The 69,196-nt window shown below is 53.1% G+C and overlaps 3 protein-coding genes across 5 annotated transcripts in view; 2 read left to right on the top strand and 1 right to left on the bottom strand.

Annotated features, from left to right (window-relative positions):
• CREB3L3 (cAMP responsive element binding protein 3 like 3) overlaps positions 1-7,744 on the top strand; it is a gene marked incomplete at both ends in the record, with an annotated part of 10,581 nt that extends 2,837 nt beyond the window's left edge. The window contains 6 exons of the mRNA XM_080713444.1: positions 1,377-1,514; positions 4,555-4,661; positions 6,265-6,333; positions 6,998-7,082; positions 7,196-7,292; positions 7,422-7,744. Coding sequence (XP_080569570.1) covers positions 1,377-1,514; positions 4,555-4,661; positions 6,265-6,333; positions 6,998-7,082; positions 7,196-7,292; positions 7,422-7,744 — 819 coding nt within the window. The remainder of the gene's footprint in view (positions 1-1,376; positions 1,515-4,554; positions 4,662-6,264; positions 6,334-6,997; positions 7,083-7,195; positions 7,293-7,421) is intronic.
• A 1,335-nt stretch (positions 7,745-9,079) lies between these two features.
• On the bottom strand, positions 9,080-18,473 carry SIRT6 (sirtuin 6; the record flags this gene model as incomplete). Of its 3 annotated transcripts, XM_080712779.1 has the most annotated exons (8): positions 9,080-9,376; positions 9,445-9,568; positions 10,433-10,513; positions 10,596-10,691; positions 12,382-12,441; positions 14,268-14,450; positions 16,085-16,212; positions 18,408-18,473. In XM_080712779.1, the coding sequence occupies 8 exons, from the start codon at positions 18,471-18,473 to the stop codon at positions 9,080-9,082; spliced, it is 1,035 nt and encodes a 344-aa protein (XP_080568905.1). The 3 variants fall into 3 exon arrangements, with proteins under 3 accessions (XP_080568905.1, XP_080568906.1, XP_080568907.1); XM_080712780.1 differs by lacking the exon at positions 10,433-10,513; XM_080712781.1 differs by lacking the exon at positions 14,268-14,450.
• An 11,706-nt stretch (positions 18,474-30,179) lies between these two features.
• On the top strand, positions 30,180-48,873 carry ANKRD24 (ankyrin repeat domain 24; the record flags this gene model as incomplete). Its single annotated transcript, XM_080713906.1, has 21 exons — positions 30,180-30,218; positions 31,016-31,102; positions 31,205-31,335; positions 31,411-31,499; positions 33,547-33,611; positions 33,920-33,977; positions 35,720-35,790; positions 35,988-36,094; positions 36,268-36,455; positions 36,801-36,829; positions 37,726-37,806; positions 37,899-38,006; positions 38,410-38,454; positions 38,528-38,626; positions 39,768-39,840; positions 40,062-40,180; positions 40,299-41,909; positions 44,298-44,465; positions 48,212-48,331; positions 48,559-48,624; positions 48,796-48,873. The coding sequence occupies 21 exons, from the start codon at positions 30,180-30,182 to the stop codon at positions 48,871-48,873; spliced, it is 3,432 nt and encodes a 1,143-aa protein (XP_080570032.1).
• Between the last annotated feature and the right edge of the window lie 20,323 nt (positions 48,874-69,196).

Raw genomic sequence — 69,196 nt, 5'->3', positions numbered from 1 at the left:
TGACTCTGAGCTAGAACCCTCCCAGGGAGGTACTAGGCAAACAAGAAATTGTTGGGCGTGCGTGTAATTGCACGCCTGTATTCCCAGTACTTGGGAGGCTGAGACAGGAGGACGGCAGGTTCTCGGACAGCCTCAGTGATGTAGTGCGGCCCTCTGCAACTCAGTGAGACCCTGATTCAAAATAAAGAATAAAAAGCCAGGCGTACTGGCACACGCTTGTAATCCCAGCATTCGGGAGGCTGAGACAGGAGGATCCAGGTTCGCAGCCAGCCTCAGCTACTTAGTGAGGCCCTCTGCAACTCAGTGAGCCCCTGTTTCAAAATAAAGAATTAAAAACAGGGCTGGCTGGGGGTATAGCTCAGAGGAAGAATGCCTCTGGGTTCCATCCCCAGTACTGCAAAAAAAAAAAAATTAAATTAAAAAATAAAGAATAAAAAAAAAAAAGGGCTGGGGGTGTAGCTTGGGGTTAGAATGTCCCTGGGTTCCATCCCCAGTACCGCAAAAAACCAAAAACAAAAACAAAAAATAAGAAATTAAAGAAACTAAACCAGGCGTGGTGACACAATTTGGAATCCCAGTGTTTGGGAGGCTGAGACAGGAGGATCGCGGTTCACGAGCACCCTCAGCTACTTAGTGAGGCCCTCTGCAACTTAGTGAACCCTGGAGATTCAGGGCTCTTGGTTTTACAAATAAGAAAAAGGGCACAGAGAGGTTCCGCAGTGTGCCCAAGCCACACAGCTGCCACCCTGGTGTGAGCTTTCACAAAATGGGAGGAATCTGTCCTTTATTTATTTATTGACATTCTACCTCCTACACGCCCAACCCTATTTTTTTTTTTCTTAATTTGAAACAGGGTCTCACTGAGTTGCAGAGGGCCTCACTAAGTAGCTGAGGCTGGCCATGAACCGCGATCCTCTGGTCTCAGCCTCCCGAATGCTGGGGTGACAAGCGTGCGCCACCGCGCCCGCCTGGGGGAATCTGTCTTATTGGTGTGTGAAGCCCACATAGATGGCCCTGGATCAGCACGCAATAGGCAGAGTAGGACCGAAAGGCCAGCGTGGGGAGAGCCCGAACAGCTGTGCGCCTGGCTTACAGTAGACGCTCAGGAAATGGCGGGCGAATGACTATTAGTGAAGACTTGTCAAACCTTGAGCAGACGTTACATTTGGACCTGGAAGGCTCTGGGTCGGCTGGAGTCCTGGGGGTGGAGCAGCTTGGTCAGAGGACGGCGGGAAGGTTATTTATTTTGAGCCCTGCTGCCCCCGGAGTTTCTACCCGGTGTGGACTGACAGTCTCGCGCATCTGACGCCTCTTATTTCCAGAGGTTGTTGGGCTCCCTGCCTCCAAAGCAATTCATTCCCTGGGTATTTCTCCAGCAACAGCATCACCTGGGAGCCCCGCACCTGCTGCGGCCCGGAAGCGGGAACTGTCAGGAGCTGGTGCTGACCGAAGACGAGAAGAGACTGCTGACCAAGGAGGGCCTCACCCTGCCCACCCAGCTGCCGCTCACCAAGGTGCGTGGGCCGCGCTCTCCCTGCTCTGCCCAGGAGGCTCGCCTTAATTACTCGTGTGTGTGTGTGTGTGTGTGTGTGTGTGTGTGTGTGTGTTGCTGGGGATGGAACCCAGGGGCATTCGACCTCCAAGCTACACCCCCTGCCCTATTTTTTATTCTTTATTTTGAAACCGGGTCTCACTGAGTCGCAGAGGGCCTCACTAAGTAGCTGAGGCTGTCCACGAACCGCGATCCTCCGGGTCTCAGCCTCCCGAATGCTGGGATTACAAGCGTGCGCCACCACGCCCGGCTTCTCTATTTTTTATTTTATTTTTTGCAGTACTAGGGGTGGAACCCAGGGACATTCTACTTCCGAGCTACACCCCCAGCCCTATTTTTTACTCTTTATTTGAAACAAGGTCTCACTGAGTTGCAAAGGGCCTCACTAAGTAGCTGAGGCTGCCCAGGAACCTCGATCCTCCTGTCTCAGCCTCCCGAATGCTGGGATGACAAGCATGCGCCACCGCGCCCAGCTGGTTGCTGACATTTTCTGACCAGGAGATTTCACAGAACAGTTTGAAGCAGCTGCCCCAGGCCCCAGATTCCCATGTACAGCGACTGGTGGGTGAGGGCAGCTCCGACTCTGGGGTCCCTGGTCCCCACCCGGCTGGGTCCATTCGCCTCTAAGCGGCGGCGCCAGGGAAGGCGCTGTTCCCCGACCTGGCCACAAGGTGGCGCGGCGGCACACAGAGCAAAGTCCCGTTGGCGGTGATTATTGTTTGCTTAGTATGGGGGTATTGAACCCAGGGCCGTTCTACCTCTGTACACACCCGAGACTATTTCTGTTTAGTTTAGTTTATTTATTATTTATTTGATTCGTGTATAGAGTGCTGGGCTTGAACCCAGGGGTATTCTACCTCTGAGTTACACTCCGCTCAGACCCTTTTATTTTTATTTATTTTTATTTTTTGCGGTATTGGGGATGGAACTCAGGGCATTCTAGCTCCAAGCTTCACCCCAGTCCTATTTTTTATTCATTTGAAATAGGGTCTCACTGAGTTGCAAAGGGTCTCACTATAATGTGTTGCTAGGTTGCTGAGGGTCCCAATATTTTGCTGAGTCTGTCTGTCCTGGAACTTGTGATCCGTCTGTCTCAGCCTCCCAAGTACTGGGATTACAGGCATTTGACAACATATCTGGCTACATTAATTTTTTTTTTTTGCACTGGGAATTGAATCCAAAGGACTCCTATCTCAAAGCTACACCCCAGCCCTTTTTATTTTGTATTTTGAAATATGGTCTAGACAAGTGACACACATGTAATCCCAGTAATTGGGAGGCTGAGACAGGAGGATTGAAGGTTCCTAGCCAGCCTTAGCCAGCCTTAGTGGGGCTCTCTGTAAATTAGTGAGACCCTGCTTCAAAATAAAGAATAAAAAGCCGGGCGTGGTGGCGCACGCTTGTAATCCCTGCACTTGGGAGGCAGAGACAGGAGGATTGTGCAGGTTCAAAGCCAGCCATGTGCGCTGGCTTAAGAGACCCTGTTTCCAAATAAAAACATAAAAAATAGGTCTGGGAGTGTAGCTTGGAGATAGAAGGGCTTCCAGGAACCCCAGTACCACCAAAAATAAATAAATAAATAAACAAACAAATAAATAAACAAACAAAATAAAGAATAAAAAAATAAGCTGGGGATGGTGGCGCATGCTTGTAATCCCAGCATTCGGGAGACTGAGACGGGAGGATCTGGGTTCGTGGACAGCCTCAGCTACTACTTAGTGAGGCCCTTGGCAACTCAGTGAGACCCTGTTTAAAAATAAAGACTTAAAAATGGGGCTGGGGGTGTAGCTTGGAGGTAGAATGCTCTGGGTTCCACCCCCATTACTGCAAAAAAAAAAAAATTAAAAAATAAGGCTGAGGATGTAGCTTAGAGATAGAATACCCTCCTAGGTTCAATCCCCAGTATCTCAAAAAAAGAAAAAAAATAGGGTCTAAGTTGCTGAGGCTGGCCTTGAACCTGGGACTCTCCTGACTCAGCCTCCCAAGTACTGGGATAACAAGTGTGGGTCACTGCACCTGGCTAGTTATTGGGGTGTGTGTGTGTGTGTGTGTGTGTGTGTGTGTGTGTGTGTATTTTTGTTTTGTTTTTTTGGGTGTTACTGGGGATGAGACTCAGGGGCCTTCTACCTCCAAGCTACACCTCAGCCCTGTGTTTTATTCTTTATTTGGAAACAGGGTCTCACTGAGTTGCAAAGGGCCTCACTAAGTAGCTGAGGCTGTCTGCAATCCACGATCCTCCTGTCTCAGCCTCCCAAATGCTGGGATTACAACTGTGCGCCACCACGCCCGGCTTTGATTTTTTAATTTTAATTTAATTTTTTTTGGTGGTACCTGGGGATGGAACCCAGGGGCTTTTCTACCTCCGGGCTATACTCCCAGACCTACCAGACCTATTTTATATTTTATTTATTTATTTATTTATTTTTATTTTTATTTTTTTATATTTGGTGGTACTGGGGTTCCTGGAAGCCCTTCTACCTCGGGGCTACACTCCCAGCCCTATTTTATATTTTTATTTGGAAAGAGGGTCTCCTAAGCCAGCGCACGGCTGGCTTCGAACCTGCGCGATCCTCCTGTCTCGCCTCCCAAGCGCGGGGATGACAAGCGTGCGCCACCGCGCCCGGCTTTGATTTTTTAATTAAAAAAAAAAAAACTTTTAGCCGGGCGCAGTGGCGCACGCTTGTCATCCCCGCGCTTGGGAGGCAGAGACAGGAGGATCGCGCAGGTTGGAAGCCAGCCGTGCGCTGGCTTAGGAGACCCTGTTTCCAAAATGAAAATGTAAAAATAGGTCTGGGAGTGTAGCCCCAAGGTAGAAGGGCTTCCAGGAACCCCAGTACCACAAAAAAAAAAAAACCAAAAAAAACAAACAAAAAAAAAAACTTTTTTTTTTTTTTTTTTTTTTTAGCACTGGGGATAGAGCTGGAGCGCACCCTGCCTCCGGGTGGGGTCCAGGCAACAGCTGGACTGTCCAGCTGACCCAGCTCTCCCCCATTGCTTCACAGTATGAAGAGCGAGTGTTGAAAAAAATCCGCCGGAAAATCCGGAACAAACAGTCAGCTCAGGAAAGCAGGAAAAAGAAGAAGGAATACATCGAGGGTCTGGAAACTCGGTAATGCTGGGGCCCTGGGGTTCACACACATGGGGAAACTGAGGCCGGGGCCAGGGCACCGTGTGGCTGAGGTCACGATTTTTTTTTTTTTTTTTGGTGGTACTGGGGGTGGAGCCCAGAGGCTTTCTACCTCTGGGCTATACTCCCAGACCTTTTTATATTTTATTAGAAACAGGGCCTCACTAAGTTGCTGAGCCTCACTAAGTAGCTGAGGCTGGCTTCGAACCTATGCGATCCTCCTGTCTCAGCCTCCCAAGCGCCGGGATTACAAGAGTGCGCCACCACGCCCGGCTGAGGTCACAATTTTTTTGTGTGTGTTTGGTACTGGGGATGGAACCCAGGAGCATTCTACCTCTGAGCTCCACCCCTTGCCCCCCCCCTTTTTTGCGGGTCTGGGGATGGAACCCAGGGGCATTTGACCTCTGAGCTATACCCCCTGACCTATTTTTCACTCCTTATTTTGAAACAGGGTCTCACTGAGTTGAGGAGGGCCTCACTAAGTAGCTGAGGCTGTCCACAATCCTCCTCTGGTCTCAGCCTCCCAAATTCTGGGATTACAAGTGTGTGCAACCACGCCTAGCTTAATTAGTATAATTCTTATGCTAAGAATTCCTCTTTATAAGAGGGCTACTTGGGCATGATGGCACATGCCTGTAATACCAGTACATGGAAGGCTGAGACAGGAGGATTGCAGGTTGGAGGCCAGCCTCAGCAATTTAGTGAGACCCTCAGCAATTCAGTGATACCATTTCCAAATACAAAAAAACAAAAAACAAAAAGCCGGACATGGTGGTGCACGCTTGTAATCCCAGCACTTGGGAGGTGGAGACAGGAGGATCGCGCAGGTTCAAAGTCAGCCTCCATGGCTTAAGAGACCATGTTTCCCCCCCCCAAAAAAAAAATATATATATATATGTCTGGAAGTATATATATATATATATATATATATATACTTCCAGAAAGTATATATATATATACTTTTAGCCGGGAAGTATATATATATACTTTTATTCCAGGAAGTGTGTATATATATATATATATATATATATATATATATATATATATGTCTGGAAGTATAGCCTGGAGGTAGGAGGGTTTCCAGGAACCCCAGTACCACCAAAAAAAAAAAAAAAATAGGGCTGGGGGTGTAGCTTTAGGGTGCAATGACTCTGGGTTTAATTCTCAGTACCAAAGTCAACAGGATTCCTAGGCTTCTGGAAACGTTACTGTCTGCACTGGTTTGGCATTCCATCCTCAATCCTGCGGCTCAGCGTTGAATGAGGCCCCACCCAGTGCAGAGATGGGTCCTAGAAACCCACAGACCTGGGTTTAGACCCCGGCCCTGAGCAGGGGGCTGTGGCGGCACCTCTGGTCCCAGCTTCTGGGAAGGCCGGGGCTGGAAGTCGAGGCCAGTCTGGACAGCAGAGCCAGACTCCATCACAGAATCCGGCCCTGCCAGAGGCTCGCTCACCTGGGGCTCCACACAGGCGTCTCTCCTTTCTGGCCTGGGGCTCCCCGCTTGTAAAGTGGGGCCTCCCAGGGGGTGTGAGCGGGACCAGCGGGTGACAGGCCCGTTCCGAAGTCACCGTCGTCGTCCTTGTAGGATGTCGGCCTGCACTGCCCAGAACCAGGAGCTGCAGAGGAAAGTTTTGCACCTGGAAAAGCAAAATCTGTGAGTTTAGCGGGAGCAGGAAGGGGAGCGCGGCCCTCCGGAGCGTCAGGTGGGAGAGGAGGGTGGAGGGTGCAGAGTCTGGGTGGTAAACCGGGAGAGCTGGCCATAGGGCTTCACCAATCCAGACGGCCAGCTGCACAGAGGAGGGATTTGGACTTGGGGCTTTGATGCATGTGTAAGAGACCCCTGGGGGGGAGGTGCCCCCAGCAGAGGACATTTCATAAGCAGGGGCCGGGGCCAGGGAGGATGGTGTGTTGGAGACGGTGCCTGGTTCTGTCTGAGGGGCGCACACACCTAGTCCACATTCACTCAGCATCTGCTGTGCACCAGGCACAGCGAGGGGCAAGGGGCTCCTCGGAGGAGCCAGTGTGTGGGTTGTCAAAGGCCCGGGGGCAGCATGGAGCCTGGCGCTGGAGGCTCAGCGAGGACCCTGTGTGTGTGATTAGAAAAAAGCGGGCAAGGGAAGAGAGGGAGGGGAGAAGACGGAGCAGATTGTGCAGGGCGTGTGGGCCGCCAGGGGTGGGGCGTGGGCTCTGACCTCAAGGAGGCAGGGTGGGGGAGGTTGGCTGGGGCGCAGGGAGGAGCCGGGGCTCCAGGGTGGTGGGTTCCGCCCTCCGTGAGGACCCCTGCCCGCGGGTCTCAGCCAGGCCTCCCGTCCCTCCAGGTCCCTCCTGGAGCAGCTGAAGAAGCTCCAGGCTGTGGTGGTGCAGTCCACCAGCAAGTCGGCCCAGACGGGCACCTGCCTAGCGGTGAGTGCGCCCCAGGGCGGAGGGAGGTGAGCCCCGGCTGCACCCCCCCCAGCCTCCGCGCCTCAGTTTCCCGGCCGTGACAGGGAGGGGTGACCTGCCACCGTGTCCGGCAGGTCCTGCTGCTCTCCTTTGCCCTCATCGTCCTCCCCTCTATCAGCCCGTTCGCCTCCAACAAGACGGAGAGCCCCGGGGACTTTGCGCCCGTGCGAGGTAGGCGGCCCTTGTCCTGGAAACCAAGCGCTGTCCCCGCGCTGCTGGGCCCCTGGGGCCGGGCCTCCCTGCTATGAGTGTCCCCAGCTGGGGGCCTCGCTGTGCCTGAGCCCCCCCAAATCTGCTCAGTTTTCTCCAGGACCTTGCACAACGACGCCGCGTCCCGCGTGGCCACCGATGGCCCGCCAGGCCCAGAAGCGCCAGGAGCGCGGCCCGAGCCCGGCGCGCCCCACAAGGGCTCCCCGGGCGGCCTCGGCGCGGACTGGGGCTTCCTGGAAGTGCCCGCGGCGGGGCTGGGCCACTCGGCCAAGGAGCTGGACAACTCCACCCTGGGCCTGGGCAACGCCACGGAGGAGCTGGGCCGGGCCACCCTGCTGGACTGGGTGGCGCCCGAGTCGGTGCTGGGGCCTGGACTCACCACGGGGCTGGAGGCGGCCGGGGAGGAGCTGTGACCTCCGGAGCAAGCGCTGGACTCTCGGGGCAGCCGCAGGGACCGCGGGCGGCCAGAGCCCGAGACACAGTGCGGGAGCGCGCTGGGCGCACGCAGCCCCCGACCACGACCACCCACCCCCTTTTCTAAGACTGCCGCGAGCTTTAATAAAGTATTTTGACAGAAGCAGCCGGCCAGGGCTTGGAGTGGGACGGGGGAGCGGGCTCACTGGAGCCGCAGGGCTCGGCACCTTGGAGAGCGCCCGGGCGGCGTCCATCGCTCCAGGAGCCGTGGGCGGAGACAGAAGCAGCCACCATCCCAGGCGGGGAGGGAGGAATGGCGCCTCGCTCCTCCAGGGGCGCAGGGTGGGGTGGGAGCCAGATTATCAAATGACAGAAATGCGGGGCACGCCCCCGTTCTTTTTTTTTTCTTTTTGGTGGTACTGGGGGTGGAACCCAGAGGCTTTCTACCTCCGGGCTATACTCCCAGACCTTTTTTTTTGTTTTTACATTTTATTTGGAAACAGGGTCTCCCTAAGTTGCTGGGATCCTCACTCAGTAGCTGAGGCTGGCTTCGAACCCGTGCGATCCTCCTGTCTCAGCCTCCCAAGTGCTGGGATTACAAGCGTGCGCCACAATGCCTGGCTCACACCCTCGTTCTTGCCCCAACCTGACGCGTGCGAGGTAATTCACACCTCATAAGCAAGGAAACACTGCCTTTATTGCATCCAAGATTCTGAGGCTTCCTGGGGGAGCCAGGCGGGCCCTCCCGCTGCCCCAGCCCGCCCCCAGGCGGGGCCAAGGCTCCTCCCTCCTGCGGGGTCCCAAAGGCGGCTTTGTGTGTGCAGGTATGTGGTGCTGGAGGTCTGGCCCAGGGGTGTCCCACCTCTGAGCCACGCCCTGAGCCTACTATAATTATTTTTTTAAACAGGGTCTTGCTAAGTTGCTGAGGCCGGCCTCCAACCTAGGACCTCCTGTCAGACTCCCAAGTCCTGGGATGACAGGCGCGCTCACCCCCGGCTCCTGACGGTGGTTTTGGGGAGGCAGATCAAGAGCTCGTGTAGATCAGGGAGGGAGTGGCATGGGGTCTGGAGGAAGCCGGGAGGGCTGAGGGCGTTTGTGCTGGAGACCTGGGGGATCCTGTCACCCCGGGCCCAGAGTCCTGAGTCAGGCGGGCTGGCCCAGGGGCCTGGGCCGCAGGCTCCACAGAGGCCCGAGAGCCAACAGACAGGGGAAGGGCGGGGTCGCCAGGGGCCTGGAGACCGGCTCTGGGCACCCTGGGGTCCCTGGAGAACAGATGTAGTAACAAAGACTGTAAGAAAAAAATATATCAGAGTCCGTGGTTTCTCCAGGGCGGGTCAGCTGGGAGCCCCCTCGGCCTTCACCCTTTTGGGGGGCCTGTCAGGGCCAGGGCTGTCCGGCGGCTCCCTTTTGGGGCTGCGGGGCTGGGAGCCGTGGTGCTGGGCGCCGTTGAGCTGAGTGAGGGGCTCCTCCTTGGGCTCCAGCTTGGGGCTGAGTGGGCGCGGCAGGGGCGGCAGCGCCCTGTCCAGGACCCGGGGGCCGTCCCAGGAGGGGACCTCCAGCCCCAAGTGCTTCATGAGCTGGGTCATGACCTCGTCGACGTAGCCGTGGATGCGCAGGTCTGCGTGGCGGTCCTGTGGGCGGGAGGGGTCAGGAGGGGTGGGGCGGCACGGGGTGGGGGTGGGGCGGGCTGGGCACCTACGTGCTTGGTGGGCTGGAGGTTTACGATGACCAGCCGGCCTCCCCGGCGCTTGGTGGCCAGCGGCAGGTTCCCACTGGGTCGTATTTGCAGGGAGGTCCCCAGAGTGACGGACAGGTCTGCGTTCCTGAGAGGGGCGGGGAGGCGAGCGCAGGGCTTAGCACAAGCCCCTGTGAGGCCAGGTACTAGCCCACCCGCCCACCCTGGGCACTCGACAGGCTCCTGGCTGTCCTGGGCCCTGTGCCTGTCCCTGCCCCTCGGCCTGGGCCACCCGCCTACCAGAGCTGGGCAGAGCCTCCGCTGCCCTCTACAGAAGCACCTGGTAGGGTGGAGTGTGGGCCCGGGGCTGGGACCTGCCGGTCACTGCCTGGCTGGGAAGCACTGGACCCCAGGGCCACTTGGCTAAAACCTCAATTTTCAGCTGGGCGTGGTGGCGCACGCTTATAATCCCAGCATTCGGGAGGCTGAGACCAGAGGATCGTGAGGACAGCCTCAGCTACTCAGTGAGGCCCTCTGCAACTCAGTGAGGCCCGGTTTCAAAATAAATAATAAAAAATAGGGCTGGGGGTGTAGCTTGAAGGTAGAATGCCCGGGGTTCCATCCCCAGTACTGCGAAAACAAAAAATAAAATAAAACCTCAGGGTTTTTTTTTTTTTTTTTTTTTTTTTTTTTGCGGGTCTGGGAATGGAACCCAGGGGCATTTGACCTCCGAGCTACAACCCCTGCCCTATTTTTTTTATTCTTTATTTTTGAAACCGGGTCTCACTGAGTTGCAGAAGGCTTCACTAAGTAGCTGAGGCTGTCCGCGAACCACGATCCTCCTGTCTCAGTCTCCCAAATACTGGGATTACAAGCGTGCGCCACCACGCCCGGCTTTAAAACCTCAGTTTTATAACCAGAACGGGCTGGCTATACATTATTTACCCAGGCCTCACAGGACGTCTTCTCTGCCCCCCTAGTCTCCTCCCTCTCCCAGCTCCTGGGGTCTAACCTGCTGGCCTCATCCGCAAGAGCCAGGTCCCGGTCAGGCAGGGCGTCTTCCCAGTCCAAGATGGTGTCTCTCAGCTCGCCCCTGGCAGGGGAGTTCAGGGTTAGGGCCAGCCTGCTGCCCGGGCCGGCGGGGCTAGGGTTAGGGTCAGGTGGGGGCTGCTCACCTGCAGGCTCGCAGGCCCCTCGCCTTGGCCACCGTGCAGAGCCGGCCGGTGGCCTTGAGGCCCATGGTGCCCACGATTGTGTCCCGGACATATTGCCTGTGGGGACAGAGAGAGGGGCTGGCCGTGAGCAGACGGCAGGCTGAGTTCACCCGCGGAGTCTGCACACTGCCTCCAGCTGGCGGGTGGTGGTAGGTGGGCTTTACTTTACCAGAGCCGAGGGCTGCTCTGTGGTTAGCGCTTGCCAAGCCCACCTAAGCTCCCCTGGCTCCAACCCCAGCAACCCCGGGGGAAAAAACTGCCCCATGGAAGAGCAGGCAGGAGCTTGTGGTCCATAAATACGGAAGGGGAAGAGGGTACAGTGGCGCACACTGTGACCCCAGAACTCTGGAGGCTGAGGCAGGAGGATTGCAGGTTTGAGGCCAGCGTATCAAACTAGCGAGGCCCTTCACCGTTCAGTGAGATCTTCTTGCAGATGGTGAGTCCAGGTCAAGGGGCCCTGGGTCCTATGGGGCCCTTGTCTCCTGGTTTCTGTATAAAGTTTTATTGGCACACAGTCATGCCAGAGAGGAGCTGCCACGACTCAGGCACTAAAAGTCTGAAATATTGATTCTCTTGCTCCTCCTCCTCCTCCTCTTCTTCTCATTCTTTTTTTTTTTTTTTTTTTTTTGTGGTACTGGGGATGGAACCCAGAGGCATTCTAACTCTGAGCTACACTGCCAGCCCTATTTTTTATTCTTTATTTTGAAACAGGGTCTCACTGGGTTGCAGAGGGCCTAAGTAGCTGAGGCTGGCCGCGAACCGCGATCCTCCAGTCTCAGCCTCCCGAGCGCTGGGATGACAAGCGTGCGCCACCACGCCTGGCTGATTCTCTAGCTTTCTACAGAAGAGGCGGCACAAGGTGATGGTTCAGGTCTTGTGAGTTTTCTATAGGTTTGATTCCTTCTTTTTTTTTCTTTTCTTTTTCTTTCTTTTGTGGTATACTGGGGACTGAACCCAGGGGCTCTACCACTGAGCTACACCCACGGCCCATTTTATTTTATTTTGAGATGGGGCTTGCTAAGTTACCCAGGCTAGTCCTGAACCTGCGACCCTCCTGCCGCATCCTCCTGAGTCGCTGGGATGGCGGGCGTGTGCCATCGTGCCCAGCCAGGTTCAAATTTTTCAAAATAAATTTGGAAGCTGGGTGTGGTGGCTTAGGCTTGTAATCCTGGCCCTTGGGAGGCTGAGAGGGGAGGATCAAAGGTTCAAGGACAGTCTTAGTAACCTGGTGAGGCTCCCACTCTCGCAATTTAGACCCTGTTTCTAAAAAAAAAAAAAAAAAAAAAAAAAGTTTAAGAACAGGGCTGGGGGTGTGGCTTGGAGGTAGAATGCACCTGGGACCACTGGGCGCGGTGGACACGCTTGTCATCCCAGCATTCCGGGAGGCTGAGACCGGAGGATCGGGGTTCGCAGCCAGCCTCAGCTACTTAGTGAGGCCCTCTGCACCTCGGTGAGACCCGGTTTCAAAATAAAGAATAAATAATAGGGCAGGGGCTGTAGCTCGGAGGTTGAACGCCCCTGGGTTCCATCCCCAGCACACACACATACAACATAATAAATAAATGAATAAATAAATAAATAGGGAGAAAATGTTAAAGTACAATACAGACTAGAGGCCCACCTATGGTGCCAGAAGGGTCGCCTGCAGGGCAGGAGCCCGCTTGGCCAGGGTGCCCATGCCTGTGGGGCTGCTCACAGGAGAGGGAGTTCGGAGCCCCCCTCCCCCGGCCCCCAGCCCGACACTCACGTTTTACACTTCACACATTCTTCTACAAACATGTTCCCGTGGAGCTCAGCCAGCTTGTCCCTGGGAGGAGGAAGAGCTGGGTGTTGGGCTCAGGCCTGGCTCCCAGCTCCTCCTCTGGGAAGCCCCCGCTGACCCTCCTCCACGCGGTCAATCCGCTGCTTCTTGCTGGTTCTGGGTCCTGCTCCCCACCAGGTACTGTGCATCCCCGGGCAGGAGGCCCAAACTCGCTGAGCCTGAGGAGTTATCCTCAGCCACATGGCCCACCCCTCCCCTCAGATTCTCTTCTCAAAATGCCTGCCCCTCTCCACAAGCATATGGGACCTGCTGGAGTGGTCACTGGGTTGGAAGGCCAGGAATTCAAATTCCTAGCTAGGTGTGGTGGCACACTCTTATAACCTCAGCATTTGGGAGGCTGAGACAGGAGGATCATAGTGTGTGGCCAGCCTCAGCTACTTAGGCCCTTTGCAACTCAGTGAGACCCTGTCTCAAAATAAAGAATAAAAAATAGGGCAGGGGATATAGCTCAGATATCAAATGCCACTGGGTTCCATCCCAGACCCGTCAAAAAAAAAAAAAAAAAAAAAAAGTAAGGCTGGAGGTGTAGCTCGGAGGTAGAATGTCCCTGGGTTCCATTCCCAGTACTACAAAAATAAATAAACAAATAAATGAATAAATAAATAAATAAAATCCCGACCAATGAAACAGGTTTACTTGACCAGCCTCAGCATCTTAGTGAAACCCTCAGCAATTTAGCAAAACCCAGTTGCAAAATGAAAAAATTAAGCCAGGCGTGGTGGATCACAGGTCCATGGCCAGCCTCAGCAAATTAGCAAAGCCCTCTGCAACTGAGTGAGACCCTGTTTCAAAATAAAATAAACTAGGGCTGGGGTGTAAGGGCTGGCCCCTTACACTCTGAGGTAGAATGTCCCTGGGTTCAATCCCCACCCAGTACTGCGAAAATTAAAAGAAAAGAAAAGAAAAAGAAAAAGAAAAAGGGCTACGGGTATAGTTTGGAAGAATATCCCTGCATTCAACCTCCAGTACCAATAAAAAGAAAAGAAGAAGCCAGATGTGGTGGCACACGCTTGCCATCCCAGCATTTGAGGCTGAGACCAGAGGATCACGGTTCGCAGCCAGCCCCAGCTACTTAGTGAGGCCCTTTGCAACTCAGTGAGACCCTGTTTCAAAATAAAGCATAGGAGCCGGGCGTGGTGGCGCACGCTTCTAATCTCCGCGCTTGGGAGGTGGAGACAGGAGCATCATGCAGGTTCGAAGCCAGCCTTGCTGGCTTAAGAGACCCTGTTTCCAAATAAAAAAAGTATAAAAAATAGGTCTGGGAGTGTAGTCCGGAGGTAGAAGGGTTTCCAGGAACCCCAGTACCACCAATAAAATAAAATAAAGTATAGAAAATAGGGCTGGGGGTGTAGCTCAGAGGTTGAATGCCCCTGGGTTCTATCCCTAGTACCATAAAGACAGAAAAGAGAAGACTATCTCTGCATTCAACTTCTAGTACCAAAAAAAAAAGAGAAAGAAAGAAGGAAAAGAAGAAAAGCAAAGAGGTCAGAGCAGCCCAGGAGTGTGGGTGCGGGAGGCAGGGCGGCTGCTGCTCCTGAGCGGCGTGACCCGGGCTGGCCCCTCACGCTGGCTGTCCCTCCGTCCCCATCCGTGAAATGCGCCGAGGCCCAGGTCTTAGGATGCTGCGCCCCTGCTCCGGCCTCGGCTGCGGCAAGGGCCCCTCTCCCTCTCCACCGCTGCCTTTCCTCCCTCCGCCTCCTCGGCCATGTTTTTCTCCATCGACATCTGGTAGACCTAGCTCTCCAGGTCCCGACAAGTGCTTGGTAATTGGTCCCCGGCTGCGGAGACGGTGGGCCGGGCCTGCCTGGTACCTGGGGAAGCCGGAGCGCACGTGCAGCCCGTCCACGTTCTGGCTGACCAGGAAGCGCAGCAGCCCGACGCGCTCCAGCTGCACCAGCGCCATGTGCGTGAGCGTGGGTCGCGCGCTCTCGAAGGTCGTGTCGAACTTGGGGGCCAGGCCCTGCTCCTCCAGCGTCCAGACCCCGCGGGGGCCCCTGCAGGCGGGGAGGGGAGGAAGGGAGATGGAGAAGGACATGGAGAATCAGAGGCAAGAAGAGAAAAAAGAAAAACGAAGAGAAACAGGCACAGAGACAAAATTGGAAGCACAGATACAGGCAACCAGATACAGAAAAACAGGCAGTCAGTTTGCAGGAAACAGAGGAAGAGAGCGAGCGAGCGATAGAGGCAGCCAGAGATAAAGAGATGGAGATACGGGGAGAGAGGGACAGATAAAGGACACAGAGGTTGGCAAACTGATCATAGGACTCGACCCCAGCCCTGCTTGCCAGGAGCTCTCGACTCTGTGGGGGAGACACAGCTGGACATTTGCCCCCTAGCCTTGTGGGATTAGAAGGAAGGACCCAGAGCGAAGGAGCCAGGCCATGCGGGCTCTGCCGAAGAGCATAGAAGGGCTTCCTGGAAGTCTTTTTTTTTTTTTTTTTTTTTTGGGTGCTGGGATTTAAACTCAGAGGCATTCTACCTCTGAGCCACACCCCCAGCCCTATTTTATTTTTTATTTGGAAGCAGGGTCTCCCAACGTTGTGGAGGGACTCCTGAGGTTGCTGAGGCTGGCCTAGAACTTGTGACCCTCCTGTCCCATCCTTCCAAGTAGAGGGAAAGAGATGTGCACCACTGCACCCAGCCCTTTTTATTTGATATTTTTTATATTTATTTATTTGTTTTTTATTTTTGGTGGTACTAGGGGTGGAACCCAGAGGCTTTCTACCTCCGGGCTATACTCCCAGACCCATTTTATATTTTATTTGGAAACAGGGTCTAAGTTGCTGAGAGCCTCAATAAGCAGCTGAGGCTGGCTTCGAACCTGTGATCCTCCTGTCTCAGCCTCCCAAGCGCAGGGATTACAAGCGTGTGCCACCACGCCCGGCTTATTTGTTTTATTTTGAAACAAGGTCTCTCTACGTTGCGGAGGGTCTCGCTAAGTTGCTGAGGCTGGCCTCGAACTTGCCATCCCCCTGCCTTTAGCCTCCCAAATACTGGGATTAAGGGTATGTGCCACCACGCCTGGCTTTTGAGCGGGCTCCTGAAGGGAGCGTGGGGAGGAAGGGCTGTTCATTCAGGAGGGGTAACTTTGTGAGACCCTGTTTCAAAATAAAGAATGAAGAATAGGGCTGGGGATATAGGTCGGAGGTAGAATGCCCCTGGGTTCAATTCTTGCTACTAAAAGAAAAAAAAGACTCTTGTCTAACCAGGTGTTGAATACAGCGAGAGGTCGGGGCACTATGGGTATCTGGCCTCACCTGTTTAGGGGCTAGGCGACTGCGATCCCACAGGTCAAATCACTTGCCCACCACTAGCTCCTAGGTGAAGACCTGCAGGGACGTCAGGAGACGCGCTGACAGCCCTTGACATCGACTCTCTCTAGCTACCGTGTGGCTGAGCGCAGTTGTCTGAAGCTGCGTTTCTCGGTACCCCTGGCGGGCAGGTAAGCTGGGGACCAGGTTCAGGGGCAGGACTGGGACTTCAAGGGACACCTCTGAGCCCAGGGTCTCCCCCTGCCCCATACCCAGGCCCCAGCCGGGAGGAAGGGCCCTACATGCAGGTACCTGTTGCTCCCCAGGAAGCCCCCGGCAGCAGGCTGGCCCTGCCTCAGTTTCCTGCACTCACATACCTGAAGTCGGGGATGCCCGAGGCCGTGCTGATGCCGGCGCCCGTGTGGAACACCACGCTGCTGGACTGCCAGACCAGCCTCGCCAGCTCCAGCACCTTCTGCTCCAGCTCCTCAGGGGGATCGAAGGTCTGTCAAGAGAGAGAGCGGGAGGGAGGGCTCAAAACAGATCCCTCAGGCGGGCGTGGTGGCACACGCCTGTCATGCCAGTCCTTGGGAGGCGGAGACTGGGAGATCGCAGGGTCGAAGACAGCGTCAGCAACTTAGGAAGGCCCTGTTTCCAAGCCAAAAAAAAATTATATATATGTATATACGTGTATATTTGTATATATACTTATATATGCATATATAAAATATATACACACACACATATATATATGTGTGTATATATATATATATATATATATATATATATATATATATATATACTGAGATTACAAGCGTGCACCACCACTCTGGGCTCAAATAAAAAATAAAATAGGGCTGGTGGTGTAGCTTGGAGGTAGAATGCCTCTACGTTAAATCCCCAGTAAAACAAACATACACATACACACACACACACACACACACACACACATAGAATGCCCCTGGGTTCAATCGATGCCCAGTACCATAAAAATAAAATAAAATAGGAATCTAGCCATGGTAACACAGGCTTGTAATCACAGTACTTGGGAGGCTGAGACAGGAGGATCACAGGCTCACTACCAGCTTCAGCTACTTAGCGAGACCCTCCCCAACTTAGCAAGACCTTGTTTTCAAAATAAAGAATAAAAAACAACTCGGGTGTAGTGGCACATGCTTGTAATCTCAGCAGTTGGGAGCCTGAGACAGGAGGATCACAGTTTGCAGCCAGCCTCAGCTACTTAGTGAGATCCTTTGCAACTCAGTGAGACCATTTCAAAGCTGGGTGTGATGGCACACGCTTGTAATCCCAGCATTTGGGAGGCTAAGACTGGAGGATTGCAGTTCGCGGCCAGCCTCAGTTACTTAGTGAGGCCCTTTGCAACTCGGTGAGACCTTGTTTTAAAATGAATAAGCCGGTGTGATGGTGCATGCTTGTAATCCCCATGCTTGGGAGGCTGAGACAGGAGGATCGTGCAGGTTCGAAGCCAGCCTCTGCTGGCTTAAGAGACCCTGTTTCCAAATAAAAAATATAAAATAGGTCTGGGAGTGTAGTCTGGAGGTAGAAGGCCCCTGGGTTCCATCCCCAGTACCACCACCCCCCAAAAAAATAAAATAAAATAAAATATAGGGCTGGCTGGGGGTGTGGCTCAGAGGTAGAATGCCCCTGGGTCCCATCCCCATTATCCAAAATAGACAAAATATCCCCCTTAAGTGGGAAGACACTGGCCACGGGCTGAGAAGCGTTGGCAAAGGCTGCTTGACCTCACTCACAGCCTCCTCTGTCCGCAGCAGAGGCTCCAGGGCTCCTACCTCCCTTGGGGTCAAAGCCTGGGGCCTCCCTGCAGCCCACAGGGCCCTGCACAACCCCCGGCTCCCCTCCGTGTCTCCCTCCTCCCTGTCTCCTGTCCCTCCCTCCGTCCAGCCACAAGGACCCTGGCTGCACCTCCAACACCAGGCTCAGCCCTGTCCCGAGGCCTTTGCACCGGCCAGGCCCTCGGCCTGGGACACTCTTCCTCCAGATTCCCACATGGCTCCCTCTTTCCTCCTTCAAGCTTCCCCCTGGGCAGTGGCTGCCCCGGCCACATCATGGAATGCATCTCTCGTGTCCCCCCATTGAATGCGGGGTCTTGACTGTCTGGTTCCCGGCTGTGTGTCCAACACGTGGCTAATGTCTGGGCTGCGGCAGGCGAGCAGTTGTGCTCTGGGAAAGCTCCTTGGATGCGCCTTGGGGCGAACGGGAAGGGGCGACTTCAGCCTCCCTTTGCAGATGGGGAAATGAAGCCAGGAGGGGTGCGGCGCGGCGCCCCAATGCCCCTGCCGTGCGGGGGTGTGTGTATGGGGGCGCGTCTCCCTCCACTGCCCCTCTGCCTGGCTCTAGGGATCTTCCTGCCATGTGCCTGGCTCTGGAATCCTTCCCCAGGTGTGCTGATTCCCACGTGCCCGCCATTCCCGCCGCCGGGAGCCACATCCTCTCGCCCTGAAGCGGCCGGGTCCACCTTCCCCGGCCCGGTCACCCCGGTGCCGGGCGCCGCCGGGTCCCCGAGTGCCCAGGGGGCGTCACTTCCCGCCGCCGCCTCCTCCTTGGGAAGTCCCTCCCATGGTCTGGCCTCAGTGCCTCCTGATATTCCCACAATGCCCCGCGGGCGCCCCGCCCCGCCCCGCCCGCCCGCCGGCCTCCCGGGACCCCTTTACCGCTCACCTCCGGGAGGCCGCACTTGCCCTTATCCGCGTACGGCGACAGCCCCGCCGCGTAATTCACCGACATCGTCGCCGCCTGCACGGGAACAATAAAGTTTGCCTTGTTCAGGCCGCTTCCGCCGGAAACGGGGCGGAACGAGAAGGAAAGGAGGAGCCTTTTTCCGGTCCTGCGCATCCGGCCGCCGCTGCCCCCTCGTAATGCGCATGCGCGCCTCGCTGACCTCGCTGACCCCCTCGTAATGCGCATGCGCGCCTCGCCTGACTCCCACGCCGGCGCCATCTTAAGAGCTGGAAGAAGCCGAGCAGGGTGGTGCCCGACTTGTCATCCCCGTACTTGGGAAGAGGAGATTGGAGGACCGCAGGTTCAACGACAGCCTCAGCCGTCTAGTAAGGCCCAGTGTCAAACCCCCAAAATAAAATAACACACATACCCAACAATAAATAAATAAGTAAATGCTAGAATCTGAGAGTGGTGAGGTAGGCTTGTATCCCCAATACTTAGGAGGACCGCAGGTTCCTGGCCCGCCTCTTCTACTTAGTGTGAGGCCTTCCGCAACTTAGTCCTGTTTCCAGATTTGTAAAATGGTATTAGGGGTGTAGCTTGGAGGCAGAAGACCTCTGAGTTCAATCTCCATACTGCAAATAAATAAATAGAAAATAAATAAATGCTAGAAGAGAGAATCCTGTTGGCTTCTTACGGGTTCCTGGGGCCTGGGAACAGATGGTTCACCTATGGGTTTGGTTAGGGAAGAAATTGGGATGGCCACTAAATGAGAGTTTTCCTTTTATTTCTAAAATAAGAACAGGCAGTCAGTGACCACTACCCTTTTATTTATTTATTTTGGTAGAACTGGGTATTGAAACCAGGGCCTTCCTAACTCCAAGCTTCACCTTCAGCCATATATATATATATATATATATATATATATATATATATATATATATATATATATTTTTTTTTTTTTTTTTTTTTTTTGGTGGTGGTTCTGAGGGTGAAACCCAGAGGCTTTCTACCTCCGGGCTATACTCCCAGACCTTTTAAAAAATATTTTATTTGGAAACAGGGTCTCACTAAGTTGCTGAGAGCCTCACTAAGTAGCTGAGGCTGGCTTCGAACCTGTACGATCCTCCTGTCTCAGCCTCCCAAGCGTGGGGATTACAAGCGTGCGCCACCATGCCCGGCTTATATATATATTTTAAACAGAGTCTTGTAAATTGCTGAGTCTCAGCTAAGTTGCTGAGTCTAGTCTTGAACCTGTCCTGTCTCTGCTTTTTTTTTTTTTTTTTTTGTGGTGCTGGGATGGAAGCCAGGGGCATTCTACCTCCAAGGTACACCCCCAGCCCCATTTTTTATTCTTTATTTTGAAACAAGGTCTCATTAAGTTGCAGAGGGCCTCACTAAGTAGCTGAGGCTGTTCAGGAACCTGCGATCCTCCAGTCTCAGGCTCACAAGAACTGGTATTACAAGTTTGCGTCACCACGCCCGGCTTCAAGTACTTGAATGACAGGTGTACATCACCATGCTCAGCCAGTCCTCTCCCCCAGCCCTTTTAGGGGAAACTTTTTTTGTGTGTGTGTGTGGGTCTGGGGACGGAACCCAGGGGCATTCAACCCCCGAGCTATACCCCCTGCCCTGTTTTTTATTCTTTATTTTGAAACAGGGTCTCACTGAGTTGCAAAGGGCCTCACTAAGTATCTGAGGCTGTCCGCGAACCGCGATCCTCCGGTCTCAGCCTCCGAATGCTGGGATTACAGGCATGCACCACCACGCCTAGGGGAAGCTTTTAAAGAATTGGGCCACGAGCAGAGACCCAGGAACCTAGTGCAGCCGTCCTGAGCTCCACTCAGGCATGTGGAATGCATCCAGCAGGCAGGCCTTCCCGGCTCTGAGCTAGAAGCTAAGCTACGCACTGTTCTTGGGGCTGACGGCCTTGAGAACTGTGGTGTGGGGCCCTACTGTGTGCCAGAGGGAAGCTAGGACGCAAAGACAGTACCTTTAGCCAGGTGTGGTGTGGCACCTTCCTGTACTCTGGAGACTCAAACAGGAGGATCACAGGTTCGAGGCCAGCCTCAGCAACTTAGCGAGACTGTTTCAAAAAAATTACTGGGTGTGGTGGCTCAAGCTTGTAATCCCAGCTTTTGGGAGGCTGAGACCTGAGGATCGCGGTTCACGGACAGCCTCAGATATTTAGTGAGGCCCTCTGCAACTTAGTGAGACCCTGTTTTCGAATAAAGAATAAAAAATAGGAGCCGGGCATTGTGGTGTATGCTTGTAATCCCAGCATTTGGGAGGCTGAGACAGGAGGATCTCGGTTCGCAGACAGCCTCAGCTACTACTTAGGCCCTTTGCAACTCAGTGAGACCCTATTTCAAAATAAAGAATAAAAAACAGAGCAGGGAGTGTAGCTCGGAGGTTGAATGCCCCTGGGTTTCATCCCCAGACCTGCCAAAAAAAAAAAAAAAAAAAGGCCGGGCGTGGTGGCGCACGCTTGTAATCCCCGCACTTGGGAGGCAGAGACAGGAGGATCGCGCAGGTTCGAAGCCAGCCGCGCACGCTGGCTTAGGAGACCCTGTTTCCAAATTTTAAAAAATGTAAAAATAGGTCTGGGAGTGTAGCCCGGAAGTAGAAGGGCTTCCAGGAACCCCAGTACCACCAAAAAAAAAAAAAAAAAAAAAAGAGAGAGAGAGAGAGAGAGAATAAAAAATAGGACTGGGGGTGTAGCTCAGAGGTAGAATGCCCCCTTTTTGTGGTTCCATCCTCAGTATCAATAAAGAAAGAAAGAAAAAGAAAAAGGGGCTGGGGTGTACCCTTTAGAACTCTCCTTGGAGTTCTAACAAATGGGTAAATGGTTGAATGGGTGAACGGATGAATAGACAGGCCTGGTCTCCATGTCTTCCCGCCAGAGCGCCAGCGCGGTGGCCATCAGGCAGCCCCGCCGCCGGCCTGCCGGCCTGCTCCTCCCTCGGCTCACCCGGCCCCTTGGGGCGGCTGCTGCGCAGACCTGATCGGGTGTCACAGCCGAGCTGGGAGTTGCTGCCCTGAGCTCGCTGGAGGCCCAGCTGGAAGCGGGTAACCGGAGCTGCCAGGGGGCTCCGTGGCCTGCTGTCGGGGCGCTGGAGCTGCTGGAGGTATGGGAGGCCCAGGATGAGGGAGGCTGTCCTCGGTCCTTGGGAGGAAGGGGAGGCTGGGGCCGGACTCAAGGCTAAGGAGCTACAGCTGCACGCTGGCTCCTGCACAGCCTTTGCCGGGTCTGAAGGATGCTCGCCTCTCCTGCGGCCCTGGCTCAGCATCCCGCACCTGTGTCTTCACCTTCTCTCTTCCAGTCAGCAGCTCCTTAAACCTAGAGGGCTTCCTCCTCCCCCAAGTTGCCATTCCCTCCTGCTCAGGCAGCCCCTGGACTCCTCTTTGGGGGGACTTATTATATTCACTTTGAGGGTGACTGAGAATTTGGTCAGGAATAGAAGGGACAGGGTGAAGAGAATGGGCACAATGGTGGCTGGAGAGGGGACTGGATGGACCGGTGGGTGGTGGGTATGTGTAAAAGTGCATGGAAGGGTGCCTGGGCAGGTGGATGGGTGGGTAGAAGGGTGGATGGGTGGGTGGATGGATACATAGGTGGATGGATGGGTAGATGAATGGATGGGGGGATGGATGGATGGATAGATGGATGGATTCATGGGTGGATGGGTAGATGGATGGGTGGATGGATGGGTAGATAGATGGATAGGTGGATGGATGGATGGATGGATAGATGGGTGGATGGATGGGTGGATGGATGGATGGGTAGATGGATGGGTGGATGGATGAGTAGATGGATGGATAGGTGGGTGGATGGATGGATGGATAGGTGGATGGATGGATATATGTATGTATGTATGGATGGATAGAAGGATAGATGGATGGATGGGTGGATGGATGGATGGATAGATGGGTAAATGGGTGGATGGATGGATGGGTAGATAGATATATGGATATATGGGTAGATAGATATATGGGTACATAGACGGGTAGATGGGTGGATGGGTAGATGAATAAATAGGTGGATGGATGAATGAATAGGTGGATGATGAGTGGATGGATGGATAAATGGGTGGAAGGATGGGCAGATGGGTGGATGGAAGAGGTTTTGGGGGCGTGTGAAGCACAGTTGTAAGGTAATGAAGAATCTTGAGGGCCAGGCGCAGTGGGACACACCTGTAATCTCAGGACCTTAGAGGCTAAGACAGGAAGATCACAGGTTTACAGCCAGCCCCAGCAACTTAGGGAGGTTCTCTGTAACTTAGTGAGACCCTGTTTTAAAAATAAAGGAAGAAAATAGGGCTGGGGCCATAGTTCAGAGGCAAAATGATTCTGAGTTCAATCCCCAGTACCACACACAAAAGAAAAAATAGAGTCCCTCGTGTTTTAGGCGAAGGAAGTGAACTCAGAAAGGGCAAGTCACCTGCTGAAGGACACAGCAGGTAGGAGATGAAGAGGTGTCGGGTCTGCCCAGGAAGGAGGAGAGGGAGCAGCTGACCCCCCCCCCCGGTCTCCCAGGAAGGAGCCCCTCACCCTTTTCCACCCCTTCTCTTTCCAAGGTGGCCTGGGGAGAGGAACAACGCCAGACACTGGCAATGAAGACTCTCAGGGCAAGATTTAAGAAGCCAGAGGTGAGTCTGAGGCCCCTGAGATGCCAGCTCACCCCTGGCTGAAGACCTGCTGGCCTCTGGACAGATATCCCCTCCCACCCTTCCACCCACCCCAAGTGTCAATAACACCAGGGCCCAGCCTGCTCAGAACGCTGAGATTCCACAGGTGTAATCTCAGTATTTGGGAGGCTGAAACAGGAGGATCCCAGGCTCGAGGCCAGCTTCAATGACCTAGCAAGACCCTGTTTCAAAATAAAAAATAAAAGCCAGATGTAGTGATGCTCCCAGTGCTTGGGAGGCTGAGACAGGAGGATTGCAGGTTCAGGGATCACCCCAGGAAGTAGGGACTCTCAGCAACCTAGTGAGATCTTGTTTCAAAATTGAAATAAAATAGGGATGGGTGAAGCTGGGCGTGGTGGTCCACATTTGTAATCCCAGCATTCGGGAGGCTGAGACAGGAGGATCGCAGTTCACAAATGGCCTCAGCTACTTAGTGAGGCCCTCTGCAAAATCAGTGAGACCCTGTTTCAAAGTAAAGAATAAAAAATAGGGCTGGGTGTAATTTGAAAGTAGAATGCCTCTGGGTTCAATCCCCAGTACAAAAGAAAGAAAGAAAGAAAGAGAGGAAGGAAGGGAGAAAAAGAAAAGCTGGGTGTGGTGAGCTTGTAATCCCCGCGCTTGGGAGGCTGAGACAGGAGGATCGCGCAGGTTCGAAGCCAGCCTCAGCTACTTAGTGAGGCTCTCAGCAACTTAGTGAGACCCTGTTTCCAAATAAAATAGAAAATAGGTCTGAGAGTGTAGCCTGGAGGTAGAAAGCCCCTGGATCTCATCCCCAGTACCACAAAAGAAATAAAATAAAAAAGAATAAAAATAGGGCTGGGAGTGTACCTCAGAGGTAGAATGTCCCTGAGTTCTAGCCCCAGTTCCTCAAAAAAAAAAAAAAAAAAAAAAAAGAAAGAAAGAAAGAAAGAAAGAAAGAAAGAAAGGGAGAACTCCTTTTTGAATATTTTTTACGCACAAATGCTGTCCTTCCTTCTTTCCTTTCCTGGTGCTGGGGATTAAACCAGGGGCATTCTACCTCCAAGCTACACCCCCAGCCCTATTTTTTATTCTTTATTTTCACTAAGTTGCAGAGGGCCTCACTAAGTAGCTGAGGCTGTCAGTGAATTCGTGATCCTCCTGTCTCAGCCTCCCAAGTTTTGGGGTTACAGGTGTGCGACACCACGCCCAGCAAGAAGGAGCTTTATTGACTCCATTGTATCCGTTTTATAGAGGAGGGCTCAGAGAGGTGAAGGAAGCACTTTGGGTCTCACAGCCAGGGAGGGAGGGTCTTGCCCATAGTCAGGGATGGGACTGGGTGTGAACTGGAGAGAGAGAGAGAGAGAGAGAGAGAGAGAGAGAGAGAGAGAGAGAGAGAGAGAGAGAGAGAGAGGGAGGAGGGAGAGAAAAGAAGAGAAGAGAGGAGAGGAGAGGAGAGGAGAGAGGGGAGAGAGGAGAGAGAGGAGAGAGGAGAGAGAGAGGGGAGAGGAGAGAGAGGGGGGAGAGGAGAGAGAGATAGAGGAGAGAGAGAGAGGGGAGAGGAGAGAGAGGGGGGAGAGGAGAGGAGAGAGGAGAGAAGGGAGAGGAGAGAGGGGAGAGGAGAGAGGGGAGAGGAGGAGAGAAATAGAGGAAGAGAGGGCCAGAGGATTAACTGCTCCTTAACTGCCTACAAAATGTGACCTGTGACCAGGGATCAGCTTCGTTCCTGTGGAAGGAACCTAATATTTTTCATCTGGTTTGGGGTCTCCTAAATAATATTTGTTCGCAGCCCGTGGTGAACGAGACTCTTACAAGCATTTACTTGCAGAAACACAGTTACACTGAAATGACATTTTGCCAGGAGCGGGAGCCAGCCTGGACCTGCTTGTGATCCCAGGATTTGGGAGGCTGAGACAGGAGGATTGCAGGTTCTCACCCAGCCAGACCCTGTTTCCAAATAAAAATAAAATAGGGCTGGAGAGGGGGTGTAGCTCAGAGGTAGAATGCTCCTGCGTTCAATCCCCGGTGTCACTCAATAAACAAATAAATATAAAAAATAAATAAATTTAAAGAGTAAAATAAGCTGGACATGGCGGTGCACACTTATAATTCAAGCATTTGGAAGGCTGGATCATGGTTTGCAGACAGCCTCAGCCACTTAGTGAGGCCCTTTTTCAACATAAAGAATAAGCCTGCCGTGATGGCACATGCTTGTAATCCCAGTGCTTGGGAGGCTGAGACAGGAGAATCGTGTAGGTTCAAAGCCAGCCTGAGCTACTTAGGCTCTCAGCAATTTAGTGAGACCCTGTTTTAAAATAAATTATAAAATATGAAATAGGTCTGGACGTATAGCCCAGAGGGAGAAGGCCCCTGGGTTCCACCCCCAGTACCACACACACAAAATACCAAATATTTCAAAATACAGCATGTAGATTATTTTCATCTAAAACCTGTTTAATTATATTCTCAATGTGTTATTTTAATCCTGGGTCAAAAAACACCAAAGGGCGGCCCTGCCTGGCCACTCTCCGTCACATATAATGAACTTAAACTAAACATTCTATCCTCTAAATTACCTACTAAATATTACACTTATGATTTCTATGTATAAACATAATTGCTAGCCCGGCGTGGTGGCTCACACTTGTTATCCCAGCATTTGGGAGGCTGAGACAGGAGGATCGCGGTTCGTGGCCAGCCTCAGCTACTTAGTGAGGCCCTCTGCAACTCAGTGAGACCTGGTTTCAAAATAAAGAATAAAATAGGGCGGGGGTGTAGCTCGGAGGTCGAATGCCCCTGGGTCCCATCCCAGACCTGGAAAAAAAAAAAAAAAATATATATATATATATATATATATATATATATATATATATATATATAATTAGGTTTGGGGAGCGTGTAGCCTGGAGGTAGAAAGCCCAGGGATTCCATCTCCAGTACCACACACACAAAAAGAGTAAAAAAATAGGGCTGGGGGTATAGCTCAGAGGTAGAATGCCCCTGGGTTCCATCCTCAGTACTACAATAAATAAATAAATAAATAGATAAATAAATAAAATAGCGCTGGGGTGTAGCTCAGAGATAAAACTCCCCTTAATTCCATCCCCAGTGCCTCCCCGAGCCCCCCAAAAAGCCCCCAAAACCCACACACACATTTTGCAAATGCTCTACAGCTGGAAAAGAGCCACGTCATTCTGGATGTGGGTGTGTTTTGACTTGCTGGAGACGCCCTTAGACCTCCGCCAGCTGCCGGGCGGGCGGGGTCCTGCATCCCAGCTCCGCACCTGACCGTCCCACCTCCCTCTGCTAGGCGGGTTCGGGTTTCCACCGGCAGCTGGAGTCAAATTCAGCTTTTGTTCTGCAGCCCCGAGGGAAGAAAGCCAAGCGGTGACTGCTGACCGCCTGGCCGCCTCCCAGGCTCGGTTCGGTCCCCTCCTGTCACGGCACCTGGCTGCGGGTGCCTCCTGCGACCCCCCCCCCCCAGCCTCGGCAGGTGGGCCTCTTCCTCAGCCCTGAGGGCCGGCTCCTCCTCGGTTGCAGTACTGGGCATTGAACCCCGGGGCATTCTACCTCCGAGCTACACCCCCAGCTTTATTTTCTATTTTTATTTGGAAACAGGGTCTCCCTAAGTTGCATAGGGCCTCACTAAGTAGCCGAGGCTATCCACAACCGTGATCCTCCCGTCACAGCCTCCAGTCTCAGCCTCCCAAATGCTGGGATTACAAGCGTGCGCCACCACGCCCGGCCTCACTTTCATTTGTCTTCTTCCAAAACTCTTTTTTTTGGGAGGTGGGGGAGTAATGGTGGTGCAGGGGATTGAACCCAGGGGCATTATCTCTGAGCTGCACCCCCAGCCCTTATTTATTTATTTATTTATTTATTTATTTATTTTTATTTTTTATTTTTGTAGTACTGGGGATGGAATCCAGGGGCATTCTACATCCAAGCTATATCCCTAGCCCTATTTTTTTTTTTTGTGTGTGTGTGTGTGTGTGTGTGTGTGTGTGTGTCCCTGGGGGTGGAACTCAGGGGCTTTTCTACCTCCGGGCTATACTCCCAGACCTATTTTATACTTTATTTGGAAATAGGGTCTTACTAAATAGCTGAGGTTGATTTTGTTTTGTTTTGGTTTTTGGTGGTACTGGGGGTGGAACCCAGAGGTTTTCTACCTCCGGGCTATACTCCCAGATCCATTTTATATTTTATTTGGAAACAGAGTCTCATTAAGTTGCTGAGAGCCTCACTAAGTAGCTGAGGCTGGCTTCGAACCCGTGCGATCCTCCTGTCCCAGCCTCCCAAGCGCGGGGATTACAAGTGTGCACCACCCCGCCCTGCTCCCATTTTTTATTCTTTATTTTGAAACAGGGTCTCACCAACTTGCAAAGGGCCTCACTAAGTAGCTGAGGCTGGCCCACGAACCGCCATCCTCCCATCTCATGCTGGGATTACAAGCATGGGTCACCACGCCTGGCTTTATTCTTTATTTTGAAACAGGGTCTCACTAAGTTTCAGAGAGCCGCACTAAATAGCTGAGACTAGCCTCAAACCTGTGATCCTCTAGTCTCAGCTTCCCATTTCTTTTAATTTTGAAACAGGGTCTCACTAGGTGGATGACAGAGTCTCATTACTTGCGGAGGCTGGCCTTGAACCAGTGATCCTCCTGTCTCAGCCTCCCAAGTACTGGGATTCCAGGCGTGCGCCACCATGCCCGGTTCTCCTTCTTCTGCTCTTTACTACCAACGCCTTCAAAGCAGGAAGCTCTCCCTAGCTCTTGGGCTGGCAGGGCTTGGGCTGCCAAGAGCAGTTGGCTGTGCACAAGAAGGTCCTTGAGCAGCAGAGAGAGAATCCCGGGGTTTAGGAAGCCGCTGCTGACCGGGAGGAGGGAGGGCAGGGGCAGGAGGACACGCCTGGCAGGCAGTAGCGGGTACGTTGCATCTGGGGTGACAGAGAGGCGTCGGGGGAGTGCCAGGAGTTGGCATGAGCGGATGGGCTCCGAGAGGCCGCTTTGGTCTGGGCTTACGTAGTCAAGCGGATGATTGGAAATCCGAGGCCTGAGCTGGGAGATCCATTTCGGCCTCTTCCTGTGCGGCCTGGAGGCTCCCCGTACCCCCAGACTGAGAGCAGGCACACGGCCCAGAGACCTGCCAATACCTGCCTGGCTCCGGGGATCGGAGTCCCCTCTCCTGATACCCCCTAGCTATTCTTTAAAAAAAATTTTTTTTTTTTTGTACTGGGAATGGAACCCAGTGGCATTCTACCTCCGAGTTACACCCCCAGCCCTATTTTTTATTCTTTTTTTTGAAACAGGGTCTCACTAAGTTGCAGAGGGCCTCACTAAGTAGCTGACACTGTCCTTGAACTGGGATCCTCTTGTCTCAGCCTCCCAAGTGCTGGGGTTACAAGCGTGCACTACCATTCCCAGCTAAAATGTTCCTTTTCAAAGACCCCAACTTGGTAATGAACAGGTTCCCCAAACAACAGATCAGTCCCCCTAACTTGTCTCTGAGAACCCCATACCTCGCCCATCTCTGCCTAGTCTCCCCCACTCTCTCTCGGTACTGGGGATGGAACCCAGGGGCATTCTACCTCTAGTCTCCACCCCAGCCCTATTTTTTATTCTTTATTTTGAAGCAGGGTCTCACTGAGTTGCAGAGGGCCTCGCTAAGTAGCTGAGGCTGGCCGCGAACTGTGATCCTCTGGTCTCAGCCTCCCAATGCTGGGATGACAAGCATATATCACCAGTAAGGCCCTCTGTTTTCATTTTGAAACAGTCTCAGTAAGTTGCTCTCTAAATTGCTGAGGCTGGTCTGGAGCCCGTGATCCGGAGTCAGCCTCCCAAATACTGGAGTTACAGGCCACTATCTCCTGCCTGCTTCTATTTTGAAACCATCTCACTAGGTTGCTGAGTCCCTCTAAGTTGCTGAGGCTGGCCTGGAACCTACGATCCTCCTGTCTCCGCTTCCCGGTTACTGGGATCACAGGCGCGCAGTTTTTATTGTGCACCTACTGTGTGCCAGGCCCCGTGTGGCCCAGTGCTCCACAGGTAGTAGCTCACTGAGCCCTCGCCGCCGTAGCCCTGTGCGACGGCACCTGTGACCCTGAAGCCCATTTCACAGGTGAGGAAGGTGGCAGGCACCGCCAGGTAAGTACCTCCGCCCAGGCTCAAGGGCGGGGCGCCTGACTCGGACTCGAATTCACAGTTGTCTGAGTCTAGAGCCACACTCGTGGATGTGCAAATGAATGAAAGAATGAAGTGTGTGTGTGTGTGTGTGTGTGTGTGTGTGTGTGTGTGTGACTGTGTTTCTGTGTGTGTACCGATGAAGGAATCCAAGGGGGTTGTAAGCAAGAGCTGGCCGGCGGCTGCAAGAGGCGGGGTCTGTCCAGGTCCGGGTCTGAGACTCCTGCTGGCCTGGCCTGCTCCCAGGTGGCAGAGGGCCCACCGCCCAGTCTGGAGCCCGCCGGGTGAGGACAGGGTCTTGGCATCTTCCCTTGGGCGAGGTTGGGTGGGCGGCTGCGCCCCCTCCCCAGCAGGCCACGTCCTGGGCCCATCTGGGACCAAACCTCATCTCCGAGTGCGGGGCAAGCAGTGTCTAGGGCTGGGGCTGGCGGTGACCGGTGGGCGGGGCGAGCCCAGGGCGGTGACTGATGGGCGGGGCGACGCGGGGGGGCGGTACCAGGGTGGGCGGGGCGATTATAGGGGCGGTGACTGATAGGCGCGGTGAGGAGGTGGGAGGTACCAACGTGGATGTGAGGGCGGGGCGTTGCTGGGGCTGGCATGGGCGTGGCCACAGCGGGGGCGGGACTTGGTTGTTTTGGGGGGTGATGGTGCTTGGTGGGCCGGGCGGCAGGATCGCCCTGGGGTGGGCGGGGAGGGGCCAGGCAGAGGCAGGGGCGTCTCCAGATGGGCGTGGCGTGGAAGGAAAAGTGCTACTGCGTGGGATGGGTGGTGCCTGTGGGCGTGGCTTGGTTGGTGGGCGGGGCCGGAGGCGGTGTTGCCAGGGTTGGGGCGGGGCCAGGGCTGGGTGTGCAGAGGGAGAGGGGCGGGGCTACGAGCTCAGGCCCCGCCCTCACGGCCCCTGCGGGTCGGTCGCCTCCCCCAGCCCGGCTGTCCTGAGCCCTGGACGCCATGAAGCAGCTGTGCTTGTGCGCAGCCGCCTCCTTCGCGGTAGGGCCCGGGCGGGCTGCTGGTCCCTCCTCCTCCCCCTCCTCCTCCCGCTCTTCCTCCTCCTGTCCCCTCTGTGCAGCCTGGACCCCCACCTCCACCCCAGGCCTGGGAAAGATGGGCGCGGGAGAAGCGCGGGGCTGGGGCAGTATGGGGGATGGACTCTGGAGACACAAGGGCACGTTTGGGGAGACAGTTTTGAAGGCTGTGGGGACATTTGGGGACACCGATTTGGAAGCAGCCAGGCAATCGGGGCGACAGTGTGGGGCTGTTGGGGAGAGATCGTGGCACTGAAAAACAGTTTTTGAGACCATTAGACATTCGAGGGAGCCTTGGTTTGGGGGTTTTTTTGAAGGACATTTTTGGGACAGATGGTTTGGGGCGGGAGGTTTCTGGAGGACGCTGGGCCATTGGGGGAGGCATTTGAGATGCTTCTCAGGTTGTCATTTTGGGTAACCAGGCCTTGAGATATTCGGGGCACAGTTGCAGGCAGGTGCAGTGTGGGACAGGGTCGCCTTGAGGGACGAGGAAAGGGCCCGAGGGCTCAGATAGGGAGACCAGGGTCGTTTGGAGAAGTCCAGGGATCGGTTTCCCGGAGGGAGGTTGCAAAGGTGGGTTCGCACCCAGGAGCTTGAGGTGGGGGAGAACGCTTCGGAAGGTGCTGAGGGTGGATGGGGGCTGTGGGTTCCTGGTGGATTGTTGGGGTGATGGGCCTGGGAGCAGATGCTGGGGGGTGCAGGCTTGAGAGACACTGTCTCAGGCCCCCCAGCCCAGGACCACCTCCCCCCTCCCCCCTGCAGCTGCGGCTCAGCCCCACCGACCTCGGCTCCTGCCCGCCCTGCGGCCCCTGCCCCATCCCGAAGCCGGCAGTCAAAGGCAGGCGCCAGGCAAGTGCCCAGGGGTGGGCGGCGCGAGCCTGGAGCCCCTGCAGGGGGAGGGGAGGGGGCAGCCCCCATCCAGGCGCCACATGCCTTTGGGTGTGCCCGCAGGGTCAAGACTGGGGCAAAAGTGACGAGCGGCTGCTGCTGGCCGTGGAGAACAACGATGCCACCCGGGTGGCTGCGCTCATCTCCCGCAAGGGGCTGGTGCCCACGAAACTGGACCCCGAGGGCAAGTCCGCGTGAGTGCCCCGCCCAAGGGGTGGGGTGGCCACAGGAGGCCAAGCGGGGCCTGACCCCTGACCTCTGACCTCCAGGTTTCATTTGGCGGCCATGAGGGGCATGACCAGCTGTCTAGAAGTCATGTTGGCCCATGGCGCCAACGTTATGAGCACGGATGGAGCAGGTACTACCAGCTGGATTGGGTCCCCGGCCCCAGGCCCTGCTTCAAGCCCTCAGGGTCCCCTACAGGAAGAGGAGGGCACAGGGGCGGGCTGCTCAGCTGTGCCCAAGGACAGACACGGGCTGGCACTAAGCATGGAGAATTGAGAACTTGAGGCCAGGGGTGTGTGAAAGTAGCTTAGATCCGGAAAGCAACAGACACAGCAAAGAACCTGCAGATTGGGGGAGAAGCTGCCGGGTTGGGGGGCAGCTGAGCTTAAGAAGCATCTGGAATCAGGTGTGGTGGTTCACGGCTGTGACCCCAGCACTTGGGAGGCTGAGGCAGGAGGATCGTGCAAGTTCGAAGCCAGCCTCTGCTGGCTTAAGAGACCCTGTTTCCAAATAAAAAATATAAAAAGTATTAAAAAAAAATAGGTCTGGGAGTGTAACCCGGAGGTAAAAGGGTTTCCAGGAACCCCAGTATCACACACACACGAAAAAACTGGGAATGGTGGCCCACACTTGTAACCCCAGTACTTGAGAGGCCGAGGCAGGCAGATTGCAGGTTACTGGCCAGCCTCAGCAACTTAGCGAGACCCCCCTTTGAAAATAAAAATTGAGCCAGGCGTGGTGGCGCACGCTTGTCATCACTGCATTTGGGAGGCTGAGACCTGGAGGATCGCGGTTCGCGGCCAGCCTCAGCTACTTAGTGAGGCCCTCTGCAACTCAGTGAGACCCGGTTTCAAAATAAAGAATAAAAAATAGGGCAGGGGGTGTAGCTCGGAGGTCGAATGCCCCTGGGTTCCATCCCCAGACCCGCAAAAAAAAAAAAAAAAAAGAAAAGAAAAATAGAAACAGCACAGGAGGTGTAGCTCAGAGGTAGAATGCTCCTGGGCTCAATCCCCAGAACAAAAACCAAAAGTAAAATAGAAAGGGATGCAGGTGTAGCTCGCAGGTAGAATGTCCCTGGGTTCAATTCCCAGTCCCATTGGTGTGTGTGGGGGGAACAGAAGTAGCACCATTTGAGAGCTGGGCTTGGTGGTGCATTGCTGTAATCCCAGCACTTGGAACTGAGGCAGGAGGACCGCAGGCTCGAGGCCACCATGCGGTAACTTAGGGAGACCCTGTTTCCAAAAGAAAAATAAAGCGGAGCCAGGTGTGGTGGCACACACTTGTCATCCCAGCATTGGAGGCCGAGACAGGAGGATTGTAGTTCGCGGACAGCCTCAGCTACTTAGTGAGGCCCTCTGCAACTCAGTGAGACCTTGTTTCAGAGAATAAAAAATAGGGCTGGGGGTGGAGCTTGGAGATAGAATGCCCTTGGGGTCCATCCCCCGTACCACCAAAAAAATAAGGAAGAGTCTGGGGCGCTGGGATCTGGAAGCAGCCGGGGCATCAGGACGGTCTGGGTGTGAGTGCGCTGGGGGCCCCGTGAGTGCTGATGTCCAGCGCCATGCAGACATGAGCAGCGGGTGCTCCGGGGTTCTGGGCACCGCACGGCCCCATCTGAATCCTCAGGGCTGCAGTTTGAGGCAGGGCGGTCTGAGCTAGCATCAGAGCCAAGTGAAAACTTGCGCAACGGTGGGTTCCGGCTGCAGCCCCGGGGTGCTGAAGCGCGTATAGTGGCTGAGATGTGGGGGGTGCCAAAGCCCTGGGGTGTCCACCGGTGGGTGCAGACTGCTGCGTGTGGGGAGGTGTCTGGACACTGCCAGTGGGTAGCGCTGAGCGTCTCTGGCCACTGGGAGTTGCGTGGCTTTGTGTGTGTGTGTGTGGTAATGGGGGTGGGACCCAGAGGCTTTCTACCTCTGGGCTATGCTCCCAGACCTATTTTTGGAAACAGGGTCTCACCAAGTTGCTGAGAGCCTCACTACGTAGTTGAGGCTGGCTTCGAACCCGTGCGATCCTCCTGTCTCAGCCTCCCAAGCGCGGGGATGACAAGCGTGAGTGCGCTACCACGCCCGGCTGTCGCATGGCTTTTGTTTAACAAGTCACTGGGGTCCCTGTGGGCCAAGGTTGAGGAAGGAGCTGGAGCCACAGCAGGACGTGGAACCTCGGACCATCTCTCCTTTCAGGTTACAACGCCCTCCACCTGGCCGCCAAGTATGGCCACCCACAGTGCCTGAAGCTTCTGCTACAGGTGTGACTGGTTTAGCTCCTGCGACCCCCTCTCGGGGTGCCCTGGGGGCCTTTAGCCTCTTTGAGACATCCCCTCAGTACCAGACATCCGGGTCCCCCAGAGCCCCCAGACCCTGCCTGCCGGTCAGCCGCGGCCTTAGAAGCTCGTCTCCTCCCAGTCCCTGATCCCTCGGGCCCCTGCCGTCCCTTTTTGTCACCAACCCTCATGAGAGAGCGGTCACCTGGGGGCCTGGGAAGTGAGCCCCGTGCCCAGGGCGTGGGAGGTGTCCCCGGGGCCCCAGGCCGCAGCTGACCCGTGCCCCTTCCCAGGCCTCCTGTGTGGTGGACATCGAGGACGGCAGTGGCTGGACGGCCCTGCACCACGCTGGTGAGTACAGCCCCCGGCCTCTGCCCCCGAGGACACTGGACTTGGGGTTTTTCTCTCAGAGTGGGAACCAGCCAGGGGCATCCTGCTCTTCTGTGTAGCACCTACTGTGTGCTGCCTGACACCGAGGCTCAGCACGAATTCACAGCAGCACCCCCCAGGAACAGACACCATGTATGGAGGTTCTGGGGGCCCCGTGCTTCCAGACTTGGAAGTGTAGCGCGCATGTCCGGTCTTTGTGAGGATGGGGGTGCAATGCCCAGAATTCAGGTTCCCTTGAAGAACCCGAGTAGTCCTTCACAATCCCCAAATCTAAACCCCTTCCCGCCAGAAGAGAAGCACCCAGCGAAGACATCCTCACCACCCAGCTCTGTTCACCAGGCCCCCGAGAGTCAGGATTTTACCAGTCACTCAGAAAACATCTGTTCTAAGTTGGCTGTGGTGGCACGCCCTATAATTCCAGTACTCTGGAGGCTGAAGCGGGAGGATCGCAGGTTCCAGGACAGCCTCAGCAAGTAGTGTGACTCTCATGGGCCTAGGTTGACCCTGTTTCAGAGCCAGGCGTGGTGGCGCACGCTTGTAATCCCCCCGCGCTTGGGAGGCGGAGACAGGAGGATCGCGCAGGTTTGAAGCCAGCCTCAGCTGCTTAGTGAGGCTCTCAGAACTTGGTGAGACCCTGTTTCCAAATAAAATATTAAGTAAGTCTGGGAGTGTAGCTCCCCTGGGTTTCATCCCTAGTACTGCAAAAAAAAAAAAAAAAAAGAATAGAAATTAGAAATAGGACTGGGAGGCCGAGTGTCCCTGAGTGTGTGTCACACGCTTGTAACCCCAGCACTTGGGAGGCAGAGACTGGAGGATCGACGTTCAGGGCCAGCCTCAACTACAACTCAGTGAGACCCTGTTTCAAAAACTAAAAAATAGCTGGGCGTGGTGGCGCACCCTTGTAATCCCCGCGCTTGGGAGACGAGACAGGAGGATCATGCAGGTTCGAAGCCAGCCTTAAGAGACCCTGTTTCAAAAAAAAAAAAAAAAAAGGGATAAAATAGGTCTGGGAGTGTAGTCCAGAGGTAGAAGGGCTTCCAGGAACCCCAGTACCATCAATAAATAAATAAATAAATAAATAAGATTAAAAAATAGGGCTGCGGGTATAGCTTGGAGGTACAATGCTCCTGAGTTCCATCCCCAGTACTGCAATAAATAAATAAATAGGATTAGGGGTGTAGTTTGAAGGTAGAATGCCCATGGGTTCTATCCCCCATACCACTAAATAAATAAATAAATAAATAAATAAATAAATAAAAATAAAGAATAGAAATAGGGCTGGGGGTAGAGCTTGGAGGCAGACTGCCCTTGGGTTCCATCCCCAGTACTGCAAAAATAAATGAATGAATGAATGAATAAATAAATAAACAGGGCTGAGGGTGTAGTTCAGAGGCAGAATACACGTGGGTTTCATCCCCAGTACCGCCAAAGGGAAAATACAAACCACAACAGAAGGGGGAAATAAAAATGAAACTTGGTGGGGATTCCCACCCCAGAGGGAGCCCCAGGGACCTAGGGAAAGCTCGGGGTGCCCTGGCTGCCAGGGGTCTACAGGGGCTCTCTCTGCCTGTGGCCCCCAGGCGGCCGCGGACCTGGCCGGGCCTCGCTCCCCTGTGCGCTGACGCCCCCTCCCTTGGGGCTCTCCCGAGGGCCCGGGATCCGAGTCACCTGCCCTCCTGCCCACCCTCTTCCCTCTCCTCCAGCGGCCGGCGGCTGTCTCTCCTGCTCAGAGATGCTGTGCTCCTTCAAGGCGCATCTGAACCCGCGAGATCGGGTGAGCTTTGGGGCTGCCTGGGGTGAAGTGGGCGCCCACCAGGCATCCTTTGGGATGTGTGAGAACATTTGGGGTGCCGCTCAGGGTGGCCCTCCAGGCTTCTCATGCTATCCCCTCCTTCCTCCCCTCCCCCTCCTGCTCCTCCTCCTCCTCTTCCTCCTCCTCCTCCTCCCCCTCCTCCTCCTCCTCCCCTCCAGTCGGGCGCGACGCCTCTCATCATAGCGGCTCAGATGTGTCACACAGAACTCTGCCGCCTCCTCCTGCAGCAGGGGGCTGCTGCAAATGACCAGGACCTGCAGGGCAGGTGAGCCTCTGCCCAGCACTGTGTGCTGTGTGACCTTGACCAAGTGTCTGGACTTCTCTGAGCTAAGGACGGGGAGGGAGACCCAGTTGTCCTCTGTCTCTTCCCAGCCTCCAGGTGGGTGGGCAGTGGGCCTTGGGGATTCTGCACCCTCTCAGCAGCCCCCTTCCCCGCAGGACAGCCCTGATGCTGGCCTGTGAAGGGGCCAGCCCCGAGACAGTGGAGGTGCTGCTGCAGGGCGGGGCCCAGCCGGGCATCACGGACGCTCTGGGCCAGGACGCGGCCCACTACGGCGCCCTGGCCGGGGACAAGTTCATCTTGCGCCTTCTGCAGGAGGCTGCCCAGCGCCCCTCACCACCCAACGGTAAGCCAGCACCGTCTCTAAGCAAGCCCAGGCACCTGCGCCCCCATCTTCCAATCACCCCTTCTCTTCTTATTGTGGGTGGTTTCATCTTTCTCTGCTGCACTCTAGGAGATTTCATGGCTCCCCTACTTGGGGCAGTTTCAAGGAGCCCGTATAGAGTAGTCTAGGGTCCACTCTGATTCCCTGTGTTTTTAGAACTACCTCTGGCAATGCCACTGTGCTCTCTCTCGCTCTGAGAGTTTCAAAGCCCCTCCTAGCCACCTTCTTGGGGAACTCCCCTAGAGCTGGGAGTGGAGACCCTGGGACCCAGTGGCTGACCCCGCTCCCCTCTCTCCCGGCCCCTAGAGGACGACTCGGGCGAGGCCTCCTCTCAGGTAAGGGTCCCTAAGGACTGAGCTTCCTCCTGGGCTGCGATTCGGTGGAAACAGAAGGAAGAGAGCCGGGCGTGGGGCGCAGCTCGTCACCCCAGCACTCGGGAGGCCGAGACAGGAGGATCATGGGTCACAGCCAGCCTCAGCGACTTAGTGAGGCCCTCTGCCACTCAGGGAAACCTTGTTTCAAAGTAAAGAATAAAAACTAGGGCTGGGGGTGCAGTTTGGAGGTCAAATGCCCCTGGGTTCCATCCCCAGGCCCGCAAAAAAATAAAAATAAAAATAAAAATAGTGCTGGGAGCTGGGCATGGTGGCCCACGCTTGTCATCCCAGTACTTGAGAGGCTGAGACAGGAGGATCGCAGGTTTGTAACCAGCCCCAACTACTTAGTGAGGCCCTTTGCAACTCGGGGAGACCCTGTTTCCAAATAAAATATAAGGGGCCGGGATGTAGCTCAGTGGCAAAGCGCCTGCTTTGCAGGTGTGGCGCTCTGGGTTCGATCCCCGGTTCCAAAAAAGACAAAAAAAAAAAAAAAAAAGAACCAAATAAAATACAAAATAGGTCTGAGGGTGTAGCCTGGAGGCAGAAAGCCCCTGGGTTTTATCACCAGTACCAGGAAAGAAAGAAAGGAAGGAAGAAAGAAAATGAAAGGAGGGAAGGAAGGAAGGAAGGAAGAAAAGAAAAGAGAAACTCCTAGGTCACCTGTGCCAGCCAGTGCAAGCCAAAGAAAAAGACCCAGGACTTTGAGAAAATGCCGGGCCCTCTCCCTTATTCTGGGATGAGGCAGGCATAGCCCCGGCCGGGCCGCTTCCCCGGGCGGGGGAGAGGCGCTGCCAGCCTGGGGGGTCCGGCGAGGCCCGCGGGGCGCCCCGTGCCCTGTGCTCTCTCTGCCCACCCAGAACTCTGCATCCAGCCAGGAAAAGCGAGGGGCTCCCAAGAAGAGGAAGGCGCCTCCGCCCCCCGCCAGCATTCCCATGCCGGTGAGAGGTGCGGGAGGCTGGGGCCCCAAGTGGCAGCCTGGCCTTCGGGCCCCATCTAAGGTGGCGGGTCCCCGGGGTGGGGAGGGGAACAGGATGACCGCGAAGCCTACGAGGAGATCGTGCGGCTGCGGCAGGAGAGAGGCCGCCTCTTGCAGAAGATCCGGGGCCTGGAACAGCACAAGGGACGGAAGAAGCCGGAGGTTAGGAGCAGCAGAGCCCGGCCAGCGCGGGGGCCATCCGGGGGGAAGATTCCCTGCCTTCCCTCCCCCTTCCTTCTCTCCCCTCCGTCCACACAGGGCTCCTGGCTGTGCCTCCAACACGCCAGGCTCCGCCCCGCCCCAGGGCCTTTCCACGGGCTGGAGTGTTGCGCCCCAGATGTCCCCACGGGTCCCTCTTTCGCGTCCTTTGCCCCGTGTCAAACCGCAGCACGCAGAACCCTCACTTCTCAGCTTTCTTTAATTCTGCTCGTAGCACTTTCGGCTGTGCACAGACAAGCTCGGGAAACACTTGTGGAATGAATGAGTGGACAGATGGGGGGTGGGAGCTGGGCAGGAGGTGGCCAGCGAGGTCCCGACGCAGACCCCCGGTGCCTTCTGCCCGCAGCTGCAGGAGGCCGAGGCCAGCTCGCTCCACAGCCTGGAGAGACAGGTAGAGCATCGATGGGGCGGCGGCCCCTGCCCGCGGCCCCGGCCGAGCGCTGAGCGCGCCCCGCGGTGTCCAGGTGCAGGAGCTGCAGCAGCTGCTGGCCGAGAGGCAGGAGGAGAAGGAGAGCCTGGGCCGAGAGGTGGAGAGTCTGCAGAGCCGCCTTTCCCTGCTGGAGGTGGGCGCTGAGGGCGGGGCGGGGCCGGAGCCAGGGCGCGGCGTGTGGGCGGGGCCGATGAGGGCGGGGCGGGGCCAGGGCGGGGTAGGTGGGCGGGGTCGGTGAGGGGCGGGCCCAGAGAGGGTGAGGCTCTATAGGACAGGGCCAGGTGAGTGGGGCCAGAACCTGGAAGAAGCAAGGAGGGCGGGGCCAGAGCAGGGGCGGGGCTGGAGTCAGGGAGGGGCCAGGTAGGCGGGGCCGGACTGGGGTGGGGCTCGACTGGGCGGAGCCAGAGCCAGGTGGGCGTGGCCAGAGCCAGGGCGGACCCTGACCAGGCCGGAGCCAGGTGGGTGGGTTAAGAGTAGGGGCGGGGCCAGAGCCAGGGAGGGGCCAGGCATGACAGCCACACCAGTATACTTAGAGCCAGCGATACACGTGCAAACGCATACACAATATATCCTTACAAACCCACAGCGACACACAGGCAACATACCAACAAATATACACCCATGATAGACACATGTCCAAACAAACATACATGCATCAATGGGCCAGCTCACTCATGCACACCAGCAAAGGCAGATAGAAACTCAGCGTATAGACACAGCTAGTTCAGAATGCCCCTGGGCTCAGTCCCCAGCCCTCGTGCCCCAAAAGGTCACACAAGGCTGTTGGTTGGTGCAGCTCAGTGGTCAGCGTTCGCTTAGCATGCACAGGCCCTGGGCTTCATTCCCTGCATGGCCACAAAAGAAATACAAGCCGGGCCACACTTATAATCCCAGACCTTGGGAGGCTGAGACAGGAGGATAGCGGTTCGCGGACAGCCTCAGCTACTTAGTGAGGCCCTCTGCAACTCAATGAGACTCTGTTTCAAAATAAAGAATGAAAAATAAGGCAGGGGGTGAAGCTCAGAGGTCAAATGCCCCCAGGACCCGCAAAAAAAAAAAAAAAAAAAAAAGGCTGGGCAGTGTAGCTCAGAGATAGAATGTCCCTGGGTTCCATCCCTAAAAACAAGGGGCAAGGGGCAAAGGTCGTAGTTGGGACTCAGTAAATACTAACACGGCCAGCCCTAGGTGTAAGAACACCAAGGACTCTGGAGTCTTGGGGGAAAGGGAGTGAGAGGGGCACTAGACCCCAAGCCAGACTCGGTACCCCACCCCAGAGTGAGCGGGAGAACACCAGCTACGATGTGGCCACCCTTCAGGACGAGGAGGGGGAGCTGTCGGACTTTGCAGGTGAGCCCCTGCTCTGCGATCCTGTCCAGCTGGTTCTGTAGCCTCGGGAGATGGAGGCTTGGGGGGTGTGGACATCACAGCCCGGGAAGGGGGTTCGCACAGCCTGTCAATCCTTCCACCTGCTTAACCCCGGGCTGCCCCTCCCCCTGCATCCCACTGGGGCCCCCTGCTCCTGCCCCCTGTGGCCCGGGGCCTCAGGCCTGACTCCGAGCCCCTGCCAGGGGCCGAGGCCCTGCTGTCGAAGCGGCTGAGCCCGTCAGGCCAGGAGCGCTTGGCTTTGCTGCAGGAGCGGGTGGCCGAGCTCACCAGACAGAACCAGGAGCTGATGGAGAAGGTGCAGGTAGGGAAACCGAGGCCACGGACAGCTACAGGACCCCGGGGGCTTCTTCCCTGGGGCCAGGGAGTGCAGGCAGGCTTCGGGGTGTCCCGACAGGCACTCACGCCTCTGCCACCCCCAGATCCTGGAGGACTTCGAGAAGGATGAGCCGCAGGTGGAGGTGAACGGCGAGGCCCAGGTCGTGCCTCTGGCCCTCTACGACTCCCTGCGGGCCGAGCTGGAGGAGCTCAGGAGGCAGCACGCGGAGGCCCTGGGGGCGCTGGAGCAGCAGGAGGCACGGAGGGCCACGGCGGGAGAGGAGGCCGCCCAGGGGGAGGACAAGGCCGGGGGCAGCAGTGTCACACACAATGGGCTGGCAGAGGCAGAGCTCTCGGGCACCGCAGCTCCGGAAACCGAAGTCAACGGAGCCGAGGCCACAGATGAGGAGGCCGCAGACACGGAAACTGCCGGAGGCAGGACTCTGGAGGCAGCTGCCCCGGCCGCCCCGGCCTCGACCCCGGAGGCCACAGAAGAAACCAGGCCCACGGGTGCCGAGGCCAGGGCCACCGGGGAGGGCACGGACGCCAGGGAACCAGGAGCGGCAGGGACAGAGACCAGAGACGCAGCGCTTGGACAGGAAGGACAAAAGGCAGAGACGAAGACCTCGGGCACTGAGGCCACGGGAGCAGAGCCCCGGGACACGAAGGAGGAGCCAGAGCCGCAGGCCGGCGTGGCGGGGGCTATATCTGCAGAACCCAGGGCCATGGAGGCCGGGAACCCGGGGGACCTGGAGGCCACGGGGGCAGAGCCCACGTCAGCCGAGGCCACTGGGACAGAGCCCACTTCAGCGGAGGCCACGAGAACCGAGGCCACGGGAGCCGAGGCCACCGGGACAGAGCCCACTTCAGCGGAGGCCACGGGAGCCGAGGCCGCGGGGCTCCCCGCCGGTCCCATCCGCCACCCCGGCGCCGCCGAGGCCTCGCAGCAGCTGCAGGCCGAGCTGGAGAGCCGGATCCGCGGCCTGGAGGCGGCGCTGCGGCAGCGGGAGCGGGAGGCCGCGGCCGAGCTGGCGGAGGCCGAGGCGGGCCGGCTGCGGGCGGCGCAGGCCGGCGGCGGCGGCCCGGGGCAGCTGCGGGCGGCGCTGGAGCAGGCGCGGGAGGACCTGCGCGCGCGGGACGCCCGGCTGCGGGAGCTGCAGGCGGCGGCGGGCCGGCTGGACGAGGCGCGGGCCGGCCGGCTGCTGGCCGAGGAGGCGGCGCGGGGGCTGCGCGCCGAGCTGGCCCGGCGCGAGGAGGCCTGGCTGGAGCAGGGCCGCGAGCTGGCGGCGCTGCGCGGGCAGCTGGCCGAGGCGGTGGCCGCCGAGCAGCAGCAGCGCGCCGCGGCCGCCGAGCTGGGCCGCGCCCGGGCCGCCGCCGAGGCCCATGCCGCCGAGCTGGCCGCCGCGGGCGAGGCCGCCCGGCGAGGCCTGGCCGAGCTGCGCGAGGCCTCCGAGGCCCTGCGCCGGGGCAGCGTGCCGGCCGCCGAGCACCAGCGGCTGCAGGCCGAGGCGCGGGAGCTGCGCGGCCGGGCGGCCGGCCTGGAGCAGGAGGCGGCGCGCCTGCGGGCCGAGCTGGAGCGCGAGCGGGCGGCCAGCGTGGCGCGCCCCGAGCACCAGCGCGTGGTGGGCGCGCTGCAGGCCGACGTGGCCCGGCTGGAGGGGCAGCTGGAGGAGCTGGGCCGGCGGCACGAGAAGACCAGCGCCGAGGTCTTCCAGGTGAGCAGCGGCTGGGCGCACGGGCGGCCGCACGTTGGGCGCCAGGCGGCCGCCCGTGTGAGCCGAAGGTCCGTGCGGCTCACCGCCCAGACCGGTCAGCTTCTGTGTCCTTTCCCTTCCCTCCGCTGGTTATCGAACCCAGGAGCATTCTACCCGCGAGCTACAGCCCCGGCCCCTTTATTTTTTGTTTTGAAACAAGCATCTCCCAGGCTTGCTCAAAGTCTCACGGAGTCACGGACACTGGCCTTGAGTCTGGGATCCTCCCGTCTCAGCCTCCTAAATACTGAGGTTACAAGCATGCACCACCATGTGCGTAGACAGATACACACACACACACACACACACACACACACAGTTTGACCTCATCATTTTATTTATTTATTTATTTTTTGGGTCTGGGGATGGAACCCAGGGGCATTTGACCTCCAAGCTACACCCCCTGCCCTATTTTTTATTCTTGGTTTTGAAATAGGGTCTCACTAAGTTGCAGAGGGCCTCACTAAGTAGCTGAAGCTGGCCGCGAACCGCTGTCCCTCTGGTCTCAGCCTCCCGAGTGCTGGGATTATAAGCATGCGCCCTCAAGCCCGGCTGACTTCATCATTTTAATGGCAACTACTTTTTTTTTTGTTGTTGTTTTTTGCCCGTCTGAGGATGGAACCCAGGGGCATTCAACCTCTGAGCTACACCCCCCCCCCTGCCCTGTTTTTCATTCTTTAATTTGAAACAGGGTCTCACTAAGTTGCAGAGGGCCTCACTAAGTAGCTGACGGCCATCCTCCTGTCTCAGCCTCTGAATGCTGGGATTACAAGCATGCGCCTCCACGCCCGGCATTGGCTACTACTTTGGGGGAGTCTGATTCTAAAACCTTTGTCACAAGGTCATGAAGATGTTCCATATTTTCTTCTAGCATCTCTATTATTTTAGTTTCACAATGACGTCTGTTTCATCTCTGGTATCTGTGCATGGTGTGAGGTAGGGATCAAAGATCACAATTTTTTTTTTTTTTTGTAAGCAGTGGATTCTATTTCCCATTAGATGTTTTTTATCTAATGTCCGTTTTCTCTGGTGGTCATTTTTGACCCTGTGGTTTCTTCCAGCTGGCTTTTTGTGAGCATGTCATAAAAATGCTCTTATAATAGTTTTTAGCCCTTTGACCAATTTGAAAGAAGGATGTTATGAACAGGGAGTTTTGCTCTCATTTTTAGCTCAGTGGACTTGGATGCTGAGGTTTTATTTATTTTGTGGTGTCAGTGATTGAACCCAGGAGTGCTCTACCACTGAGCTTCCTCTCTAGTCTTTTTTAATTTTTATTTTGAGGCAGGTTCTGACTAAATTGCACAGGTTGGCTTCAAACGTGTAATCCTCCCTCCTCAGCCTCCTGAGTAGCTGGGACGACAGGAGTACACCGCTGTGCCTGGCTCTTTGTACTGTGTGTAAGAAATCTGCACACTTTTGTATCACTGGCAGTGAAAGGAATATTGATGTGATAATAGAAAATAATCTCAGTAGCTCAAAAATAGTATTAATGGTGCTGGAAACTGTCCTTAGCATGTCCCATATTTCTGCTAACTGTATCCTCACAACCACCTGCCGAAGGGGCAGCTATTGTTACCATCTTCATTATGTGTACTTACTTTGGTACTGAGTGTCAAACCCAGGGACATTCCACCTCCAAGCCCTAATTATTTATTTATTTATTTACATTTTGCGGGTCTGGGATGAACCCAGGGGCATTTGACCTCCGAGCTAAACCCCTTGCCCTAGTTTTTATTCTTTCTTTCTTTCTTTTCTTTCTTTCATGGTACTGGGGTTCCTGGAAACCCCTCTACCTCCAGGCTACACTCCCAGACCTATATTTATACTTTTTTATTTGGAAACAGGGTCTCTTAAGCCAGCACAGCTGGTTTCGAACTTGCGCGATCCTCCTGTCTCCGTCTCCCAAGCGCAGGGATTACAAGCGTGCGCCACCACGCCCGGCTTATTCTTTATTTTGAAACAGGGTCTCACTAAGTTACTGAGGGCCTCACTAAATTCCCGAGGCTGGCCTCGAGCCAGGGAGCCTATCTCAGCCTCCCAAGTACTGGGATGACAGGTGTGTGGCACCACCCTCAGCTTAATTGCCTTCATTTTATGTCCAGGGGAACCAGGGCGCAGACAGGGGGAGTCACTTGTCTTGGCCCACACAGCCAGTAAGTAGTCCAGAGGTGCACAGCAGGGTCCCAACGTTTTCCTGGCAGAGAGAAGGAAAGAATTTCCGTGGGTCAAACCCCTCCAGGCCCATGTGGGCTGGAATATCCTGAGGCCCAAGCAGAGGTCCAGAAGAGCCCTGGGGCCCAAGCATGTGCGGGGTCCACGTGTCCTCAGAGTCGCGCGTGGGCTTTGCCGCAGGTGCAGCGCGAGGCCCTGTTCATGAAGAGCGAGCGGCATGCGGCCGAGGCCCAGCTGGCCACCGCGGAGCAGCAGCTACGGGGTCTCCGGACCGAGGCCGAGAGGGCGCGGGAGGCCCAGAGCCGCGCCCAGGAGGCCCTGGACAAGGCCAAGGAGAAGGACAAGAAGGTGGGTGCCCCTCCACGTTCCCTTGGGGCCCCACTCAGCAAAGGTTGGGAAAAAACCTTAAAAATGTCCCCGCCAACAGGGGCATGGGAATCAGCCCATTTTCCAGATGGGAAACTGGGGCACAATGAAGAAAGGGGTCTCTGCTTGGTCACTCTGGCTGTTGTTCTACCTTCTAAATATAACCACAGCAACATGTATTGAGCGCTTACTGCATACGAGGCCGGTGCGTTTAGCGTGGAGTAATGCCTTTAGTCTTCAATTGGAGGCCTCATAAATTAGGTGCATAACGGGCCCCGTTTGAAGAAACGTAGGCACGGAGAGGTGAAGCCATTCACCCAGGGTCACACAGCCATCCAGTAGTTCAATCACCGTGTGAACCCAAGTCCTGAAGCTTTCATCTTAACAGCAATAATAAATACTGATGGACTTGGGAGGCAGAGACGGGAGGATCCCAGGTTCCAGGCCGGCCTCAGTGATGTAGTGAGGCCCCCAGCAACTTAGTGAGATCCTGCATCAAAATAAAAAACAAGGCCGGGCGCGGTGGCGCACGCTTGTCATCCCCACGCTTGGGAGGCGGAGACAGGAGGATCGCACAGGCTCGAAGTCAGCCTGCTGGCTTAAGAGACCCTGTTTCCAAATAAAAATATAAAATAGGTCTGGGAGTGTAGCCCAGAGGTAGAAGGGCTTCCAGGAACCCCAGTACTACCAAAATAAATAAATAGATAAATAAATAAATATTATAAATAAAAAATAAAAAACAAGCCAGGCATGGTGGCACACGCTTGTAATCCCAGCATTTGGGAGGCTGAGACCGGAGGATGGCAGTTCATGGTCAGCCTCAGCTACTTAGGCCCTCTGCAACTCAGTGAGACCCTTTTTCCAAATAAAGAATAAAAAATTGGTCTGGGGGTGTAGCTCGGAGATAGAATGCCACTGGGTTCAATCCCCAGCACCACACAAAAAAATAAAAAATAAAAAAGGCTGGAGGTATAGCTCAGAGGTAGAAAGCCTCTGTTCAATCCCTCACACAATAATAATAATACTGATAATAATAATACTGATGACAGCAACTTCCAGTTTTGGGGTCAGGCATTTTTGTTTTATATTTACCACTTTCATCCTTCTTATAACCCTAAAAGCCAGAGAACATTTTATCTCCCCTTTTCTGATGACCACGCCGAGGCTCTAAAAGGTGGGACGTCACACAGCTCAGAGACACAGGGCATCCCTGGGCAGTGCCCGAGACCTCGGGCCCTGGGTGTCATGCCACAGAGGAGCGCCCACCCCTAATGTGCTGTGTGACCGTGGATAAGTTGCTTCACTTCTCTGAGCCTCCGTTTACTTCTGTGTCCAATGAGGCTACAGTTCAGGTGGGCCCGTGGGTCCTCAGCACCGTGGACACCGCGCTGCGTCCTTCTCTGGGGCAGGCAAGCCGGGCGCTGCAGGTGCTGAGCAACGTCCCTGGCATCTACGTGCTTCAACCCCTCTTGTGAGGACCACAGAGGTCCCCAGACATCGGCCTGGGTCCCGCGGGCGGATGCACAGAATACCCCTGGTTGAGAACATATGGTCTACTTGAATAAGGTCCAGCATTTTATCCAGTGCCTGCTGTTTTCTGGGGATCTTTAAAACTTCTGTGCAGAACGCCGGGTGTGGCGGTGCACGCTTGTAATCCCCGCGCTTGGGAGGCGGAGACAGGAGGATCGCGCAGGTTCAAAGCCAGCCGCGCTGGCGTAAGAGACCCTGTTTCAAAAATATACAATAGGTCTGGGAGTGTAGCCTGGAGGTAGAAGGGCTTCCAGAAACCCCAGTACCACAAAAAAAAAAAAAAAAAAACCAAAAACTTCTGTGCAGAATAACAGCTACCTACTAAGGTAAGACCATGATTCTCCCCAGATTATAGACGGGGAAACAGGATCAGAAGGAATAAGTCATCTTTCTGTCCTTGAGAAAGGGGTGGGACAAGAATCTTTTCCAGGTCTCTGTAACCCTAGCCCAACCAGGCCAGGTGTCTTTAAATTCCTGTGCCACCGATTTCCCTTGTACATGGGCCAGCAGAGTCCCCAAGAGGGGACAAGATCTTTTTCTTTTCTTTTCTTTTTTTTTTTTTTTTTTTTTTTTTGCAGGTCTGGGGATGGAACCCAGGGGCATTTGACCTCCGAGCTACACCCGCTGCCCTATTTTTTATTCTTTATTTTGAAACTGGGTCTCACAGAGTTGCAGAGGGCCTCACTAAGTAGCTGAGGCTGTCTGTGAACCGCAATCCTCCAGGTCTCAGCCTCCCAAATGCTGGGATTACAAGCGTGCGCCACCACGCCCCGTGACAAGATCTTTTTCTAATAAAGGGTGAGAAAGTAAAAATATTTTCTGCTCTGCTGAACAGTCTGTGGGCACAGTTGCACTCTGCCACCATTATTATAAAAACAGATACAAGACACCACAGAACTGAATGGGCATGGTTGTGTGCTAATAATGCTTTATTTATTTTTTGGAGGTACTGGGGTTCCTGGAAACCCTTTTACCCGCAGGCTACACTCCCAGACCTATTTTATTTTTTTGGAAACAGGGTCTCTTAAGCTAGCGCGGCTGGCTTTGAACTTGTACAATCCTCCTGTCTTCGCCTCCCAAGCGCAGGGATTACAAGTGTGAGCCACCACACCTGGCTAATAATACTTTATTTATAAACACCAAACTGTGAGCTTGATACAGCCTTCACGTGTCACAGAAATACCATTCTTCTTTTGACTTTTCCCCCTGGTAGTTAAAAAATGTGAAAGCCAACCCAGGCATGGTGGAACGTGCCTGTAATCCCAGTTTTTGGGAGTCTGAGACAGAAGGATCGTGGGTTTGAGATCAGGCTCAGCAAGTAGGCAGACCCTCATCAACCTAGAGAGGAAACTAAAAATAGGACTGGAGGGTGTAGCTTGGAGGGAGGTGGAATGTCCCTAGATTCAATCCAAAGAGGAGGAGGAGGAGGAGGAGGAGGAGGAGGAGGAGGAGGAGGAGGAGGAAGAAAACAGGCATGGTGGCACATGCCTGTAATCCCAGTACTCAGGAGATTGAGACAGAAAGATCACAGGTTCTAGACCAGTCTCAGCAATTTAGGGAGACCCTGTTTCAAAATAAAAAAGGTCTGCCGAGTGTGGTGGCCCACACTTGTAATCTCAGCATTTGTGAGGCTGAGACAGGAGGATTGCACAGGTTTGAAGCCAGCCTCAGTAGCTTAGTGAAACCCTGTTTCCAAACAAAGTATAAAATAGGTCTGGGAGTATAGCCTGGACGTAGAAAGCCTCTGGGCTCCACCCCCAGGACCACCAAAAAAAAAAAAAAAAAAAAAAAAAAAAAGGGGCTTGGGATGTAGCTTGGAGATAGAATGCCCCTGGTTCAATCTCCAGTACCACAAAAATAAATAAATAAATAAGAAAGGTCTGAGGTATAGCTTGAGGGTAGCTTGAATTCCCAGTGCCAAAATAAAAAAATCAATAAAAGTAAGAAATAAAATGGGCCGGGGTATAGCTCAGAGGTAGAAGGCCCCTGGGTTCAATTCCCAGTACAACACAAACACAGAAACAGCAAAGCCTTTCCTAGCTGGTGGGCGGTACAGAAGCAGTGGGTGGATGTCCTGGGCCTCGGTGGGCAGGCCACTTTCTTGCAGGACCTTGTCCATGGTGGCCTGCTGCCCTGAGATGTCCCTGCCCCCAGCCCTGGGCGCTGGGGGGCCCTCTGACAGCCGCCCCCACCCCCAGATCACAGAACTATCCAAGGAAGTGTTCAGCCTCAAGGAGGCCCTGAAGGAGCAGCCGGCCGCAGCCCCCGAGGTGGAGGCCCTCCGAAGCCAGGTGACGGCCCTGCGGAGGCAGATGGAGGTGAGGCTTACACGGAGGGGAGGCCCGCGGCATAGCGGAGGCCAAGATGCTTCACCGAGGAGAGGCCCGGTGGGCAGGAATGGCGGGGCGCATGCGCAAGGCACGGCAGGCCCTAGTCGTCTACTTCAGCCACCGGCGGCCAGGAGGGTGCAAGCCTTTGCACGCGAGGCACCTGGGTGTGTCTTGCTGGGGACCCAGCTTCTCTGAGCATCCCTCCTCGCCCACAGGAGGCCGCCAGGGACCACGGGGCGGTGGTGGCTCTGTACAGAAGCCATCTTCTGTACGCCATTCAGGTGAGCTGGGTTTGGGGCTGGCTGCTGCTGCGGCTGCTGCTGCGGCTGTCTGGGCCTCAGTTTCCCCTTCTGGACAATGGCGGTGGCGAGGGGCTGGTCCAGGGAGAGGCTCACAGGCTGTGCACCTCCCTGCACCAGGTCTCTCTCTCTCTCTCTGTCCCCGCACCCCAGGGCCAGATGGATGAAGACGTGCAGCGGATCCTCAGTCAGATCCTGCAGATGCAGCGGCTGCAGGCGCAGGGCCGCTGAGGCCCGCCCGGCCAGCCCCTCAGGGACAGCGGCCCCGCCCCGCCAGGTGGCCCAGCACTGGACACCGGCCCGGGTGCCTTCCTGGCTGCCCCAGCTGGCTCCATCGCCACCTGGTCCCTGCCTCTCCCTCCCCGCCGGACAATCTGACTTTCTGTGTCCTGCCCACGTCCCATCATGAAAGCCAGTCCAGCAATAAAAGCCTGCCGTGCACAGGACAAACGGACCGGTGGCCTGACGGCTGGGTGCTTGGAAAAGGGATGGGGTGGTCCAGGGTAGGAGGCTTTCTGCTCCAATGCCCAAAACTCAGAATTCAGGATAAATAAAAATCTCAATGCCAAGGGACCTCGGGGACCATGGGCTCTGAGGAGAGGCCAGGATTCGGGTTCTCATAGCCCTTGGTGGTGCATGTGCCCTGAACCACAACTTTAGGATTTTTTTTTTGTGTGTGTGTGTGGGTCTGGGGATGGAACCCAGGGGCATTCTACCTCTGAGCTACACCCCCTGCCCTATTTTTTAAATTCTTTATTTTGAAACCGGGTCTCACTGAGTTGCAGAGGGCCTCACTAAGTAGCTGAGGCTGTCTACGAACCGCGATCCTCCAGGTCTCAGCCTCCCGAATGCTGGGATGACGAGCGTGCGCCACCACGCCCGGCTTTAGACATCCCTGTCCAAACATACCATATTGCACATGGGAGCCACACGGTAGTAAAAAACTTCCTAGAAGCTACATTCAAACAATGCAAGATTTGCTGGGCATAGTGGCGCACGCTTGTAATCCCCGCACTTGGGAGGCTGAGACAGGAGGATCACACAGGTTCAAAGCCGGCCTCAGCTATTTAGTGAGGCTCTTGGCAACTTAGTGAGACCCTGTTTCCAAGTAAAAATATAAAAAAATAGGTCTGGGAGCATAGCCCAGAGGTAGAAGGCCTCTGGGTTCCACCCCCAGTACCACACACACACACAAAAAAACAAGATTTAAGAAGACATTATAAGGTGCCTGTCTGTAATACTAAGGCGTGGAAGGCAGCAGCGGAAGGATCAAAGGTTTGAGGCCAGCCTCAGAAACTTGGTGAGACTGTTTCAAAAAAAAAAAAAAAAAAAAAGCTCAGTAGCCGGGCGTGGTGGCGCACACTTGTCATCCCCGCACTTGGGAGGCTGAGACAGGAGGATCGTGCAGGTTCGAAGCCAGCCTCAGCTACTTAGGCTCTCAGCAATTTAGTGAGACTCTGTTTCCAAATAAAGTATAAGATAGGTCTGGGAGTATAGCCCGGAGGTAGAAAGCCTCTGGGTTCCAATCCCAGTACCACAAAGAAGAAAGAAAAAAAGAGAACCAGAACTGTTTCAGAGAACTTTGGTAGAAAAATGCTAAGTTTTTCAGTTGGTGCTTCTAACATCTGCAGGAGAGTGTGCCCCTTGCCTTAGAGGATAGATTCTGTCCAGTGTCTCTTAAAAAAAAAAAAAAAAAAAAAAAAAAAGCTCAGTGACGCAGGGGGTCAGTCCTCAAGAGGTGTGGGACTCACTGCGTTTTCACCAGGTCCTGTACTGCCCCCTGGTGGCCACTAGTGAGATGTGCGGGTTTAAAGGGTGTGCACTGGTATTGGGAGGGGAGGGGAGGCTGGGCCTTTGACCTTGACAGGCTTAGACCTGGAGCCCCAAGAGTGTAAGCTGGAGCTGGGCCTTGGGGTGCACGCCTGTCATCCCAGTACTTGGGAGGCTGAGACAGGAGGATCCAGGTTTGAGGCCAGCCTCAGCACCTTAGTGAGGCCCTCTATAACTTAGTAAGACCCTGTTTCAAAATAAAAGAATAAAACAGGGCTGGAGGTGTAGCTCAGAGATAGAACGCCCTTGGGTTCAATCCCTAGCACCCCCCCCCCCACAAAAGTGTATAAGGTGTGGCTAAGATGTAGTCATGGCCCAGGTTTTTGGTACTGGGGATTGAAGTCAGGGCCATTCTCCCCTTTGAGCTATGCCACTAGACTTTTTTTTAATTTAATTTTATTTTTTGTGGTACTGGGAGATGGAACCCAGGGGCTTTCTGCCTCCAGGCTACACCCCCACCCCTATTTTTATAATTTATTTGGAAACAGGGTCTCACTAAGTTGCTGAGAGCCTCACTAAGTAGCTGAGGCTGGCTTTGAACACGTGCGATCCTCCTGTCTCAGCCTTCTAAGCGATGGGATTACAAGTGTGTGCCACCACGCCCTGCTGACATTTTTATTTTTAAACAGAGTCTCCTAAGTTATTAAGGATCTCACTAGCTGGGCATGGTGAGATTCTTGTTTCCAAATAAAGTATGAAGCTGGGTATGGTGGCGCACGCTTGTAATCCCAGCGCTTGGGAGGCTGAGACAGGAGGATCGCATAGATTTGAAGCCAGCCTCAGCTACTTAGTGAGGCTCTCAGCAACCTAGTGAGACCCTGTTTCCAAATAAAGTATAAAATAGGTCTGGGAGTATAGCCCGGAGGTAGAAACCCCCTTTGTTCCACCCCAGTACCACACACACACACACACACACACACACAAACACACACACACACACACACACACACACAAAACTCACTAAGTTACTGAGGCTGGCCTTGAACCTGTGGTGCTATCTCAGCCTCCCAAGTACTGGAATGACAGGCGTGTGCCACCGAGCCTGGCTGTTGAAGTCTGTTTATAAAACCCACTAGGTGAACTGCTTATTTAGTCCTGTGTGACATGCATAGGCTAAAGCTTTGGGGAAATGAATTGTCATAACACAGCTTACAATTAAGATAATTGAAAGTGCTTTGTGAGATTTTATGATTTAGGTCCTTTGTGTGTTAGGGCACAACATAGACAGCTAAATTATTACACCATTGCTTGTGTGAAGTGAGATTCTGCAGTTAATGAAAGATTACTTATTTAGACAGGCGTGGTGGTGCACGCTTGTAATCCCCATGCTTGGGAGGCTGAGACCGGAGGATCACGCAGGTTCAAAGCCAGCCTCAGCTACTTAGTGAGGCTTTCAGCAACTTAGTGAGACCCTGTTTCCAAATAAAATATATAAAATAGGTCTGGGGGAGTATAGCCTGGAGGTAGAAAGCCTCTGGGTTCCACCCCCAGGACCACCAAAACGACACAAAACAAAACAGAAAACAAAACAAACAAAAAACTGAAGGCTTCAGCCAGGCATGATGGTGTAAGCCTATAATCCCAGTACTTGAGAGGCTGCGACAGGAGGATCACAGATTCGAGGACAGTCTCAGCAAGTAATGAGACTCTCATCAACCTAGTGAGATACTGTTTCAAAATAAAAATAAAAAATAGGGCTGGGGGTATAAATGAGAGGTAGAATGCGCCTGGGTTCCATCCCCAGTACCCTCCCCCCCCCCCAAAAAAAAAAAAAACAGAATAGGGCTGGAGGTGTAGTTCAGAGGTAGAATGCCCCTGGCTCAATCCCCAGTATCACAGGAAAAGAAAAGAAAAAGAAAAAGAAAAAGAAAGAAAGAAAGAAAGAAAGAAAGAAAGAAGGAAGGAAAGGGCGAGCCCACTGAGTACCAGAGGACAGCTGTGCAGACTCTGGAAAGGCGAGGGCATCTGCTTGAATACCGCGATGCGCGGGCTGGTCCAGAGCTGGGCCTGAGGCGGCGGCCCGAGCCCGGAGGGGCGAGGCTGTCAGCTCATTCCAACCTCACGCCCCAACCTCAGTGGTCCTTTATGAAGTCACTCAGGCCTCAGCACCCTAGCCAATCAGCGTCGCGGGGCGGGGCTGCGCTAGGTGTCCAATTGGGTGCGTCTTCTGGAGGAGGGGCGTGTTGCATGCTGGGATTCTCCGGTCCCGGAAGTAATCTCCGCTGCTGCCAGGCGCTAGGTTGTTGGGCGGCGCGCACGGAGACGCCGAGCCGGGATGGTGAGTGTGGACCGGGGTCGGGACGGGCGGCGGCCGGTGTGGACGGGCCTGGGCTCGACTCCGGAGCCGGGATGGTGAGTGTGGACGGGGTCGGGACGGGCGGCGGCCAGTGTGGACGGGCCTGGGCTCGACTCCGGAGCCGGGATGGTGAGTGTGGACGGGGTCGGGACGGGCGGCGGCTAGTGTGGACGGGCCTGGGCTCGACTCCGGAGCCGGGATGGTGAGTGTGGACCGGGGTCGGGACGGGCGGCGGCTAGTGTGGACGGGCCTGGGCTCGACTCCGGAGCCGGGATGGTGAGTGTGGACCGGGGTCGGGACGGGCGGCGGCCAGTGTGGACGGGCCTGGGCTCGACTCCGGAGCCGGGATGGTGAGTGTGGACCGGGGTCGGGACGGGCGGCGGCCAGTGTGGACGGGCCTGGGCTCGACTCCGGAGCCGGGATGGTGAGTGTGGACCGGGGTCGGGGCGGGCGGCGGCCAGTGTGGACGGGCCTGGTGGCACACGCTTATAATCCCAGCATTCAGGAGGCTGAGACAGGAGGATTGTGGTTCGCGGACAGCCTCAGCTACTTCGTGAGGATCTCCGCAATTCAGTGAGACCCGGTTTCAAAATAAAGAATAAAAAATAGGGCTGGGGGTGTAGCTCGGAGGTAAGATGCCCCTAAGTTCCATCCCCAGACCTGTAAAATAAATAAATAAATTTAGCAATTTGAGGAATCTCCCGCATTTTGTCAATATATCTAAAGTTTTGTCAGTTATATTTTCAAAATATCTCGTGTGTGTGTGTGTGTGTGTGTGTGTGTGTGTGTGTGTGTGTGTGTACTGTTTTATCTAGGTCCAGGGGAATGTGCCAATTGAAGTTTTTATTAGCTGGCCAGTAGCGCAGTCCAGAAATCTGACTAGAGGTGCTCATAGACTTGCTGGGGGCAGGGGTTATAAGGGAGAAAGTTGAGGGGGTGATCCATCTAATATGCTAAGAAGGCAGGTTTACCGAAGCAGAAACTTGTTTATCTGGTATGGTGTAGTGCTGGGTGAGGCCTGGGTTCCACCCAAGGCCAGACTTTTGGGGAGGAATCCTTTAGTTTATCACAAGTTGCAGGGATTTCAGGTGGGGAGGTAGGCCATTAAGTAGAGGCCTGTTGGGTAATATTGCCTAAGAAGGGACAGACCAGATGGCCAATAGTGATTACAAGTGTGGCCTATTGGGGACTTTTTTCTAAGAACAGACCTTGTAGGGTATAGATAATGAAGTTTCTAAATTTTAAAAGTATTATTTTTTTCTCCTTTCTTTCCAGTTTGCCTCCTTTTTGCTTTTGCTATTACAGTGGTACTGGGGATTAAACCCAGGGGCATTCTATCTACAGGCTAGGTCCCCAGCCCCTTTTTATTTATTAATTTAATTTCATTTTTTTTGTGGCACTGGGGGGTAGAACCCAGGGATTTTTCTACCTTAGGGGTATACTCCCAGACCTGTTTTATACTTTATTTGGAAACAGGGTCTCACGAAGTTGCTGAGAACCTCACTAAGTAGCTGAGGCTGGTTTCGAACCTGTGCCATCTTCCCGTCTCAGCCTCCCAAGTACTGGGGTTACAAGCCTGTGCCACCACGCCCAGAGCCCCCCCCCCTTTTTGTGGTACTGGGGATAGAACCCTTATACCTCTGGGCTATACTCCCAAACCTATTGTATATTTTATTTGGAAACAGGGTCTCATTGAGTTGCTGAAAGCCTCAGTAAGTAGCTGAGGCTGGCTTCGAACCTGTGCGATCCTCTGGTCTCCGCCTCCCAAGCGCAGGGATTACAAGCCTGCGCCACCACACCCGACACCCCTTTTTATTTTAATACAGGCATGTCTAGGTTACTGAGACTGATCTCAAACCCACTCTCCTCCTGTCTCAGCCTCTCAAATACTGGGCTTATGCAGGTATAAGCGTGCACCATCAGGCCCTGCTCAAAATACCTTCTTTTGGCATCATTAATATTATATAAAACATAGGAATAGGAGATAGAATTCCTTGTGCTGGGGCACCCTGTCATCTCAGATTAAAAAGGCTGAGACAGGGTGGATTGCAGGTTTGAAGCCAGCCTCAGTAACACACACACACAGAGTAAAACACAATTTTTTCCTATTTTATTGAGTGCCACTCTGTCATCTTACTTTCTATCTAATTTTAGCTTTTTCATACCCTTTTGGCATGTTTTCAATAAGGTGTGCACAATCCTAACTGCTCATCCTTTTGTTTGGGTTTTGTGTGTTCTGTGAATCCTTTCATCTCTGAGCAGTGATTGCACCACCAGAGGGACCACAGAGGTGGGGACCAGGAACCACAGGGGCGGGGCGTGCATTTCAGGGTGTGTGGAGCTGGCTGCATCCAGTTTCCTTTCTCCCACATCACTCTGAGTGGTGAGGAGCGCTGCTCCAGCTCTGGAGAGGAAAGGACCCGTCACAGGCAGACACAGTAACTTTATGGAGAGTCCTGAGGGGTGCCCAGGTCTGAGGAAGGGAGACTCACCGCAGGACCTGGGGTTCTTGGCTTCCAGGGCTAAAAGAATCTCAGCACGCTCCAGTCAGAGACAGAGACAAGTTTATTAAGGAAAAGTGAGGATATAGGTTCAAGGGAGTGCCCCAACCACCTGGAGAGTGTGAGAGGCCCTTGGGAGCTTCCCTTCCTATACCCTTGGGGCCTGGAGCAGGGGTGGGGTGGCTGGGGCTCAGGGCTGGGATAGAGGTCCAGACTCTCTACTGATGCTGGTGGCTAGTTGGGTCTGACCTTGTCCTTCCATTGGAGCCTTTGTTTGCTAAAGAATCTTAGGAGCCTTAGAGTGGAAGCAGGGCCACAGTGATTAAGGATGTGGGCTCACTGAGGCTTCTTCTAGGGTGGAGTTAGAGATTATGAGTTTTTTTAGATTTTTTTTTTTTTTTTTTTTTGGTGGTGGTGGTGGTACTAGGGTTCCTCCAAACCTTCCTACCTCCAGGCTACACTCCCAGATCTATTTTATATTTTTTTAAATTTGGAAACAGGGTCTCTTAAGCCAGCAAGGCTGGCTTCGAACCTGCACAATCCTCTTGTCTCTGCCTCCCAAGCGCGGGGATTACAAGCGTGTGCCACCATGCCTGGCTAGACCCAGAACATTTTATACCAATAATTTTCTGACCCAACTAGATCTGCCCTTTCTCCAGGTTGCAGGTCTTTTGTTCGAGATTTCCTTGTTAGGATCAGAATGATCCACAAGGTCAGGGTCCACTGGCATCTGGTCCCCTTTCACAGAGGTCAGCACCCTCCTCTCACACTCTTGGGGAATTCTTAGCTTTGCTAGATGCCATATATTATGTAAACCTGGTTTTAGAATGTGAAGGTTCTAGGACTCAACCCCTCTATCCACTTGCTAATTACTTTTAATGAAGGCACTTTGCATTATACCAGGCACTTAACTGCTTTTCTTTGAACCCCACTTTTTTTTTTTTTGGTGGTACTGGGGTTTCTGGAAGCCCTTCTACCTCCGGGCTACACTCCCAGACCTATTTTTTCCATTTTCATTTTGGAAACAGGGTCTCCTAAGCCAGCGCGCGCGGCTGGCTTCGAACCTGCGCGATCCTCCTGTCTCTGCCTCCCAAGCGCGGGGATTACAAGCGTGCGTCACCACGCCCGGCTGAACCCCACTTTTGATAAACCAATTTTTGATACATCAATACCAAAACTATTTTCAAATATTTTTAAGCCATTTCCTAATACTGGTACAACCACAGGTTTCAATTGTTTTAGAAAAAGCCTACAAAATTTTAAAACGATTGTATTAAGAGGAAATGTGAAGCTGGGCGTGGTGGCGCACACTTGTCATCCCAGCATTGGGGAAGCTGAGACAGGAGGATCACGGTTCGCGGACAGCCTCAGCTACTTAGTGAGGCCCTCTGCAACTCAGGGAGACCCTGTTTCAAAATAAAGAATAAAATAGGGCTGGGGAAGGTAGAATGCCCCAGGGTTCCATCCCCAGACCCCCCTGCACACACACACACAAAAGCATTCTATTTCTGAGCTCTATCCCCGCCCTAATTTATTTATTTATTCATATTTTTGGTGCTAGATCCTGAACTAGGGAATTCTACCTTCAAGTTATACCAGCAGCCCGTTTTGTTTTTATTTTGAAGCAGGATCTCGCTAGGCTGAAGATTCTCCTGCTGAAGCTGTCTCTGAACCTTTAATCTTCTCTCAGCCTACCAAGTACGGCACGTACTTGCATGTCCCGCCGTGCCTGGCATTAGTTTTATTTTGAGATAGGTTGTTGAGAGTCTCCCTAATTTCCTGAGACTCGTCTTGAACTCAAGATCCTGCTGTCTTCACCTCCCAAGTGCTGAGATGACAAGCATTCCCCAGTGGCCTGCTCCTTTTAATTTAATTTTTAGCCACCTTGCTAAGTCTGGCCTTGAGTTTGTGATCCCCTTGTCTCAGCCTCCCCAGGAGTTTTTTTTTGTGTGTGTGTGGTACTGGGGGTGGAACCCAGAGGCCTTCTACCTCCGGGCTATACTCCCGGACCTATTTTATACTTTATTTGGAAACAGGGTCTCACTAAGTTGCTGAGAGCCTCACTGCGTAGCTGAGGCTGACTTCGAACCTGCGATCCTCCTGTCTCAGCTTCCCAAGCGCGGGGATTACAAGCGTGCGCCACCACGCCTGGCTCTTATGAGCCATTTCATCCAGCTCTTTAAAGTTTGACTCGGATCGTGTTGAATCTAGCTCAGACCCAAGAGAACCAGCATTTTAACAGTATTGAAGGTTCCTGTCCATGACCATGGAACACGGCTGTACTTATCCTTTTGTTTTCTTCATTAGAAATTTATTTACACCATTCACATTTTTAGACTTATATGTAGCCATTTCTTTTTGTCCTTGAAATATAAGGGGTGCTTTTTAATTTCAAATTCAATTGTTCATTGCTGATGTACACTACAGTGACGTATATTAGTCAACTGTACTGCTACTTTGATAAAACACTTTATTTTCTCAAATGATTTCTTGGGGCTTGGAGTTTAGTAAGTAGTCATGTTATATGTGGACATTTTTAGTTTCTTAATTTCAGTGGTGTCTTCTACATTTTTTTTTTTCTTTGCAGTACTGGGGATGGAAGCCAGGGGCATCTTCCTCTGAGCTACATTTCCAGCCGTATTTTTTGTTCTTTTTTTTGGTGGTACTGGGGGTGGAACTCAGAGGCTTTCTACCTCTGGGCTATACTCCCAGACCCATTTTATATTTTATTTGGAAACAGGGTCTCACTGAGTTGCTGAGAGCCTCACTAAGTAGCTGAGACTGGCTTCGAACCTGCCTGATCCTCCTGTCTCAGCCTCCCAAGGGTGGAGATTACAAGCGTGCGCCACCACGCTCGGCTAAACTTTGTTTCGAGTCTCACTAAATTGCTGAGGCTGGCTGTGAACCTGTGCTCCTCGTTTCTCAGCCTCCTAAGAATTGGGATTGCATGCATATACTGTCTACTGTACCTTTTATTTTTTTAAGGTTTTTTCTTTTTTTTTTGATACTGGTGATAGAACCCAGGGGCATTCTACCTCCGAGCTACACCCCTATTTTTTATTCTTTATTTTGTTCTTTTTAATTTTTTAATTTTTTTAGAACATTAAGACATTTAAAAAAGAAACTCTGACTATTACCATAGATAGAAAACAGCATTCACATGCCCAAATTACATAACTTTTAAATTATTAAAATTTCTAACAATTAAAATAATTATTTTGAATCAATTGTGATACATGTTTGACACTTTAAGAAACATTTAGATAGTTGAAAAAGATCTGGATTGAATTTTACGATATTATTTCCTTAAGCCTTCTCAACAACATTTAACCTTTATTAATTATATTTTACGATATTAATTCCTTAAGCCTTCTCAACAACATTTAACCTTTATTAATTATATTTTTATACTTTTATTGGTATCCTATAGTTATACATCATAGTGAGGTTCAAAGTGATAAAAAACATACACGCACTTGGTATATTTGTCTCTAAGTCTTACCCTGCCCCCTCCCAAACATATTAGTGAGATGATAGTGAAGCCTTCATATCTGGACACAGCATTATTTGAACTGTTTCCTTCATCAGTTTTCCTTTTACATCTCCCTAACTCCCTTTCCGTATCACCTTCTACTATTTTACAAAAATATGGAACGCTTCACGAATTTGCGTGTCATCCTTGTGCAGAGGCCATGCTAATCTTTTCCGTATCATTCCAATTTTAGCATATGTGCTGCCGGAGCGAACACTTAATCTTTATTTTGAAACCGGGTCTCTAGGGTTGCAAAGGCCCTCGCTAAGTAGCTGAGGCTGTCCTTGAACCACGACTCTCTGGTCTCAGCCTCCCAAATGCAGAGATTATAAGCATGCACCATCACGCCCGGCTTCTACTACTGTACCTTTTCTGTTAATTAAAAAAAAAAAATACTTGGAGCTCCTGTGGACACTTACACGGTCCTTTATTTTTACTCCAAGTCCTCAATACACCAGAGGCTAATACACCCCCACCTCATTAGTCCAGTATCCTTCCCTTGTTGCCCCAGTATCCCTACTTTGGGATTCTAAGGACCTTCCATAGGGAGAAGCAGAAAGAGTTCCAAGGAATCCTGTTGCATGATGGGACTTGAAAGACAGGCAAGAGGGACCACAGTTCTCTGTGAGGAGAAACATGAAGTCTTAGTTCCCCAGCAGGAATCAAATCTAGACTGCAGGGCAGAAGCAGGGAATCCCAGGGAGCTGTAGTGGCTGCATTGGCAGGAGAATGCCAAGAAGGCTTCCAAAATTCCTTGTTTTAGCAACAAATATGAAAGTATAAAGAGCTGTGTAACAGTTTGAGATGTTGACGTGGGTTCTTGTTCTTAGCTAGTTTAGGAAAAATAGAACTCTACTGCTGCAAGCGTAAGCAAAGGTTATTATACAAAGGTAGAAAGAAGGAACAGAACAATAAAGTACTGCATCAGAGAAGACACAGTGGGGTGCCTTGAAAGTAATACTCGGGTCTCGCAAAAGGCAACATTTTTTTTCTTTTTCTTTCTTCCTTCTTTATTTTTTAATTTTTTTAATTTTTTATTTTTGGTGGTACTTGGGATGTAACCTAGAGGCTATACTCCCAGACCTATTTTATACTTTATTTGGAAACAGGGTCTCACTAAGTTGCTGAGATCCTCACTAAGTAGCGGAGGCTGGCTTCGAACCTGTGCGATCCTCCCGTCTCCACCTCCCAAGCGCGGGGATTACATGCATGCGCTACCACGCCTAGCAGGTAACATTTTTTATAAGAATTTATTATCTCCTTCCTCCCATCCTGCTTAGCCAATAGTCCTCTTTTCCCACCAAAAGCAGGTGCAGGCTTGATGGTTATTTCTGTTTTGTGAGCCTTTCTGTTAGGTTCTTTGTCCATCCTCACAGGGACAGATAAGTCTGAACAAAATGTGTTACCTGGTTAACAAGGCCAGAGCTACATGGTAGAATCTGGCTTCGTCTCTGGTTTTAGTTTTAAAGCATGTATTTTTCCACCTGTGTTATTGGTGAGATTTTAGCCCTTTCCTATGTCTCTCTGCTAAAAGTTGCTTATCATGTTAAAAACATTTCTTAAAAGAAAGACACAGCAATATATGAGGGTTCTGGGCTGTATATATTTTGTGTGATTAGTAATTAATATTGGGTTAATATAACTTGCTTTTTCATCTTTAACTGTAGCCTAAACTATTGTGAAAATTCATTTCTTTTCCCACATGCAGGTGTTCGTGTTTTAACAGTCAGTAATAGCCAACTGGGCTAATAGCCAACTCTTAGCTGACCAAGGTCAATCCTGGCTGCAGCTCTTGGCTTAGAGGCAGAGAAAGGGATTTTCTTGTTCTGCCTAAGTTTGAAAACTTGTTCTTATTAGCAGTTAATACAACTCTTATTAAACATCAATACAGGCTCAATCCTCATCAAGTTGACTCCACATTACATCTACAAAAAAGAGCCAGGCACTTTGGTGCAGACATAACCCTGTACTTGGGAGACTGAGACAGGAGGATAATTTTTTCCTGATGCCTGGAGGACACATCACCATTCCTTTTGGGTTTGGCCTGGTGTACTTTGTGAACTCTTCCAGTCAGAGGCCAAAATCATTTAATTGGACATTTAATCTAGAGTTAGTTGTGCCCATTTTTAACCCAGAGTCCAGAGGGTAAACAGGAAGTGCCCACTGACTAGAAGAGGACAGCAGGGCTGGCTGTGGAATGTCAGGAACAAGTTCTGCTTGAATACAAGGACCCCGGTGTGGTCCAGGCTTGTTCCTGTGGAGGCGGGCTGAGCGGAAAGGGGTGTGGCCACTGGCTGTCATTCCTGTTCTATTCTCAGACGTCAGTAGGTAGTTTTTGAGCCCAGCCAACTGGAACGTGGTGGCGGGGTCTTCGCTGATTGTCCAATTGTGGTCAGAAGCTTGGTGCTTGGAGAGGAAACAGAGGCCTGGGTAGGTTAGTGTTTCCCCTTACTCAGCAGTGGGGCTCAGTGAGCAGAGCTGCGGGTCTGAGCCCGAGCTCAAAACATGTGAGTCCTTTATTGCATGGTTCTCTCGGTTCTCAGCAGGGAGAGCAGGTGTGAGCTCTGTCTTACCTAGGTAGGCAGCGCGGTGCCTCCTTGCCTTGCAGGCTGCCCTGAGATGCCCTGTGTTCATGGAGGGTCCTGTGGAGAATTCTACCTGTCCTAGCTTCTAGCCAAGAGCAGTGTTGGGGCCCAGCCGGCCCCTCACCTCCTGACGGGTCCAGCCCGTCAGCAGTGGGGCTCGACAGGAAAATGAGTGCCAACGGCCGGAACAGAAACACACCAGCTGGGAGTCAAGTCAAGCAGGATCTCGTTTATTTTTCTCAGCAACCCAATTTAAAGCAAAAAACCGCAAGGGGGATTTCCAACAGGAAACGATTCTAACCTATCAAGCTGAAGGTCACACTTGCATGTGCAAAGCACATGACTTGCAGCCAATCATTATCCAGTGCACGAGGGGTTCACGAGCACGGAAGCATTATTTGAGCCAATAAGGCTCAACATTACCAAATTGGGCTAGCGGGGGCAAGGGGAGTAGTTAACGCCCTCCATATCCGCTCGGCGCTACATGTTGCAGATTCATTCATTGGAAGTTCAGGTGGTTGTGCAGACCTCAACATGCTTGGCACTACATGTAGCTAATTCATCGGAAGTTCTGTCAGGCAGTTTGAGCAGACCCCAACAACCTCCAGGTGTAGCTGTGGCGGAGGGCGCGCTCTCTACCCAGGACCTTGTTTTTCGAGGCATCTTCTTAGTGCCCAGGCCCGGCCTTTGTCCTGCTGTGGTGTACGGTGCGGGGAGCTCACTTGGCCATCCCGAAAGCGGGGTGGTAGGCGTGGAGGCCTGGCGGCCCAAGGAGATGCAGGCGGCTGTGGAGCGGCCTCAGCGGCTGGATTGTGGGGCCTGACGCTGGAGGATGGGCCGGGGAACGGGGATGTCAGTGAGAAGGATGGAGGGGAAGACAGCGAGGGACAGGAGCCAGTGGGGAGAGAAGCAGGTTGATTGGCCCGTGGGGTCTGTTTGGAATGTGTAAAAGGTCGCATTTCAGGGCAGTTAGGTCGCTAGCCAATGAGGACCTGAAGGCAAGGTGTGATGTGCTTGCTGTCCAATCAGGGCTGTCTGTGGGGAAGGGGGCGGCCTCTGCATTTCTGTCCTCTTGACTTAAAGGCTCTCCTAGCTGCTGAGAGGCCCATGCGCTTTGGCTTTAGTAGTGAGGTGACCATGGGTGGGGTGTCAGTGGAGACCCCAAAAGCCTGAATTGGTGAGTGTGGAGGCTTGACGCGCCACAGAGGGAGGGAAAACCAGTGTGGACGGCCGGTATGGACCAAATAGGAGGGGCTTTGTGGGACTCATGTGGGAGGCCCAGCGGTAGGCCCGGAGCTGGAGGTCAGGCTGGTGGGCACTGACGCTAAAGGAGGGTCCCGGGGATGGCGCGGAGGGCGGCAGCCACCTGCTGTGAGGTGAGAGGACTCAGGCCCTGGGCCCCAGCGGGCGGGCAGGCCTGGGCGACACTCATCCGACATGAGGTGCTGCCTCCGGCACCTGGCCTCAGCTCGGGAGTCCTGAGCCTCAGAGTCGTTCTGGCCCCGGGCCTGGGCAGTGGGGCTGCGCCTTCACTGCAACCTTGGTGTCCTGCAGGCCCCGGGCTGGGTCACGTGGGCCAAGTTCTGAGGCTGATCAGTTGATTATACTGTGGCGGTTTCAGTTTTCTCTTGTGCTCTATTGAGGTATTTGTTGTGTCTTTCTTAAATAGTCAACTACTTTTTTTTTTTTTTGCGGGTCTGGGGGTGGAACCCAGGGGCATTCGCCCTCCAAGCTACACCCCCTACCCTATTTTTTATTCTTTATTTTGAAACCAGGTCTCACTGAGTTGCAGAGGGCCTCACTAGGTAGCTGAGGCTGTCCGCGAACCGCAATCCGGTGGTCTCAGCCTCCCGAATGCTGGAATTAGCACCACCACACCCGGCTTTTAAGTAGTCAAGTATTTGATGATTATAATTTAAAGGCAATGTCAGTCCTGTATGCTGGTTAATTCTTGAGCATTGTGTTCAGGATTCTTGATTTATTGCCTTTCCACATAGTATTTAGGGCCAGTGTTTTATTATTGATAGCTAAAAGTGAATTAGTTTAGGAAAAAAGAGAAATTAGGGCTAACCCAGAAGCACATTCTGTCAGGGCCCTCTGACAAAAGAAGTATATGGCATAAAAAAGAAGAGACAGACTAAGATGGTGGAGACAACGGTGGCAACAGCGGCCAGTATTCAGTGATGGATCCAGTCTGTCAGTGGTGAGGCTTAGAGCAGGAAGGTGAGTGCCAACGGCTCCAACAGAAGCACACCGCCCACGAGCCGGGAGCCGAGTCAAGCAGGATCTCGTTTATTTTTCTCAGGCAACCCAATTTATTTTACTTCATTTTATTTTATTTTATTTTTGGTGGTGGTACTGGGGTTCTTGGAAGCCCGTCTACCTCCGGGCTACACTCCCAGACCTATTTTTACATTTTTATTTGGAAACAGGGTCTCCTAAGCCAGCGCGCGCGGCTGGCTTCGAACCTTCATGATCCTCCTGTCTCTGCCTCCCAAGCGCGGGGATTACAAGCGTGCGCCACCGCGCCCGGCCAGGCAACCCAATTTAAAGCAAAAAACCGCAAGGGGGATTTCCAACAGGAAACTATTCTAATCTATCAAGCTAAAGGTTACTTTTGCATGTGCAAAGCACATAACTTGCAGCCAATCATTATCCAGTGCAGGAGGGGTTCCCGGGCACGGCAGCATTATATGAACCAATAAGGCTCAACATTACCAAATTGGGCTAGCGGGGGGCAAGGGGAGTAGTTACGCCCTCCATATCCGCTCGGCGCTACGTGTTGCAGATTCATCAGAAGTTCTCATGGTTCTGTCAGGCGGTTGTGCAGACCCCAACATCCGGGAGAGGTAGATAAAACCAATCCAACCAGCCTTAAACTGTTGGAAAAATCAGTCCAAAAAAAGATTGTTCCTACCCCACATGTTCAGGAACTCAGGACAACATACTATGTAAGAAAAATGTTTGGGGTGTGTCAGATGGAGCTCCACATAATCAGGTCGGCCAGTGCTACACATCCCGGGAGCCAAGGGCGCTCCTGGCCACCATGCTTATCTGCGCAGTGCTGGGGCTGGGTGCGCTCGGAGCAGCAGAACCCGCTCTCTGTGGTGAAGCTGTGCGCCTCCACTCTTGGCGGGGAGATAAACGCATTGCTACTAAGCACTTGGGCCCCCAACTCCTGCAAAAGACATGTACTGTTTTATTAAAGAATATTGAGGGAGGGGCCAAGATTGCGGTGGCTGCAGCAATGAGAGCTGGCAGTAGCCAAACAGAACATGTATGCCTCTGAGAAATCCCGGATATCTGATTGGGACAACATATACATGTATAGCCATGACTTCCTACCTAAAATATAAGACCGAAGAGACAGACCAAGATGGCGGAGGTGACCGTGGTGTCGGTGGCCAGTATTCTGGACAGGTAGATAAATCTAAGCCAACCCATCTTGAACTGTTGGAGAAATCTCCCCCCAAAAAAGACGGTTCCTGCCTGACATGTTCAGGAATTCTGGACATTACCATGTAAGAAAAATGCTCGGAAGGAGGGCCAAGATGGTGGTGTTGGTGTCGGCCAGCATCGAAGAGAGGAGGTCGACTCATTCTAATCTACCCTGGACTTTTGAGGAAATCTCCCCAAAAGTAGACTGCACCTGCCTGACATGCTCAGGAACTCTGGGCAACATACTATGTAAGAAAAATATTCAAGCCGGGCGTGGTAGTGCACGCTTATAATCCCTGCACTTGGGAGGCTGAGACAGGAGGATCGCACAGGTTCGAAGCCAGCCTCAGCTACTTAGTGAGGCTTTCAGCAACTTAGTGAGACCCTGTTTTCAAATAATATGTAAAAAAGGTCTGGGAGTATAGCCCAGAGGTAGAAAGCCTCTGGGTTCTACTCCCAGTACCACCAAAAAAAAAAAAAAAAAAAAAAAAATTCAGGTTGCGTCAGATGGAGCCTCGTATAGTCAGGTTGTCTGGTGCCACACATCCTGGGAGCCAAGGGTGCTCCTGGCCACCATGCTCCTCTGCGCAGCGCTGGGGCTGGGTATGCTAAGAACAGCGGAACCCATTCTCTGTGGTGAAGCTGTGGGCCTTCACTCTTGGTGGGGAGATAAAACACATTGCTACTAAGTACTTGGGCCCCCAACTCCTGCAAAAGACACATGGTATTTTCTTTTATTAAAAAATATTGAAGAGGGAGGAAGATGGCAGTGGCTGGAGTTGCAGCTGCAGCAGCGACCACGGCTGCAGCAGTGATGGTTAGCGGCGTCTGAATAGGACATGCATCCCTCCGAAAAACCCTGGAGAACAGATTTTGATTTAATAGCGGACAGGGACAAGACATAGAAACATTTCCAGTCATGACTTTCTATTTGAAATATAGGAGAGAGAGTGGAAAATGGTGAAATTAGAGGCAAGATGGCAGCGCAGTGCCCACCACTGCAAGAAAAGTGATTTTTGGAGGGATATCCCAGAAGAGATCAGAAAGCAGACTGCTCCTGCCACGCATCCACAGGAATACTTAACAACAACATACTCTAGGAGAGACCAAGAAGGCGGAGGTGGCCAGTATTCAGGAAAGGCAGGCAGAGCCAACCAAATCCACCTTGAATTTTTGAAGAAATCTCTCCAAAAGTAGACTGTTCCTGCCCCACATGCCCAGGAACTCTGAACAACATACTACGTAAGAAAAAGTTTTGTGGAGATGGATTAAGATGGCGGTAGCGGCGGCAGCCAGTATTCAGGAGAGGCAGACAGATCCAATCCACCTTGAATTTTTGAAAATATCTCCCCAAAAGTAGACTGTTCTTGCCGCACATGGGAAGGAATTCTGGACAACATATTATGTAAGAAAAATGTTCGGAGCAAGTCATAGGAAGCCCTGCCTGTACTGCTGGGCCAATTTGCTGCACTGGGGGGTCCCGGGAGACCTCAGCTTATGGCTGCTGCGCTCCTCTGCACTGCTCTGGGGCCAGGGTGTGCCTGGAGCAGTGGATCCTGCTCTTCAGGGTGAGGCTGTGAGGCTCCGCTTTCAGTGGGGAGATAAAATCCATTGCTGCTAGGGAATTGGGCTCTCAGCTTCTGCAAATGACCTGTGCTGTTTTCTCCTACTAATATATAGGAGGGAAATACAGGAACCTCTGTAAATGCCCTGCCTACAGTAACAAGAATCGGAGCCTGCCCCAGGTGAGGCTGGGTGTGGAGCCACAAGGCCGGGCCCAGAGCCTGCCGTGAGGAGGCTGGGTCTGGAGCTGGCGAGGCCGGCCCGGGGCCTGCTGTGCAGCAGGCCTAGAACTGGGGCCTGCTCTACAGCAAAGGGCCAGCAGGTTTCTTCAGTTGTGTGTCCAGGAAGGACTAGAAGCTGCTGCTGCCTTACCTAATCTCTCTGCAGATTTCCAGATCCAAGTGACCTCTATTTAAAAAAAATTGGTTGTGAGTAGATCCCTTCTGGCTTTCAGGTTTTCAGTAGGTGGAAATAAGTGTGGAGAAATAAAAGCTGTAATACATTGTTGGTGGGATTGCCAGTTGGTGCAACCACTTTGGAGAACAGTATTGAAGATCCTCAAAAGAGGAAAACGAACTTACCATATGGTCCAGCAATACCACCTCTGGATATCTACCAAAAAGAATAAAAACCAAAACACCAAACTAATGCATGAATAACTATGTTCATAGCTGCACAGTTCATCATTGCCAAACTGTGGAACCAGCCAAGATGTGCTTCAATGGATGAGTGGATTTCAAAACTATGGGATATGTACTCAGTGGAATTTTGCCCAGCCATAAGGGAGAACAGAATAATGACATTTACAGTGAAATGTTACAAAACATAAGATCAGATGCTTTTCTCTTTTTTTTTTTTGGCGGGTCTGGGGATGGAACCCAGAGCCATTCGACCTCCAAGTTACACCCCCTGCTCTATTTTTTATTCTTTATTTTGAAACCAGGTCTCACTGAGTTGCAGAGGGCCTCACTAAGTAGCTGAGGCTGTCTGCAAACCGCGATCCTCCGGTCTCAGCCTCCTGAATGCTGGGATTACAAGTGTGCACCACCACACCCGGCCTTAGATACTTTTCTTAATGTGCTAAATACTAGGGAGAAATGGGTAAGAGGAGGAACAGTAGGTGAAGGGACCCTATAGAGGAACAATTAAGGCGACATATCTGAGGGGATAAGAGGGAGGATAAGGGAAACTCTTTAAAGCACATGACGGACTTAAACATATCAAAGTCAATCAGAAAGCCAAGCATGGGTAGGATGGAAGGGGAGGAAAGAAGTTATAGATTGGGTAGGGGCTGATTGGGTGATGTGTGCATGTGTATCTCCACAAGTTTTTTTTAATCCCATTGAGATGTATGACTACAATGCACCAATAAAAATTTATTAAAAAAAAAAAGGAAGCTGGGCGTCATGGTATACGCTTGTAATCCCCACGCTTGGGAGGCTGAGACAGGAGGATCACACAGGTTTGAAGCCAGCCTCAGCTACTTAGAGAGGCTCTCAGCAACCTAGTGAGACCCTGTTTCCAAATAAAATATAAAATAGGTCTGGGAGTATAGCTCAGAGGTAGAAAGCCTCTGGGTTCCACCCCCAGTACAGAAAAGAAAAAAAAAAAGGAGGATACCTACTCTTCTTTACCCTTGTAAATAGCTCCATTCTGGGATTTTTTTCTGCTGTGTGTGTATGTACGGTGGGTGTGGTCCAAGAATATTATATGACCTAGAGTTCTGAGCAGTACAATTTTTGAATCCTCAGTTTTATGTGAGCATCTTATGAATTGGTTATACGTACTCGGTACTGAAAGTCTTACTCTTTTCTGTATACATGTGGGTGTTTTAGGATTTAGTTTCCTTTGAGGACGTGGCTGTGAAGTTCACCCAGGAGGAGTGGGCTCTGCTTGATGCTTCCCAGAAGAATCTCTACAGAGACGTGATGCTGGAAACCTTCAGGAATGTGGCCTCTCTAGGTACGATGACTCCCTTCCTCCACTGAGTCCAGAAAGAACCTGTATTCATTAGTCAGTCATCAATGCTGATCTGTGATTTAGATATTTCAGAATGAAGACTTTGGTGAATAGGTCATACACAGTAACTATGTAATGGACAGTGTTTACCAGAATTGGTATTCTGTTCGTATGCTTCTCCATAATTTAAAATACTTTTTTTCTGATCTTAATTATAGGAAATATTTGGAAGGTTCTGATTATTGAAGATCACTACAGAATTCCAGGGCAAAACCAGAGGTAACTTAAAAGCCAAGAAGGAAGAAATTTAAACTTGAGGGAATCATTAGCATGTCAAAAAATTCTTAAAACTAGCAAACCAAATGAGCACAATTTCAGTTTTATAATTAGTGAGATGCTTAGGAAAAGTATACTTCAGTGTAACAAAAATTGTTAGAGTTAGAGCCGGGCGTGGTGGGGCACGCTTGTAATCCCAGCATTCAGAAGACTGAGACCTGAAGATTGTGGTTTGCGGACAGCCTCAACTACTTACTGAGGCTCTCTGCAACTCAGTGAGACCCGGTTTCAAAAATAAAAGAATAAAAAATAGGGGAGGGGGTGTGGCTTGGAGGTGCCCCTGGATTCCATCCCCAGACCCACACACAGAAAAAATCTTCAAGAGACGGGCATGATACTGCACACTTGTAATCTTCAGTGTTTACAAAATAATGCACTATATATCACCAAGAAACTATATTTTAAAAGGTCAGTTATTTTTTTGTCAAAAGAATATCTTTGAAGCTGGGCCTGGTGGCACAGGCTTGTAATCCCAGCATTCGGGAGGCTGAGACCTGAGACCGGAGGATCGCAG

The sequence above is a fragment of the Muscardinus avellanarius genome (assembly GCF_963383645.1).
Source record: "Muscardinus avellanarius genome assembly, chromosome: 16".
In the NCBI taxonomy this organism is placed as follows: domain Eukaryota; kingdom Metazoa; phylum Chordata; class Mammalia; order Rodentia; family Gliridae; genus Muscardinus; species Muscardinus avellanarius.
This window is presented reverse-complemented; position numbering and strand designations above follow the sequence as displayed.